The 60,955-nt window shown below is 39.6% G+C and overlaps 2 protein-coding genes across 3 annotated transcripts; one reads left to right on the top strand and one right to left on the bottom strand.

The window, feature by feature from the left end:
- Window positions 1-15,079: 15,079 nt before the first annotated feature.
- On the top strand, window positions 15,080-46,364 carry wscd2 (WSC domain containing 2). 2 transcript variants are annotated; one of them, XM_026322782.2, is made up of 9 exons: window positions 15,080-15,625; window positions 32,237-33,161; window positions 36,013-36,127; window positions 37,800-37,984; window positions 40,110-40,231; window positions 40,313-40,487; window positions 41,552-41,716; window positions 41,821-42,021; window positions 44,484-46,364. In XM_026322782.2, the coding sequence occupies exons 2-9, from the start codon at window positions 32,771-32,773 to the stop codon at window positions 44,834-44,836; spliced, it is 1,707 nt and encodes a 568-aa protein (XP_026178567.1). In that variant the 5' UTR covers window positions 15,080-15,625; window positions 32,237-32,770; the 3' UTR covers window positions 44,837-46,364. The 2 variants fall into 2 exon arrangements, with proteins under 2 accessions (XP_026178567.1, XP_026178568.1); XM_026322783.2 differs by lacking the exon at window positions 15,080-15,625 and adding an exon at window positions 16,337-16,496.
- Window positions 46,365-48,254: 1,890 nt separating this feature from the next.
- Window positions 48,255-50,229, bottom strand: cmklr1 (chemokine-like receptor 1). Its single transcript, XM_026322812.1, has 2 exons — window positions 50,156-50,229; window positions 48,255-50,001 (listed from the first exon to the last, which is right to left on the bottom strand). Exon 2 carries the CDS (start codon window positions 49,976-49,978, stop codon window positions 48,935-48,937), a length of 1,044 nt encoding a protein of 347 aa, XP_026178597.1. The 5' UTR covers window positions 49,979-50,001; window positions 50,156-50,229; the 3' UTR covers window positions 48,255-48,934.
- Between the last annotated feature and the right edge of the window lie 10,726 nt (window positions 50,230-60,955).

Genomic DNA, 60,955 nt, shown 5'->3' with positions numbered 1-60,955 from the left:
CTGTCATTATGTGACATGTAGACTGCAGCCATAATTATAATCCCTAACCAAAAAATTGACACATCGCTGCAAAATATGGAGCATGAGAGGGATTTCCTATCAGTTTTAATAGATGTAAAAAAACTTCCCCACGCACAGCCTGTCTCTTACTTTGTCTCTTCCTCTGCTGTGTGTGACTCTGCAGGTGTTGGTCTGGTCTCAGTTGTTATTTATTTTCTGTTTTCCACTAGCTGGGTACCATTATTATTATTTTTTAAAGGGAGAGTCTCTATTTCTCTCTGTCTGTTCTTATTATTGACCTGAACTTTTACTAAAATAATATCTATGTTTATGTTTGTTACAGTTTTCAACATAGCAATCTATGTTGAAAATTGTAACAAACATAATACCATTTTCAACACAGATTGGCATTCATTTGGTCATGGATATTTAACAAATAAATAACATATAGTTTCAAATTCAAAACAAACATGTTTAGCCAGCCAACCCATAATCATGGATAAAAGGAAACTGAGAAGAGTTTTGAAACTGCAAACCATTATCAACATGCATGTTTCTTCATACAGCTTGATGTGTCACACTGTCACAAACTGATCGGTTTGTCTCACACAGGTTGTGTATTTCGCAGCAGCATTTCCATAGTTACAGTGTCGTTGAATGTTTCAAATGTGTTGAAAAATAAATAAGGTGTTCTAGTAAAACTGGTGGCTAATTAAAAAAAAAGTGTTTTTTCTGCCTTATATTTTTTTGGTGTAGTACAGTATATAAGGGACTCCATTCACTGATGTTAAACTGAATAACTTAAAAATGTTGACAGTGCAGTCCTAGTGGACAGAAAGGAGATAATACAGAGTGTTGGCACCATCACAGACATCAGAAATACATCAGATTCACTTGACTGAAACTGCAATAGACCATTCACTAAAACTGGCAATGCCTGAGTTGAATAGCAGTGCACTGAGTTGTGTGCACTGTAACAGTAGCTTCCATATGGCTGTTCTGTTCAAAAATGCACAACAGCCCAGAGGACAGATTGTTTAGGGAATTTGTTGGCTCCGCTTGTTAAATGTGATATGTTTATTATATGATTCAATTGCTGTCTAACAAGGTTACTCCCACCCAGCAGAGGACTGAAATTAACTCTCTCTGCTAAACTCTCTGCACGTAACCAATTAGGGAGACATAGAACAAATCTGATCAAAAATCACAAATCACTAGTTTTGTTTAAAAAAAGAAGAGATTAGAATAGTTTTAATACAATACACAGTGTACACTAATGAAGGCATCAGCTTCTGTGCCTGGTGCAGAAAATATGAAACTCTTAACTGCCCTTCATTATTTATTGACTGTTTCATTTTCTATTTTTACAACTGTTTCTGACTTACTTAGACTTAAAAATTGAACTTGACTGAAATTGCTTATTTGTCCTCCTCGTTTCCCAAGGATGCTTTGCATCATTTATCAGCCCATTCACTATAGTATCCCGGCTGGCTTTGTGATATTCTTAGCAATCGGCTCACATAGTTGCAGATGGTAACCATCAAGCCTGGAAAGAGCAAGCAACACACACTTTCTTTGATTTTAAGAATCTAAACAAGAACACACACTCTGTCTGTGAAGTTTAATTTGAAGTTTTTGGAGCTTGACCTATTGTACCCATTCTGATCTCTTGTTGTTATGATGATTGGTTTAATTTTCCTCAAGAGTAATCTTTAATATGTGTGGACATGGTTGGCCAATCAACACGCTATATCCGAAAAGCCAAAGTGTAATTCTTGGCAGCTGCCAGGCAATCAGTGGAGAGGGCGCCTGGCCAACACATAGTCTGGCACATAACCCCCATAATTAATGAACTTCAGGGGTTCTGGTAGACGGATTTTGTTACCTCTGGACAGAACCAAGCTAGTTGTTCCTCTCTGCTTTTAGTCTTTAAGTTACACTAATCAAAGCCAACCTGCTGCTTCATATTTACTGTATGGACATGTGTGACATATCAAACCAAATTATTTTTTATTATGTATATATGTATATTACATGGTGGCTGAGTGGTTAGCACTGTTGCCTCACAGCAAGAAGGTCGTGGGTTCGCATCCCGGCCTTTCTGTGTGGAGTTTGCATGTTCTCCCTGTGCTTGCGTGGGTTTACTCCGGGTACTCCGGTTTCCTCCCACAGTCCAAAAAACATGCATGTTAGGTTGATTGGTGACTCTAAAATTGCCCGTAGGAGTGAGTGTGAGTGTGTGAGGTTGTCTGTCTTTGTGTGTCTATATGTGGCCCTGCGACAGACTGGTGACCTGTCCAGGGTGTACCCCTGCCTTCCACCCGAGAGAGAGCTGGGATAGGCTCCAGCAGATCCCCGTGACCCTGAACCAGGAAAAAGCGGGTATAGAAGATGGATGGATGGATGTATATTACAATACTAACAACACCTTTGCTGTATCATGTTTTCAGGTCCTGGTTTGGTGCTTGTTGTGTACCCTGAGGTCCTCTCCACTATGCCTGTCTTTCAGCTTTGGGCCCCTCTGTTCTTCTTTATGCTCACGTGTCTGAGCCTGGACAGTCCAGTATGATAATGTGCTCGCAATATGCAGTTTGAGGTGGGTATGACATTCGTAAAAGATTAGTTTGGTCCTAAATTTCTGTGTTTCCTAAAAAGTGGAGAGCTGCAGTAAAAATTGCAGTAAGTAACAGCAAAACTCTTAATTCTCAGAGAAACAGGTTTGATGTTTTCTCACCAGTGACAGCTGTTTTGCCATTTCAGTCTTGTTCCTGCACAGGTAGCTATCTATGTGTTTCAGCTAAGGGATCACTACACTGCTGTGGTTTCAGTCATGTTTCTGACTTTCTTTGTAGTCGTAGCAGTCTGCTGGATCATTGGTAACAGCCACATAAAGCTCAAATGTTCAAAACCAGATTTCCTGTTTACACTTCTTAGTCACCAGTTCCGTCTCGGTTTGCTGCTTTTTCCTGTACTGGTGTTAGTGAGGTTTACACTGCCTGTATGCAATCACCATAGCAATTATTGTCTAGGATTATCAGTACAAGTCCATAAATATTGTATAGGATCATTCTTGAATACTGAGCTCCAGCATTGCTGGGCTGGGGCATTTCACTGGTCTCTATAGTGTGGATCCCACTGTTTGACAGCAACAGAGGATCATTTCTTCATGCGAATATACAGAACTCATTATTCAGCCTTTATGTGAACATAAGCATGCTAAAAATCATGCTTTAACAATGCTAACATATCTATTTAACAGGTGTAATATTTACTTTCGCCATTTTAGTTTAGTTTGTTGATGTGCTTGCATGTATTTTTCTGAAAGGTTGCTACCTTCTCAAATGTTTTCGTCTCCAACCCTCATATACTAAAAACAGCTATGACTCCCACAGTAGACCTGGATGCTGAAGATCTCCTGCTGGAAAAACACAACCCAGACAATCTGGTGACTGAAACTGTGTTTACCTCTGTGGTGTGACCAGAGATAAAGCCTCTGCATCTGTGTGTACAAAACAGGTCATTCACAGGATATTATACCTGCTGTCTTTGATTCAGTGCCATAAAGCTGAAATGGACTAATAAGGTTAGATAACACTCAGAGGGCAACATATACTTGGTAATATGGTAACTTTCCCTTCAGTCATTATCTCCAGTTAGACGTCAGACCAGTCAATGATTTACCTCCAGTTAATCACTTATCTTCTTCTTAACACAGAAAAAAATAATCACAGAGACATCATCTATGTAAGTTTGCGTCCATTTCTGTCTCTATAGGACGAGCAACCACGAGCCATGATGTGCTGAAAATGTTGCTATTTCAACCAAACACCTGCTGATTTCACAGATTAGTTTCAGTTCCTCTCTGCCTGAGGCGTTACTGACAGTGAAGTCTGCTGCAGTTTGTGGCTGAATGGAAAACATGCAGACTCTTGCTCCATGAAACAAGACTGCTCAGCCCTCCTTTTAAATATCATCACACATAAGCATATTTCAAATTCATGTCTCTTTGCCTTGGTGTATTTTGTTCCATTCATGATATTGCACTTTAAGCTAGAGACCGCTGTTCAGACTTGCATATTTCTAAGGTGAGATTTTTCTAATGTAGTTTTCATTTTCTTTGTGTTTGCTAAACAAAATCCTACAAATCTACAATTTCTTTAGCAACTTTGGTGTTTGTGTGTGTGTGGGTGCGTTTGTTGGATCAAATCTCTTTGTTTTCACTCTGTTTTCAGTGAAAAACATATTAATGTCATCTGGAGATGTACCTCAGTGAGTCACTGAGTGGCAGCCCTGCAGCGGCGAATGAAAAAATCTTTATAAATCTGAACTACTTCACTATTTTCCATTACTGGTATCAGAACTGCTTTATGTGTTGTTCTCTTATAGGTTATTTGAAATAAATAGTTTACCTTGAGGTTTTTAGTGGTTTTGTTACAGAAATATATTGGAAAGAAAAAACACACACATTTGATATATTGACAGCAAAAAACACTTTCCAGTCCTGCTCTATTTCTTTCATCATGCTATTTTTTTTTTAGTGGTTTGTTCTTTGATTTATATATAAATTTTTTATTTATGCAACATTGAAAACAGCTTTTCAGAATGACTGTTAGAAGAATATCTATTCATAAGAAATATGGAACCTGGTTGATGTTTTCTTTGAAACTATATTCTCAGAATGACTGATCCCACTCTGGACAAAATGTACAGGTGTTACTGGTTCTGGCCTGAGGTGAACTCTGAGCTGCAGAAACCCTTCAAGCAAAAGAGAGCAGGTCTGAATACTGTGCTCTAAGCACTTGGGATGTTAATTAGACTCTCACCGCAGAGTGCTGCAGCAGCACCCTTAGTCCAACTGTACGTTAATCAATACTCCCTCTGTGCTTTCCTCATGACAGAACATATCATGGGCACTAAATTAACACCGGGAGGGCTGTTTGATCAATAGCTATAGACAGTGAAACCTAAGGGGCACTATATTAATGGGTTGACATTGCAGAGGGGAAGCGTTTGTGAGCCTGAATGGGCAATGAAAGGGGAGATGGGTCACCATCTGAGTCCTGTTGTGAGGTGTGAAGACATTTATCTGCTTCTTGAGTTAAAGCTGAGCCTCACATTGGAGATGTTTTAGTTCTTGCTTGAATTTTTTTGAGTAGAAGTAAATTGTGCGGCGGGCCGTAAAATTCAGCGATGCAGCTGATCACCACTGTAATAACAACTGTGCCTAAAAAAGAGGGCAAAAACTAGCACTTCTTACTGCTTCTAAGAAAACTTTGCACTTCACCCAGTTTTTTTTTTACTCCTTTTCTTTCTATTCTTCCACTCACTTGTTTTGGATTTTTCTTTGCAGTGTACTGTGTGAGCGAAGATTATTCCATCTGTTTTAACTCATGTGTGTAGATCTGAAGATGATTAACTAAAAGAAGCAGGTATTAAGTATTACTAGATGATGCAACTGGTATGGTATTGGGAATAATATGAAATGCTACATACAAAGTAGGAAGTTTTACTTCTTCAATTCCAGATGGACAACATCATCTATTTACCCTAAAGATACAGTAAAATCTCTGGTGTCTTCTGTAAAGATTAAGATTAAAGATCCAGTTCAAGGTCATAGTGAGGGTGGAGCCAATCCCAGCTGACATTAGGTCAGACGTGGGGTACACCCTGCACAGATCACCAGTCTGTCACAGGGCTGACACATTTAGTGACACCAGTTAACCTAACTCCAGACTGCATGTCTTTGTACTGTGGGACGAAACCACAGTACTCGAAGAAAACCTACCGAGGCACGGGAAGAACATGCAGCCTCCACACAGAAAGGGCCCAGTGTGAAAGGATTCAAACCCAGAACCTTAGATTCCACATGGTTATGAAAAAAAAAAACTCCCACAAAAGATCCAAAGGAAACTTTGAAAAGCTCACACCATATGTGTTTTTCCCCCTGTTTTCTGTATGTCTGTAATGGTACTGTCAGATAAAGATACCTTTGGATGTCAAAATTAGAGTATGAATAAACTGATTAAAAAAAAGCAAACATAACAGTAAAAGAGTGAGGCATGCGGAAGATCATGATATGGGGAAGTTGAGATATCACTGATACGTTCTTATTTAGTTTCCTGTTGGTGACTTGCATGAAGCATGTTTTTACTTTACACAACCAAACCTCTTCACTGCACCTGCAGGCCCCCTTGTAGGTTTGGTTTGTCATATTGTTTATGATGTTTAGCTTTCTCTATGCACAACCAATACATCTAGGTGGTGTGTGGTGGTAGTAACCTATAGAGAGGTAGTGCAGTTTGAAGAGAAAAACATGTAAAATAAAGGTTCAGTATTTGTATTTTCATTGCAGAAGATGAGGACGTGAACTGATGGTGGCTTGAATCCAAGCCTTTGTCATAGCCCAGCCTATTTAACATGGCAGACCTAATATTAAATGCATACAGGATTTGTCCTGTATGTCTGAATAAGCATTTTTGTTTATTTATGTTTTCTATTTCAACCCATTAAAATGCTAATGAGTATATCATGCCAACTATTCATATGCAGATAAGAGCTTTTGAGGCTCAGATGCTACAGTGTGCCCCCTCTGCACAGTTGTCATTGTTTAATGAGGATTTTTGGAGCTCTCTTTCAGGCTGTTTGAGATTGTGCATACAAAACAAGCCTGCCCCTAAATAGAGCTCACCTCCTGCTGATAATAAATCCGCAGCTCATGGCATTACTCTGACTCTCTGCCAAATATGAACCATTGTTGTATGCTTAGCCAGTTTTGTTGTCAAGGAACGGTGAAGACGTTGTGTTCATATCATTTCCAATTTATTTCGACTATTTCACTAAAGTTTACTTGTGAACTTACTGGTATATCAGCAAGCCCAATTTGTGGGCTAACTGTGTGCTGTCTTTACATCAACATCACAGTTAAACTACATATGATGTTGATCTCATGACATGATGTGATTAAAAGATTTGGCAGGACGTTTTTGAAACAGGAGTTTTCATTCAAAAGTTTTATCAATGGAATGACTTATTTGGAACCTTTTTGCTCTTTGCACACTAAATTAGTTCTCCTTACATTCTGTTTTTAGGTTGCACCTTTTATAAGAACACTGGACTCCTGTTTGGTCATAAGTTATCTGTAATATAGAGTATCTGTTCAAGAAGTCCCATTACTGAACTTGAGTGTGAGGTTTGCAGTAATGTGGTGTCTGTGTAGATCTCACTGAATATGTGCTTTCTAAATACTTCTATATATAAAGGATGTTTTCTTTTGTGCACTGTCGAGGATGGCATAAAAAAGCAGCAGTGCTTCATTCAACTTCCCATGAAGAATTTCAGTAGTTTGCATGAAGCTGCCATAGACGTCGTACATGTAAGCATCCGCGTGCAGAAAGTCTGTCTGTTCATGTCCCAAATTGTCTGATACTTTTTATGTGTCATCAGAATAACGATCTTTTTTCCTTTGCAGGAAAAAAAGTGTCTACCATGATAAACTAATGAGCTCACACAGAAATCTCAATATGTCTACTCTGCTCTTTTGAAATTGGCAGGGAATTGAATTGGATCAGATTTTGTACAACACGATCCTAGTTCAATCTGTCGTGTTCTTTTTTGCCTACAGTGACTCCATATAAGGTCTCCTTGTTTGCACAGTATTTGATTCCTTTTTCTTCAAATGGACAGTATTACTACACTAAAAAATGCCTGCCTTTCCAAACTCATTTGTATCTCTTGCATAATGATATTTCTGTTTTATTTATCTGTCCTAAACATGCTTGACTGAGATTAGTATCTGTGAGTACTGTATGTTTGTAGCTGAGCTTAGCTTTAGCTTTAGCAAGGACATCTAATCTCACATCTCTGTCCGTGCTCAGTTTGTGGTTCCTGAAAACTTGACTGTCATCTGATAATTTCCTTTTTTGGGGATCGATTGTTGATCCTCACTCTTACTTTGTATGGCTGCAGCAGCTCACACGACACTGAAGTGCTGGTGACCAAAAAGTAAAAGCAGTAAGAATCCTTTTGGGGGAGGTCAAACTGCTGAAGCCTCTAGGATGACTGAACGATGCATCCTGTTGCTTTTGACAGTAAAGGGGTTGGTATGATTTAACAGAAGTACTTGGAGTGTGATTATAATTAAAGAATACAGCCAATATCTAGCTTGATAGCAGGCATGAAAGCTAATATGTAAACAATGAGTATCTGTATTTTTAATGTATTGTACTGTAATGTATCATTTAATGTAATGATTGGTTAAGTCCTTTCTACAGGGGGACTCTGTCGAACAGTCCATAAACATCAGTCTCAGGTCCCTGCACACTATGGGGTGCTGTAGAAAGAAATCACCAAAACTCCTACAAATTAAAAGCATGAATGGTTCAGTCAGCCCATTCAGCATCTGTGCAGGTATCAGAAAGAATCAGCATAAAGCTCGGGATGTCCTACCTGTGAACTGTGGCAAACAAACAGTGGTGTCTATTCCTCTTGATCAACATTGTTGGCATGGGCAGAAAAAAAAACAGAAGTTAACTTTCTTTCCTTTTTGAGGTCATCTGAACTTATTCATGGTGACAGCTAGTTGTAGGAAGAGACAGAAGTGAAGGAGGATGTCACAGAGACAAATTGCACCGTGAAGTGGGTCAACTCTCATGGGCATGCTCAGAATGGAGGGTTGTGACACAACTGTGCTGCCGTTTGACAGATGTTTCAAAAACTATGTTCTTTTCTTACAGTGTAACAAATAAGACAAACTGGGTGCCCAGAACAAAAAACACTGACTTTTACCAGTCAGTAAAAAATCATATTAAAAATTAATGTGATAAGAATGTCTGTAATTGCCAACACCCTAGATCATTTTGGGTTGTGTGTGGTTTGGGCATGTTTGTACGTGGGTGTTTGTATGAATGAGTTTTAGTGATGTACTGTATAATTATCAGCAAAGGGCTGGTGTTCTGGGCCTGACTACACAATCTAACACCCTTAATTTCCTGGAGAGAGAAAAACCCCAATTACCACAATGAGTTTCTGTTACATGGTGTTCAAAGACAAACACTTCAATGAGCACAGAAACAAAATCATTTTTGAAGAGTAGGTTTATGAACTATAGACCTGGGATTGGGATTTGTCAACACCAATAAATTTGTTGTGGATTAGGAGGCATCATCGCAATTACTTTTCACAAAACATGGTGTAATCAGAATTTGGTATTTGAAGTACTTTATTATTATTATGTCCTATCCCCAAAGGAAATTTAGAAAGTAGTTTAACACAGGATTTTTTCCAGTGACATTAAACAGACTCAGATTAATCCCTAATTGTGTGGGAAGCTAAATATATTAATTTACAACCATTCATTTACTGAGTAGTCATAGTGGAATTTGCCTTAGTCGTTTCATTAAAACACCAGACCTGTAGATGAGGAGCAGCTGAACAGAACATTGTGGGTGTATTTGCTATCTCTGATTCAGTCGCAAATACACCCACACTCAAATGTGCTGTAGTGCTCTTCTTCGTCTTAGTTGTCAGTCATCATCCACAGTCATTAATAATACAAGACAAAAGTCAGTGCAGACATAAGAGAAGAGGTAGAGCTTTCAAACAGTTTGCCAGAAATGAGGGACTGCAACAAGGCTGCTTGTGACGCATCACATCATTTATGAATCTCTGCAGTTTGTCACCAATTATTTATGCTTTTAGTCTTCAAACAGAAAGAAGCATCATTGTCTTATATGGGTTGGTGTAAGTGCCTTAGATGCAAAGGCTGTTGTTCCTAACATCTGCAGCTCCTGCCTTAAAGGCACAGGAATGTGAAAACCTTTAATAAAACAAACACATCTGTATTTAATGTCAGGCAAGAGGTTTCACACCGGTTATAAATCAGTGGTAGTAAAAAACACAAGATAAGCCTGCTTTTTTTTTTTTTTTTTTTCATTGGGTGTAAACTGAAGTGTGTGTCTGTGAGACAGTGATAGTCACAGCAAAGCAAACTATTGACCAGAACATCCCTAACTGTGCCAGATGTGTCTAATGAGATATGACAGGCAGCAGAGTCAAACAGATCAAATGAAACTCAGGGAAAGAATCATTACTTTTTAATTCTGAGTGAAAGTAGTGGGTCTCCAGTAACACTACCCTGGGCTCCAGCAACGACATTGAGACGCTTCCTGAATAACAATTACAGTGTGTGGTTGATTTCACAGCCTCGGTCCTCCAAGCAGAACACCGCTTGTGTGCGAGCGTGTGTGTGCATGTGTAAAATTTGTTCTTTAATTTGTCCATTGATTGCTACAGCCAGGATTTAAGTTGAATGCTTAGGATAATCTAATCATTAATTCATATTTCTAATTAATTCACTGTGCTCTTTAAATAATGCAGGGTCTATTTTTTGGTAGTTTTCAGAGCGACTGCTGAATTATTAATGAAACCAGCCATCGCCAGGTTTAATAGATGAGGACTGATACCGTAGTAAATCCTGCTCCTTTTTCTTGGCCTTTATTAGAAACAGACCAGCCACAGCCTGCTTTATTTTACAACCTTGTCCACACCATTAACTGTGTCTGGGGATGTATGCTGCAACCCAATACATCATGGCTGCTGCCATGTGCTCACTGACAGAGCTCTGATCATGTTTCACATTGCTGCATATGATAATTGAAACCTATAGTGTTAAAAACAGGCTCCAGAACAAGATGCAAAAACAAAGGGTTAAAATTTTAAATGCAGCAAACACAAGCACTTTTGTTTGTGCTAACAAAGCCAAAGAAAGCTTATCAGCAGTCCTCACCCACACAGCTCCACTGATGAGCAGGTTGACAGAAAATAACTCAGTGCCACTGTCGCTGATACTTGATGTACGACTTCTACTCAGTCACAGCCTTTGAGTTTATCCAGACTGTCGCTATCGACACACACACACACACACACACACACACACACACACACACACACGTGCTTGTGCAGATGTATAAAATTATTATGCAATCAGCTGCTTGCTTCACTGCAAGACAAATATTACTGACTTAAAGTATATATGGGTGTTTTTGTGGGTACAGTCACCTATAGATAAGAAACTGGAGGTGTGAAGAATTGCTCAAACACAATAATAAAACTGTTTGCTTTAGTAGGCAACCGTCATGAGAACCACATGCAGCAGCAGCAGCAGCGTGTGGTTGATGAGTAGATATGCGTTTTGATGATAATGTCACTTTCAGGTCATCAACTGGTGCATCTTATTCTTCTTTGCTGTCTGAATCCTGAAGCGGGTAAGAAGACTAAAGAGACCGCAGGCACAAAGCTTCTTCAGTGTCAATAAGAAAAACAAATTTCTTTATTTTTTTAATTCACAAAGTTAAATTTCAAGATTCTCCAGCAATAGGAATGAGCTGTGCATGTGTGTTAAAGACAATTTCTCCAAAGTGTTTTTCTGTTTTGTTCATAGTTACAGCTTCAAAATTTAAGCCCACAGTTTTAATTCCAATTTTGGCTAAATTTTCCTCATGGTTCTCTTGATGTCCATCCAGTGTGTACTGTGCACTCAAACTACCTGGTGTGTTTGAGTCCTGTGCTCTGTAAATGGAGAAAAAAGGCTCAGGCTGGCTAATTCCAGCCAATCAGCACAAGGAGTGTGCTTGTTTGTGCACAGTGGAGGTGAAGTAAAAGGTCTGCTATAGCTGTAAGCTAGGGTTCAGAAATTCACAACATTATTGCACAGCCAAGAAGGCTGAGAGGGAAAGAAAATAGCAATTCCACCACTTCCAGTTTTTCAGCTAAACAACCAAAGAGGAGAGTGTCAGGGGAAAAAGAACTGAAAAGGCAGAGTTATGATGAAGCAAGGTTGAATTCTGTATAAACACAGATACTGCTTCTCTACAATGCAGAACACTCCAGTTTTTTAAAAATGCATAAGGATGGTGGGTAAAAACTTTGCTGTGTTCCACTGAAACTCATTAAGGTCAGTATAATGGTTCTCGGTTAGTGTGGCCTAGTCTTACAACTACCTGTGTCACATTAGCCTGTTTGCTAAGTTACTTTGCCACAGACCAACTCTCTAACTGGCCTTCAAATGTTTGTATGTTGTTGTGACATTATTCCAAATGAGATCCTTTCACTGCTATTCAAGAAAAAATGTTATTACAAATATGCAGTTGACTAAACAGGTTGAAAACACAAGAATTACTCCCAACATAGAGATTTCCTGCTCACTTATGTAATTGCAGCTGTTGCCAAAAAGCTGCCTGTGGAGTGGAAAGCAAGTGTTTATTGGTTTAAAGGTCGAACAGAGTGCACAGCAACTACTCTTATTGATTGTGTTATTCCTGTGTCAAATCAATGTGAACTATTCCAGAAATGAATTGTAGTTCTTTTTTTTTCATTACAGGTCTAACATATTGGAGCAATGTCTTTTCTTAAATGTGTCAGACTGGGGAGGTTTCACTGTCGATCCTTATGAGAATTACTGATTGGCCTCTTGGGTGGGTGGTTAGCGGGCAGAGAATAAATCATTATGCGGATCAATAAACATGACATATGATTATTGGGTGATTGATGTAAAAAACCAGCACAATCTGCAATAAAGTGGTGGAAAATGGAAATGGCTTTTAATGGAAACTCGCCATTTGCCACACATACCACAATTGTTCTTTGAAAGCTGTGGGTGTTTTGATTTTCATTATGTAAGAGTTTCCATTACAAAGTCTGAAACTAAATGATGGTCACTGATGACAGTCCCCTGAGATCTGCATGAGGGCTCTGTTTCTTGCACATGATGCTGACAACTAGTCCAAAGGGAATATTGATCATTCTTATGAGGTTGAGCACTTTTCTTGTCAACATGGCAAAACATGTAAGTAATGAGTAAGTGCCCTTATTTTTCATGAAAACACAATATTTAAGCTCTTCCCATATTGTAGCTTTTACATGAAGAAAAGCTAGAATGATCTTTTGTGTGATACTGCCCTTTGAATCCAGACAGATGATATGAGGAATTATGCATTGAAATTTTTCTTTGATAGACTTTTGGTCTGTTGCTTAAAATATGTGGTGTTGTACGGCATAAATAAATATTCCAGTGAAACACAGAACAGAACAATTTTACATGCGTGAGCTGATTGTCGGATTGTTTGCCACCTGTGCTCACAATTAGTTAAATCCTGACACAAACCAGAACCATGAGAGGAAAAACTGAGCTGGTCACAATCTGAAAATGGAGGGAAATTCTTTTCATCCTCCTTCTTATTGACGCTACCACGGGAGAGCACAGAGCTGTGAGAGAGCACGGATTGTACACAATGAGCCCATTATCATCTATTTACTTCTGTTTTGGTCAACGTAAACTAGTGGTGGTCACAGGACAATGCACACAATACAGCATATGATGCGCATTTATGAGTGCTTGATGCTGTGGTGCTGCCCTGGACCACATAGGCTTGATCAACCTCCTCTTCTGACCTCTACCTTGCATGCAAGTGTGTATATCCCTGACAAAGACAGAATATTTTTTTTTAGCTTTCTATTCGCTGTTTATCCAAACAAACCCACAAAATCCATTTACTTTCTTCAAACATCAGAATGAGAGTTTTAGGATTCTGTTGTTTGGCTGCTGTCCCATCCTGTCTGCCTGATTCAGCGTGAGTAATATCACTGCTGCACAGTGGTGTTTTCAAGAATGCTCCTCTGAGTTTGAGTCCATCGCTGAGTCACCATGTAGTGGAGATTAATTGGAGGTGACAGCACTACTCGCAGACAACGACCAACTCATGAACTGATGCTGCAGAAATAAGCAGAGTCATCTCTGTTGTCAGAACGCCATCGCTTTAGCACAGTCCAGTGTTATGCTTGTAATTGGTGAGCGGCTTACTGCGCTACTGCTGTAGGTGTTGGAGCAGGAGGAGACTGTAACCTCACAGGTGAGACAAACAATGGTTTTTCATTAACAGTTAATGTCTTACTTAGACGTCCTTCTGTGTTTCATAAACACACCATCCAGGTGGATTGGAGACGATGGTGTGGTCTTATAGGCACACTGTTTGCATGTAAACGTCTATTTCTGCACATGTCGTTTAAAGATCTGTGTAATGCAGTTGCTCTAAGCCATTGATTTAACAGCTGTGAGTGTCAGGGACAGAACCATAAAGCTGATTGAAGAGCACATTTACACACAAGGAGATCTGCGGTTGAACAGCCTGGATGAGAACCATGGTCAGACATTCGGAACAGCTGGAGGTTTGAGAGGAGTGAGGCAGAAACAGAAATCAGAATTAAAATGAAACAAAGATTAAAAAAATGTGTAATATTTGGCAGAAAAGGATCCGTTTATTAAAAAAAATTTATTTATCAGTTTATATGTTCACACACGCAAAACTCACATATTTTACACTTCAAGGAGTCAAGTATATTAGACACAGATTATAGTCACTGTCAAAAATTGGCCTAGTTTGGGTCATTTAATGTCACTGGGCAAGATGACCTGTTTTAACTTTATCCAGGACCATTGCATTATATTGACCCATTATCTGTTTTCCTTTTGCTGCTGGGCTGTTTACCCAAAACTAAACATAGTTACACTGATCCTGTGTAAGATGCTAATAGGCTCAAACTGTGACCCACAGCTGTTAGATGTAAACACAATGTGTGTATGATGTTAAAAACTGCAAAGAATTCACATATCGTTAATTATCAGTAATAAACAGTGGCATGTAAGTTAAAGGCGCTACAGTAGATTTTTAGTGTGTACTCGCTGATCATGTACATGGTTACTACAAATCTCCTTTGTACTAAACATACGTGGTGATATGAAAAACTTTACTTTGAAACCTGTGGGCCTGTGAAACAGATTCACTTCTTCCTTTTCAAATCAACAATGTCATAATCCTGCACATTGACTCTGTGATGATTAGTTTCATAGGATCTATACTAAATTCAACTGGCTCACATGCGACAAACCCACACGCCTGATCCGCATGTCGACTGAATGAAAACAAACTATCAGCAGGGAGTGTGTCACCGCGCCAAGCCTCCTCCGTGTGTCCCAGAAAGCAGCAGAGCGCGGCGGCCTCTGCGCCTCTGCTGTGTCTCTTTAAGTACAGCAGGCAGTGCTGTTGGTCCGTGTGGGAGCGCAGGGCGCACGGCGCGCCTCTCTCGCCTCCTCTGAGTCTCCGCATCGTCAAACAGCTTTCCTTCGGATCGGACAGGCGACAGAAAAGACAGCTCGACCCACCTGCCTGCACCACATCCACGTTTTGACCTAAACTAACGACTGGAGCGAGTGTTAACGAAGAGGGGGGCCGTCGCAGCGGGGCTGATGTAGACTCGTAAACCTACGGGGACATTGACATTGCTCCCTCCTCCTCCGACTGAGAGCTTGGAGCGTGTAGAGGCTCATCTGCGGCACAGTAGCGTACAGCATTATTGAACAGCACCGAGAGACTGTGCGACCTAACGGGATTGATAAACTGTCATTAGTTGAGTGCGGATGAAAGCAGAGTCCAAAGAAGCTTTTCAGTGGACATGTTGTTAATATTTGGCAAAATGATCGCGGAGATGAAACATGAGCCTGGGAGATGACCATCCTCAACTGAGTTGCAACATCAGATCATTTGCTGAAACCTTATCCTGACCCATGGTAGAGGTAAGGCGACTTCCCTCGTAATATTTCTCATCTGAGCCAACTGAGAAGCAAATCTTTACTGCAGCATCTTACAAAACCAGTTCTGTAAAATGTGTACAGAGGTTTGTCGTGTTGCAGAAGTCTGGATGGGTTCACAGTCTAACTGCGCCAACGCGAACACTGCTGGTTAAACATCACTGAGCAGAACTCAAACCAAAACCTGTTTCTCAGGATTTATTTTATTCAGCTGTTACTTTAAAACTGTATCTACAGTTGGTTGTCTTTATTTCAAGGCAATGTTTCAGCCAGACTGAGCCTCAGGTGATAAAAACACCAGCATATATGTGCAGTGTCTGTTTCTATATACTACACAGAGCATATATTATTCTGTGTATTTGACTCTTTAGTTAGCTATTCCCTAAGATCGTCCTGAAATTTGCCAACTTTGATATTTTCACCTGTAGTGTTTATACCATGCTGTGTGGCAGATGTTCAGATGTCCCTGGTCTCTGCTCAGTCCACTGTCATGTTCAGTGGGGCAGTAAAGATGCATTAGTGTGTGGCCAGATGTATGACTGGTGGTCCACAGACTAAACACTCTCACAAAGTGTGAAGTGGCTGGGCTTTCATTAGAGGCCTCCTGCTAATTTTTAACCAGAGCTGCAAATTAGACCCAGAAAACAGGTGGGACCTAATCTGGTCCTCTCATTTATTTCTTCAGTTTAGGTAGTAAAGTATTTTCTGTGGCTGTAGCATAGACAGGACCTGGCCTTGACTTTTCAGAATCGGAAACACAGTAGGATTTATTGCCATGTACTGTATGTTGGACCCATAAGGAATCTGCCTGGCTCAGCTCTCAATGTGCTTTGTTGTAAAATCACAATACATACAGGTAAGTGAAAAAATAAAAAATGAACAGAAGTAGATAGACAAGTTGATTTTTTTTTCCTTTTAATTTTTCGATGCTAGAACATTTGTTTTTGGCAGCTATTCTTATCATCTGTTAATCGTTTCATTCATTTTTAAGCAAAAACAACAAATATTCTATTTCCAACTTTTTCAATTTGAGGATTTGTTGTTCTTTGTTTTGCATCATGGCAAATTAAATATCTTTGGGCTGTGCACTGTTAATAAAATGTTAATAACTAATAATAATAACTGTTAATACCACTACCACTGGGATTTTATTGAAACACATTCATTAAGAGCATATATATTCAATGGTCATTATCCTAAACCGTGCGAGCACGTCACACAAAGTAACTTCCAATTAGTCCAATGATTATGCAAATGTAGCGGCCTCCATTCGCCCTCATTGTATCTGCTGACTCCAGTCCGCTACAGACCACAGTAGTGGACCGAGGGCTCAGTGTGAAGTGAAGAAGTAGAAGAAAAGGAACATGTTTGTTAAGATTGATCACAATGCTGCTAAAAATCCGTTGATGAATGGCACTAATTACTTGTGCTGCTGCTGTTTCAGCTCTTTGCCTGCCAGTAAACAAAAGGCATAAAGCATGACTGGCCTCTTGTTATGGCAGCGGGCACATAGCACTGAGAATCTAGATCAGCTGAATTGATCGATCATGAACACCACTGTGAAATAAAACCTAAAGACCACCACACTAATTCACAGAAGTTGGCATTACATTATGAAAGTAATACATTTTCAGTTGTGCAGGGCAGAAAGTTGCAGACACTCATTTAAAAAAAAAAAAAAAAAAAAACTTGTAGGTTTTATTGTTGCTAACAGTGACTTTCCTGTCCCATGAGTTCAATCCTCCCTGAGGCCAAACAACACCAAAGAAATATGCCAACTGAAAGTCCTACTGTATTTGTACACTCACGAATGAGAGGATACTGTTCCCTGCTGCTGCTGATTTTGATTTAGATAATCTTGGTCAATGTCACAGTATTTTGTACCACTGGGAAAACATCTGGTATTTAACTCCAGCCTTTCTGTAAAAAAAAAAACTGAATCCTGAAAGAAAAGAAAATGCTTTTATAAAATTGATGTTGAATTTTAGTGGCATTTTCACATGCAAAGTTAGCTGTGGCTGCAGAGAAGAATTTGAAAGTGGATTAGATATGAAGTCCTTTGTGTAGCGACAGGGTGGCCGGCAGCAGAGTGAGAAGGCTTTGAATTCCTCCAGGGCTTATCTCTTCATCCTCTTGGCGACCTCTCAGGGACGTGCTGTGGATCATATCCGATGGCTGCGGGCTTTGAAGATCTCCAGAGGAGCTGAGTGGAAATACACTTGGCAGGCTTGTGCTAACCATTACAGTAAAACAAAGGTGGTGCAGTGCGAGCTGTGTGTAGGCTGGATGGTGTACTTGCACCTGATATATCATCATCTTCAAGAAAGGATGTCAAGAGCTTCATTAGATCTCCTACAAAAATAGCTTGGCATTAAATGCTCTGCTGTCTTCGTCAAAGATGTGCTGACAGTAAAGAGTGTTTATAGAGAGATGAACAGTAGTTTCACACTCAGTGGTGTCACATTTTATTTATACTGCTCTAAAATCAAATCCAAAGGGTATGTCTTAATTTATCGGATCTTGAAATATCTAAATTTATTTTTCCTTGAAAGAAAAGATGAGTTCCGAAGAGGATAATCTTTGAAACTGTGTTACTATTACACAGAGCCAAGGCTTAGGCCAGCCTTGCTGCATGCACAGCCTGATTTTCAGCTCACAGGAGGATTATTCCCAACACCGGACCTCTTCTGTAAGATGTGTCCAGACAATCACTGTCTAGACAGGTGGTACGATAATACTTGGAGACAGACATCAGACAAAGCTGCGAAAACTCAAAAGTTAAACTTTAATGGTTTTCATCAGATAGATAATAACTGAGGGTATGTGTTTATTTCAGGTGTGTTAGAAGATTCAAACTCAGACTAAAGTGGACATGAATAGAATAAGTGACTGATGGCAGGAGAGGTAGCCAGCTGGCCAGACCTGCTGTTCATGCTGTTCTCTCAGACAGAGACAGGCACCCTGCTGAGGAGACTGATGTTGTTTAATCCAACCGAGTCTAATATGAGTCGCGTGTGTGTGTATCTGCATCTGTTTGAGTCAGAGTGCAAAGCTGTGTGCTCCCTTTTGTCCATCTCCTAAATACTGTGATGCAAATACACAGCCATGCCGGAGTATTCTTTGGAGACTCAAACTATTGCCATGGAATCATTAGATAAGATCATTTTTGTGTCAAATCCACACAGGCAGGCTGTATATAATTATTATGGTACAACAAAATATGTGTTACTATCTTGTGTCTCAAATCAGATATGAAGTGTCTGAAATCAGTTGAATGTAATCAAAATAACATGGTCTATTATCTAAAAATAACATTATTGTATCCAGATTATTCATCCTTTTGTCATGCTAATGATATATTCATTGAAACCTTTATGTTTATGTATATAGAGGACACAAGGCACCCCCATTACCCTGAAAGCAAACCTGAGAGGAAGATAAGCTCCAACCTTTTTCATATTTGAGCAGAGATTTTCATCAAAGAGCAACACTTTATATGTGAGTCTGCTTTACTTTCAGAGTACATCTATCCTGCATCCTGTTAGCTTTGGTCATTTATCACATTCATTCAATTCAGTAAAATTCTTAATTCATTCATTTATTTTTTATAGTTATTTTACTTACAGTATTTGTCTTATATAGAAAAAAAACACCTCTGTCCCTACACATGGATCATTACTACATTTACCATTCAGCTGGAGGTCAGTCAGGGTCCCGTCTGTGGTAGCGACTCTGGCTCCCGTCAGTCTGACCCAAACGCTCTGTTTGCCCTCCGCTCCATCAGGCTGATCAACTGTGTGAATGTTCAGCACCAACCGTTCAGGGGAGTCAGAAGGCTTAACATCGTATGTGCGTTAGAGAGAACGAAGCGTGTGTGAAAGCGACTGAGAAAATGAAAAACAACGAGGAGAAGAAGATAAGGGAGGAAACTAAATATAAACACCACATTCTCCCTGGTCTACATCTGACCTTGAGATGGTGCCAGTCGCCCAGATTAGCACATCAACACTGTAACTGCTCACCTCGAGGAGCCAACCCCCTTGTCCTTTCTTCAGCTTGAGCCCTGCTTCACAGAAAGGCCTTTGTTGGTGTCAAACTGCTGGCCTCTGTTTTCGGTACCTGCTGCACCAACAGATCCCCAACCTGGCAACAGCCTTTAAATAGAGTAATGCAGTTTACCGTCTCCACTTTTAGGAAACTGGAGGACTAAATGGTCTTGAATGCTGCGTGTGTGTGTGTGTTAGTGAAGTGAAGCATTTATGCTGTGGACCTGAAACTAAAGCTTCATGTATACTACCATTTTAGGTCCTACCTGGAAGTCATTTATCTAATGGGTTGAAGAAAACCAAATCATACTGGGTTAGATAACAAGTCATTATTAGTTTCCACTGATTTTAAGGAGGATTGCTGGGAAACATATAAAGGATCCTTTTCAAAGCTCTATTAGGTCGATAAAGTAGGTATTACATTCATATTAGCGAGCAGCCCCGTGGTGTTTTCTCAGCTCTGAGAACACCACTTCAAGCAGTGTTAGTCAATCTGTGAAAACACATCCATCTGCATTCAGACAGCAGCGTGAAGAATTAGACAGCCATTCTCTTTAAAGAGATTGTCAGGAGATTTTGACAAACCCTGTCCTAACAATTCTGCTATACAGCAGCAGGAGCCCCCAGTGTGATACAGCATCAGAAGGAGAGGAGTGGAGCCCCCTCTGGGTCTGTCAGCCTGTGCAGTCAGTGTCAGCAGCGATTTCAGATCTCCTTTCAGGTTGCAGCACCCTAATTGGGCTGTCACAGTTGCTAGCTAAATTTGTCAGGTTGCTGTAAAATAAACTACTTGGCCAAATCACAGTGTGCATCCCTCTGTTCCTCCCCAAACCACCCATCTGCCACTGTGATAATCACTGAATATCAGGAACCACAAACTTTTAAGCAGATAAACTACTTTTGCTCACTGTTGGGAATATGTCATTAAAGGGTAAATCGAGTCACATCCTCTTGATAGTATTCTGCTTAATAATTGCATCTACTGGGATTTTGTCTGAAAGATGTGCAACAGCAACAGTAACCAAGCTGCATTTATTGAGAAACGCTTAAAGTAAGGGCTTAATATTCTTACACTCAGCCTTACATGTTCTTCTATTAATTTCCTGCAGCAAGCAGGATGAGCATCTAGGTCTATCCCCTTATCGGCTACTTTTCTGAATCTGGCAGTAAGCAGGGCTCACACACACACACACACACAGACAGACACATGAGCTCCGTCGCAGCTCTAATATCCTCCATCTGTCAGTAAAAGCCATCCAGGTTGGCTGTGTTGTGTTGTGAACTATCACATGGAGTAAATGAAACATGCCTGGTCAGCCATGAGCCCATTCCCATGCCGTGTCAATCTTCATCACCTCTGCTCTCTCTGTGACGGTGCAGATGTCTTTCCCAAGTAGCTTAGGGGCAGAATGACTCAGCTCGAGCTTCCACTCACTGACTCCCAGTTCAGCCCTCTCCTCAGTCATCCACAGCAACTTAAACACGGTCTGGTTGCACCGTTAGACTAAGGCCGAAACACAGGCTGCATTGTTTGTAGTGTAGCGGCTCCCAAGTTTTCTTTTGCACTACTGCAGCAAGGTCAGGCAGTTGCAATTATTAAATAATATTTCACCACAGAGAAGTTGTGGGTAAATCTGTAGCTCCAGTGACTCTAAGTAAGTCATTCATTGTTAATATTCAAGCTCAATTTATTTTTTTTTCCTTTTTTCTTGGTAAGGTTGCTTTTGTTTCATGGTATTTTCCATAACTTGTAGCTGTTTGTTTAGACCGTCGGTTTGCCAACTGGTTTACTCTCAATTTGCGTGTGTGGCATTGAAATGGTTGCTGGATATTGTGCCTTGTGTAATATACTAAATATTAGCATGAAACCAATTTCTAACCATATTTATTGTTTAATTTCTACCTAAGCATTAACATGTGACTGCGTAGTTTTATCAAGTCATATTGTCTTCCTATAGGTCGACGCCTCCAGAGTCTTACACCCTCTGGTGATCTGATGTTTATTATCATTATCCTTGAATCAGGAGAATAAAGTTGTTAAACTTCTGGGGTTAATAAATCCTTAGCTGTCTTAAATTGCCATGTTATCTGTCCATGCACAGAGCTCCAGTGTTGGCTGGTTTTAAGGTGCAAGGCATTTTGTTTGTGTTGCTGAAAGCGTTGAAAAATTAAATTTTCAATGTTCCTGCTGAATTTAATTCAGCAGGAACATGCCTTTTCAAAAAATCCTTTTTAATTTTCAGAGACAGGAATTGGTACAAGTACATAAAACTAAATATGCGTAGCAAGGTGCCACTAGAGGGAAGTGAGAAAATGTATTATAGAGAATGAACTGACCGCTTAAACAAATGCAGCCACATCCATATTGGGATGAAGTATTCTTTTAACCACCCAGTTGAGCTCCTCACTTTCGTTTTGTTCAGTTATTTCAGAGAATTCTGTTTCTGTATTTCTGTTGCCAACATGCACATACACACGCACGCACGCACGCACGCACACACACACACACACACACACACACAACAGAGATGTTGTTTTATGTTGCATCAGAGCCACAGTGAAACACCACTGTATGTGCTCGTCATGTTTTATTCATCTTAGGAGAGGCTCCAGCACTGAGTCTCGCTCCTTCCTGCGAGCCCAAAGCAGGCTGCTGTCAGAAAGCCTGAATCCCCCAGATACTTTGCTCATTCCTGTTTCTACACAGACACACACACATTACACACCCAGACACAAGAACACACCCACACACACACACACACACACACACACACACACACACACACACACATATGTAGACACATTCAATTGCAGAGTGCTGCTCCGTGTACATATTGTACATGTAAACTTTCCATTATTGCAGAAGTGACTCTTTCTTAATTTCCTTTTGTTTCATGTGTTAGCTGAAGACAAGAGCTTTAACACTAAAGGGCCAGATATATAAAAACTATACAGTGGTGTCACAGTATCACAGCAGAAAGGATTAGAAAACAAAGCATCTGTTCAAATGTGAAGTATAGCTTCACAAGCTTTTTACAAACTTTTACAAACTGTACATTAACATTCTCCTGTCATATAAGATTTTACAAATGAAAGGTTAAAGAACAAAAATAACAGTAAGCTATAAGGAAAGGCATTAATAAATTAAATGTAGTGAAAATTGTTAAAATGTTATTAATTAAAATAAATACAGAAAATTACCCATTTATTGGCACAAACATGCCTATTTACACTATATACATAAATACTGCAAACTTTTATACACATACTATGTGTACACAAATTGAAACGAAACATGCAAAGGGCAGAGGAAGTTCATATTGACAGTCTCATTTGTAAAGTCAAATGTATAAATTTCAGTTCTCCAAATAGAAGCTGACAAATATTTTAATCTTATTACTTGATTACTGATTACTAGATTTGGTTAAGATGCAAGTAGTAATGCGAGCAGTGTAGATTTAGACATGTTTATTGTCAGTAAGGTAAATGCTCGGCTGTCACTGTCAAGTCATATAGCGCTGATGGGGCCAACATTGAGGACATAATGACATCAACAACATTTGAGAAACAGGATATATGAGTAACAAGGCCTGTAATGATGTTCATGTTTAATTGGAAAAGATATGTTGACAGATGGCCTCTGGTGCTGCCCGACCTTTACGTGCAGATGTGTGTGCTGATGAGGCCCATGGTTCACTACGCATTTTGCAAGGCATGCTTACAGAGCGGCCTGCTGCAGACACACACACACACACACACACACACACACACACACACACACACACACACACACACACAGATTTCATGTTCCTCAAACAAATGCATCCAGACCACTGCACCCAGCTCGCTGCCCTGTGTGACTGCACACAGTGAACAGCTCATCAAAATCAGTTTGTGTACAGCAACACTCAGTGACAGATGAGCTGACTGCTCTCATGCGAGCTCTTCATTCTGTTTTCATTAAAGGAAAATAAAGTCAGGATGCATTAGTCTGCGATGCCATCCTGTGTATCTCAGATGTTATGTTGTGATAAAGTCCTTCCTGTAGTACTTGTTGTACTCACTCCACCTTAATTTTCCAGACAGACCTTGAACAACTCCACAAACATGAGCATCAGATACTTAAGACTGTGCTGTGGGTCACAGTAATGTAGACCTCATACTAATAGCAAGGCAGGAGAAAATATGATAAATAAGATTATGTTTTGACTCAAGACATGTTTTAGCTGCATTATACTTGTTGACTCAGACTACACTAGATATAACTAGAACTGTCATTGTAAAGTTATTAAACAAAAAAAACACACTTCACATTTACAGAAAACAGTGAAAACAGTGAATATAATCCTCTATGGGAGTATTCTGCAGTCAAATCAACCAGTCCAGTTACCAGTACACCAGTATATAAGTTACCAGTAAACAGTGCATCAGTTTCTAAGGGAAGGTATTGTTTAGGCATTTGAAGAGGTACAGTGTAATCAAGCAGTTTACTCAAATAATGTACTTATATACATGTTTACTTGTGCTTAACTTGAATATTTCCACTACTTAGAGTACAAAATGCAGTACTATGATATGCTGTTTATGATAATATGATGTATTATTAGTCACTGTGATGTTTTAAGTACCTCTGTCTGTCAGTACTGTACTTGGAAAAGCCAAACTACTGTTATTGCAGTTGCTGTATACGCTTGGCATGTTCTGACCAGACCTTTACACCAGACAACAGCTAGAGTGGCCTCCCTAATCCTCTGCTTCTCCATCTGTGAATGTTGCAGACTTACTGTATCTGCTCTCAGGGATCTACACTGATCAAAACCTTAAATGGTTCAAAGTGAACTGAAAACCACAATGAATCAATGAGGCAAAGGGCATGTGGAATCAGTTTGCCTTCGAATGGATTCAGCGGTGTAGGATTTGTCTTTGAGATGACTTTAGCAAAAGGAAAGTGACATTCTGTCAGTGCTGATCACTTCAAATGTAACGATGTCTTCAGTGTTTCTGAAGCACACATTTGTTTTAAAATAAATACAAAATGCTCTCCCACCGTAGGAGGTTAGAGTGAGGGGTTATGCGCAGAGCAGCAAGGCTGGAGGATTCAGCCTCTTGCTTGAGGACACTTGAGCAGAGTGGGTGCTCGCTGACACAGGTGCTTGAACATGTGTCTTACAGTAGACACGAAATAGATCGCCAAATACTCGGCTGTTTTATCCACCATTGCTATGCCCAGCAGATCAGGAAAAGCCGTGTGGTACACAAGGACAGTCGAGTCAACATCCTCCTCTGAGAACAACACTGAGCAGACATGATTATGAGAGGATATTACCTGAACATGCTGTAAACAAATTATTGGTGTGTTATCACCACAGTGGTCCAGTGTTCATATGCTGAACTTACTAAAGGTTGCTTAGCGGCATTATCATCCATCCATCTATTAACTATACTGCATATTCTGTAGAGGGCTGTGTGCCGGGAGCCAATCTCAGCTGTTATTGGGTGAGAGGCAGTTTACACCCTGGACAGATCACACGTCCATCACGTACAGGGCAGACATGTAGAGACAAACATTCACACTCATACTCACACCTACGGGCTAACTTTCTCCTTTCCTGTTTTTGTTTTTGAATAAATGAAACTGGATGTTTCTTTTTCTTTAGGTTGGAAATTCAGCAGGCCACTGTATAATTTCACATTTTCAGACTCTGGTGTGAATTAACACTTTGCATCCGCAATTTTACTGACATTATCAGATCTCACACAGAATGAAATCAGGTTTTTCAGGCCTTTTATTTTTAAAGATCGTGGTTCGGGTTTCCAAACAGTATGTCTCATTAATACAAAATACCCACTCTTTAGTGTTGCTGAAAACATTGCTTCATAAAATGCACTTTTCTCAGTGTCCAACATGGAAAAAGAAAGTTCCTTGTTCTTAGTTGGCTGCATGCCATTAGGATGTGTTTGTGTGTTTAATTTAGTTTAAATGAATGATCTGCTGTTGAAAACTGCCTTAAGTTCCATGCAGAGGAAGTTCCTATTTCCCCTCACTCTTCTTCTGCCTCACCCACAAAACATTTGCTGAAACCCTCTGCAATCCCTGCTTAAGTCTATTCAGGCAGAGAGGACTGAGATAGATTCATGGCAGAGCTGAGCTGGGAGAATTCATTTTTAATTAAAGCAGAGAGATCCTCTGTGCTCAATAAAGGTGGGAGAAAAAAAAGGGGGGGGGGGTCCTTTTCTTCTTTGAAAAAACTGAACTGCAGATATTCTTCAAGGCTCTGAATGAGGAGCGTTGTTAAGGTTGGATAGTGGAAGGCATCATTTGATCTCCCATTGACAGCACCTCCCCACTGCAGAATAATTACTTCTTTTATGAAGCCATTAGAGAGGACTGATTCAAGTGATTGCTTCTCAAATGTCTACCTCTATGGCCAGCTGGGAACTGGGAGTGACACCTACTGAGGGTAGGTCTGAAACTCACAACAGGAATCTGGGATGCTTCTCTCTCTTTTTTTTTTTTTTTTGCTTCGAGGTGAATCATTAGTGCCACTACTGTCTTTCCTGTTTTTCCAGCATTCCAGTATCTTTCCCAGTCCTTCACTTTTACAAACCAACAGTGAATGGCAAAACAAGTCTAGATGAACTAGCGCTAATTTGGATTTTATGAAAATGATTTGTCTCGTCTTTGTCGTCTGCTCATGCCTAATTAAACTCTGCTGCTTTGTGTCCACAATCACAAAGGAGTTGTTATTCATCCACTCCTTTTTTGTCTTTTGACTGTGTCAGTTTCTTATCACTCTATACTGGTGGAAACGTTCATGATCTTCAGTCACTCAGTTACAATGCTATGGCTTAACGCTACTATGCCAAAGAGTCAAAGAAGAGGATTACATTATTTTTAGACCCTTTAATTTACCTCTTCTCTTTCAGAGTAAAAGGTCACCACTGAGCTAAATGGACCATTGAGTATTATCAGGATTACAATGAGCTTTTTCCCTGCCATTGTGGGCTTAATTTTTAAGCTTCATAGAGTGTGCTAAAAGAAAAAAAGAAAAGAAGCTTGCTGTGATGGGTCTATTCAACTTCTACAATGCCAAATGCACTGGTATTTGTAATTTCCCTCAGGCTTCTGGAGGGTATAGCCAACAGGGCTATAACACAGTTATCATTTCACGACTGCAACAGACAGTGTATATTAATCTCTTCAGTAAGTGACTTTCAAAATGAGAAAAAGAAAAAAAAACTTTATTACTGTCTGCCCCAAAACTTTGCACGTTATTAGGCATATAAGGTGCATGCTGGAGTGAGACATTTCATAGTTGCAAATAAAGTGGGTATAGTAGCTCCTGCACCTCTCAGTCTGTGAACGTAATGAAGTTGTTGTTTGAGATTTGACAGGTGTTGATGCTGGACAACAAGACAGTGATGTATCCTGACTTTGCTGTTCTTTGAGCTTTCGTAGAAAACAGTGTGTCGAATAATCTGATTGTAGTTTGCTCTGTTCTAAAATTAGGTACTCACTTATTAAGATAGTCCATGTGCAGTGATCAGTCCTTGTGTGTTTATAATTATGCAGTTAATAGAAGTGCACAGTATAAGTTCGCTTGCTAATGCACTTACAGAGCCAAGTTTTAGAATATAATAATTGGAAATCATGCAAAGATTGTCTCAACAGTTTGGTGGCCAATGAGGGAATAATAAAGCCACAAAGGTACTCCTTAATAAATCTAAGACGAAAATTTAGTTGTTAAACTCTTGTATCATTAACCTCTCAGCAGGCCATTAATAAGAGGTTAATGAAAAGAGATTGAAGACACTGAATATCTTTTCACACCAATGTGCAGCTTGTCTGCACTGATTTCAAAATTGATTTATTTACTTACTTCATCTTTTTTCTAACCCGATGTTTAAATAGTTCCTGACAGAAAACAGACAGAGGTCAACACATAACCTACTGATAATCAGCAGACAGTGAACGATGACACAGATAATGGAAAACTGTTTTTAGAAACTTTATCACAGGGTATGTGAAGTGGCACAGTTAAGTGTCAGTACTGAGGCAGAGGTGGATGACGTCTGTAATAAAAGGGTTTGTAGTCACATTTCTAGCTTCACGTAATGTGTGACTGTTCAGGGATTGCTGGTGATGAGTTTCATTTTGAGAGACCACCAGAAAATAAGTGTACTCGGCATTCACTAATGCAGACACACACTGAAATCAAACAGAGATTTAATTAAAATAACTGACATGAAAATGGGAAGCTGAAACTGGCGCATACTGTGGTAACGTTTGCCAAACACTAAGCAAAGAAAACTGATTTGGCAGTGTGATCCTGGTATTTGAAGCAGCCATATTCACACTCCAGTTTTCAGGGGTCAGGCACTCCTAAGAGTTGCCATCTGTGCTGAGCGAGCCACTTGAATCTAGTCTGTAGAGGAGCAAAGGTTTTGGCATCCAAAGGTTATTTTTTTTTTTTTTAGCTTTCTCAGTCTTTTATGTGAAATGCATTTTTTATAGGTTGTAAATTCTCAAAAGTTTTTTTTTTTTTTTGTTTGTGTGTTGTTACAACTACACCATTATTTACATTAATCTGGTATAACAATAGATTTGATTGTTTTATGCTTATGCTGCCTTCTGCTGATTGTGAGCTTTCTCTTAGACATACACTGATGGATGAGGCAAATGGGATAGTGTGGAATGGTCTGTGGGAGCAGTGTGCAAAGTTTAAAGCAGGCAGGGCCAGTTTTATCACCAGGGGAGAAATGTGAGATTTCATTTGATTTGATTTGACAAACATGGCTAATGCGCACTGGCAGGCCAAAACACACCAGGAGAGCAGAAAGAGGGGAGCCTCAGTACTTCTGCTGTTAATGCTGTTAACCCTTCTACTGCTGAAGGCCCAACGACAGTATTTTTGACTGTTGCACACAGCAGAAGCTGGGAGTTAAGTAATGCTAAGAGAGAAGACTCGTGTGGTTTCCTTTCCTGCTAATAGCACCTGATAACCTATTCTTCCAGCCACTGCTACAGACTTGTGTTTCTTGCCTCTGTTAATGATAAACAATGCTGTTTTCTCTGTGGGCCAAACACAACCTCGCTGCTATTTCACCATTCAGTTGTTTTCCTGTATTTCACAAACTTTTACCGCTATGAAAATACAGCAAGCAAAAACCGTTTTAAACTATGGGAGGATATCACCACTAATTTAACTCAGCTGGTGAGATATGCACTCGGGGCTGGAGGTCTAGAAGTTTAAAAGCCTCGCCCACGTTCGAGGAAAAGGATGTTTATTGGCAACGGAGGGATGGGGAAATGTAAAACTGATCTGTAGAAACAAGTAACAAAAATAAATACTTTATTTGCTTCTATCATTACAAAATAACCAACTATCAAATATCCAGACTCTTCAGATTTCAGTTGACAATTAGTTTCCTTTTGTTATATCCTGTCACATCATGAGCTCATCTGTCTCTTCAGAAGAAATAATACATAATCTCATGGTTAGATGGACTCTGCTAAACGTTTTCTCACTCTCTGCGTGCTGGAAGAGGCGTCACTGAGTTGACACCCGTGTCTGTGGTCAATGAGTCCCAAACAAATATGCAGAATATTTATGTTTTGGCTTGTGCAGGACAAGCAGAGCTGGCTGCTCACCACAGATTAGCTCTGACGTTTCCTCCCAGAAATCCTCTTTGATTAAATATTTTCTGGCTCATTTAATATGAATGTGAATTAATGGTCAGTCACAGAGTTCATGTCCTCTCCACTTGAGTAATTGCAGTGATTGGGCAAACAGACCTCTACAGCACTTCCTGTCTCTGTCTGTTGGATTGCCTCTTCCTCTGTCTGTCTGTGTAGTGTCAGGCTTGATTTTTAGCCATTAGTCTATAACACTAAAAGAGAACAAAGTTCACCCGTATTGTACTGAGAGTACAGACCTACAGTACGTAAAGCTGGAATTAACATGATGCCCTCGCTCTGATTTTGTGTTACGTGTTACGACTACAGGGATGGCATTGTGCTAACATGTTCGGTACTTGTGGTTATGACACAGACCTGCAAAACTAATGACATTCCCATCAGCTTTGGATGTACTTAATATTTTAAAGCTAATTAGCATACTAACACACTAAACACAAGAGCCCACCCACTCTCCTGTCGCTGTCACTTGAACCTGCAAATTAAGCATGAGTTCAATTTCTTTCCTGTAGCTGGATAGACATGAATTATTAACAGCAGTAATTAACGTGTGTGTGCCTGTTGAATTCATGAGAGGCACAGTGGTTAGGTGTCACATGCATCCGCTCGTCGTTTTCTCCAACTGTTCACTCTCATTAACCCCTTTACTGTTTTTAGAACAGGAGCACCTCACTGTTTTTTTAGCTACATTCACTATAACATGAACTGTCCACACACAGGCCTACACTATGTTCTTTTGTGCCATGTTGCTTGCGACCGTAAAGCACCTGAATCCACTACACATTTTCAGGATACTGTTAGGAGTATGAGTCATGTCAAAATATGAAGTTTTATTGTTCTATTTAGACCTTGTAACCCTGCAGGGGGCCTAACCTAGATATGATTCAGTTTCTCTAAGGCAAACAAATTCAGGTTAAAACAAAGATCCACTTGTTTGAGTCTCTGTATTGTATTTGTTCTGAAATATGAATAATTTCTCCATCATCAGGGAGTCCAACACTTACATAAGTCTGAAAAAAAGGTCCTGGTTAAAGATACTGCGTAGGAGTCACTTTTCAATATTGTTTAAACAGCAGTTAAGCTGTAAAAATGAACTGAAGGAATTACTATACGGTGTGAGTGCATATATGTGAATCCCAGTGGAGTAGAGGCTTTCTGTGAAAATAAAAAGATATTTTATTTAATTTAAATGTATTGACAGTTCAGACAGAAAGGTTTGTGTATTCGTTAAAAAGGATGCTGCAACATTTAAACATATGAGGTATTTAAAGGTATTTTTTAACTTTAGACAGAGCTGTGCTAATTGTTTCCTTGTCTCCAGCGTTTGTTTACATTAAATTTACCACAATAAGAGTGTTGTTAATTTTCTCATCTTTGTGTCTGCAAGAGAGCAGATAAGTGTATTTGACAAAATATCAAATCTTGAAATAAATAGTTTCTTCAAAAAGCAATTACAGATTTATTTGTGCATGATCTGAAATGCAATGGGTAATTAAAAGCTTGAAACATAATCCAGCAATTAGACCATAACAGATTTATTTCAAGGGCTTTTATCCTTATTTTGAAACTGTGAAGCCTAAAGTGAATTAGACTGTTTTAACCTTACTAATCTGATTTGCTTTGTTTTCTGTTGACTTTTAGTCATCAGCTGTATCATCCATCATTTAGACCACAGGACATTTAGTGGTTGACTTTTTGAAAATTAAGTAGACCTAGGAAAAGACATTTGGTCTCAAAATAAATAAAACACTGAAGACATTGGTAATGAAAACCATATTTGTGGGTATGTATAAGCTACTCAACAGGATCTACAGGAAAAGTTAGAAGTCAGACAGGATGAGGATTGACTTTGCACCCGGATGCTGCGGGTACATGAGACTGTGATCCATTTCTCCTTGAGGGCCCCACAATCTTCCCAGACTACCAGAGGGAAAAGTACAGAGGTGGAAAGCCAAGGGGGGTCTGTCGTGCCATTGAGGTTTCGGATGACAAGTATTCTGCGGATCTGTCTCGAGGCAAACAGAGAACCACAAGGGCGAGTGTCCCCATGAATGTTCTGGAAACTTCCCTGACCCTGAGGAGTTTTGCGTTACACTTTCCAATTGTAGTCTCTCAGGCTCATCCCCAAACAGAGACCTCTTTGAAGGAGGCTTACAGAGAATTGAGGAAGTCGGGATTCAGCTGACCTAGAAAATGTAGTCATCCGTGTAAAAGTGTAAAGTAAAAAACACTCTAGATTTAATTGATGGTTAGATTTAACAGACTCGCTTGAGCCTGTTTTTTGTTTTTCCATCAGGCATTCACACTTATTATCATCACCTCAGATCATCTTGAATTTTGTTTTCTTCGTTTCACACACACATAAGTTCCCAAAGACATCAGTGAAAATGCCAGAGGGTAAAGAACTTTTGTTTTTCCTCTTTTGGCTTAACCTAATTTATTAAAGATGATGTACATCTCTGAGCTTGCTGTAGTGAAACTTTACACCACTGTTGCTACCACAAACAGATATGTTTCCCAGATACTTAATTGTGTTTAATCCTATTGTTTTTATTTGCTTACTTCCCTGAATTCCTGTTAATGTGAAAAAAATGAGAACAGTTTTGTTTCTTAAGTTTCCATGTAACAACAATATTGTAATAGAAACCAACCAGTGAGTAAATGTACAGTTTTTGTGTCTCTGACATATCAGGAATTACTTTAAAGCTTATTATGATGTCTAAAATGTATTTCCTAGTATTATATTTAATTGTTTTGTAACCAGCTCACGCTGTTTTGCCTTTTCCACTATGCTAAAGGTATGCACTTACCTTTTTTTCTTTGTGTGTATGTGTGTGTGTGCCTTTACTGCAGATGGTGAGTTACACCCTCTCACTCCTGGATCGCCTCAGTGAATAGCTGGCCGCATAAAGGCGAAAGGATCTCAGCCCACCTGGTAAATAAACCCTCTTTCCTTCTGCACAGCGTGGGAGAAAGTGCCACTGCAGCATTAGTGAGGCATCTCTGTAGGCTGATAATTGGAGGGAAAGCAGTGTTGAGTGATCATCTTGCGCTCGGAGCCACTCATCTTTCATGCCGCGGCCCCAGAGCCAGCACTCTGGGCTGGGCTGTCAGTGGGAACGCAGAGAGACTCTCATGTGGGCACTGCAGACAGAGCTGCAGGTGTAAAGCACCTTCCTCATAAGACTGAAGAGGCATGCATGATGGAAATGTCATGCTATAGTTTGGAGGATCTCATACAGGATTAAGATATTTTGACTGGCTTGTACTTCATTTTAGTTGGTGCCCAATAGTGAATGGTGGGAGCAGGGAGAGCTGGTGTTGATCCTTTTGCTGTATGAGTTTTCATCCCTGGGATAGTGTGTCTGCGTGGCAGGGGGAGCCAGCATGGCCAAGCCTCTGCTGAAGATACAGCGCTATTTCCGCAGGAAACCTGTTCGATTCTTTTCCCTCATCCTCCTCTACCTGACTGCTGGGAGCCTTGTTTTCCTGCATTCTGGCTTTGTCGGGGACAGTGGCCCCGGGGCCCGAGGGGGCCGGGTATCTGTGGTGGCTGCAGAGATGGGCAGACGGACTTCATCGTCAGACATTCGGAGTCTTGGCATCATGAATAGACGTTTTAAGGACACACGCAGGTCTGGCCGGAGGTATGGTCCTCCATGGATGAAAAAGATGGGACAGGATGGCCAGGGGATGGACGGCAGAGGGCGAGACTACACCAGCAGCTGGAATCGTGCGCTTAAGGGACGCAGTGCTAAAGACATGGATGATGGAAGAGGTGGGTTAAACTCAGACTGCATGCTTTACTATACTGTTGTATTGTTTTCAGTTACACACCTTCACAAATCCAACATCAGAGCAACATCAGATCTTCTCACATATCCAAAATCCAAAATGACTCAATAAAATATAAAAGTTAAGGCTTTGTTTCTCATAATGATTGAATAATTCTCTTGGCTTCTCCTACATGCAAAATCTGCCTGTGAACAAACAATAACACAGATCAGTAAAAGGCATAAATACAGTTCACTGGCAAAATAGATAGTTTAGGGAATAATCACAATAGTTGAAAATAAATCACAGTGTTGAAACATTAATGACTAATCAGTGTGTAAAAGGAAATCTTATGTAAATTATTATTAGAACAATTGTAAAAATATTTGACAATTTCTGTGAGTTTAAAATGTTTTATTTCAGGTTGTTTGATCAACATTTATTCCTCCAAAACATCATACATCTTTGAAAATGATTCAAAGTAACCTTTGATTGCAGACAACACCTTTCGAATGACTGTGAATTCAGCTGTAGTTCAGCTGTAGCTCTGTTTGGTGCTGTTCTACTCATGAAGCTGCAGCGCAATCATTATAGTTTCATCCCTATTCTTATATAGTGTTAAGCAAAACAGTCCTGTCAGAACAGGTTTACATATCAAGTCCTCACTAGTGTGTAACGTCCTATCAGATCATAGAGTGTTTCACAAACATCAGTGGGAGGACGGGAAGTGTCCATCCAGAGGTGACATTCAGACCTTGCGTGGCACAGACAGCCAGCAAGAATGAAACATGATCATATTAGCTGATTGGAAGTGGAAAGTGGAAATGATTTACTCCTGGCTTACATAGCTTGTCAAACACTTTCTACACTGTGGGATGAAGCATGAATTATTATTGACCACACTGGATATTTCCATTCAGTGTTTAAGAAAAACAGCCCATTGTTAACCCAAATCTATGGGATGTTAGGCTCATTTACATTGATCTGATGTATCATATAGTTTGATCATATGATTAGATATATTTATATATTTATATTTCCATCTGAAAAAAGTAGATAGTAACTTAATGCCAGGCAAATGTAATGGAATAAAAAGAGTAGCATATGATCACCCCAATAGAGGACCAAGCACCCCAAAAGTTCAGTTAGTACTTTATAATAGGTATTATTCCAGCATCGAGAAACGTTCAGTATAACAGTGAAAAACGTCTGGTCCAGATGCTACTCAGTTGATTTGGGATTTATTCATCTGCAACATGTTAAAAAACACTGAATAGCCATAAATAAAACCAGGATTTTACTATAGCTTGTGGCTGTGTAGGTTTGTGGTATCCCTCCAGAGTGTCATACGGGCAGATAGAAAATCTCAGATGCTCATAAATAAGCAACACATGAGTTACTGCTGCTCTCTCTCTCTCTCTCTCTCTCTCTCTGTGCTATGACTAAAAGTGAAGGTTGCTTTCCTGGTTTTAAACTGCTCTAACCAGACTCTAACCACTGGTTACAAGGTTACAAGGACATAACCAGGAGAGAAAATAAGCAAGTGATTATATAACGAGAATTCAGATTCACAGTACAGTATTGAATATTAAAGAACAGTGTTTTTCTAGTACAGGTTTGGGATTATATTTTCAAATCCAAGGCCAGGAAGGCAAACATGTTTACAATGTACATTTGAGCTTTGGGTTATTTGATCAAATGAAGGTTTATCAGTCTGGCTCAGTGCCTGCCCACCCCCTACCCCCCATCTCCCCCACTCCCCTTCCTCTTATCCCTTTTCTGAGATGCTAACCTCACAGGACTGCAGAGCAGCAGAACATGATGATAGAGTAATTAGTAGCTTCAAAGCATTTGTTTGCTCTCATTCATCCAGCACCACTCCTTTCTCTGCAGTTTTAACCGTAACAGACTTTTTCCCTCTTCTCACTGCAAATGCACTCATTCGCTCAAACCCGCTTTCATCTGCAGGGACTATTGCAGCTCATAGTGCTGGTTGAAGCACATAAACACATTTGCGCTGTGCGGTGCAATTGCACAGAAGTATAGCACGCTCAATAGACTGGAGAAAGAATGTACCAGTCACCACAATTCATCAGGTACAATCTTTGTTGTCGAGGGAGTCTGTTGAGCAGCTGAAAATAATATGGACACATATATGTTTACGTCCTCATGCAGAAATATGTTATTTAAATGGAGCTGCAAAAACAGATTATTTTCCAGCTCAACAACATTTAGTAGGAACATTACAGCTCAGTCCACATGCTGCTCAAATGCAGGCCCAGCCGTAACAATTAAAGTAATGCAGGGGAATAGGACACTTTGCTTTCCCCATTTAGGTATTAACACAGGCTCTGAGGGGTAATGGCACAGCACAGATGGCGAGAGGTTTGTTTGTTAAAGGTACAGTAGAGCCGGTGCAGCTTGGTTTAGCAGGAGAGCAGTGTTAATGAGAGGCAAGAGGCAGTTGAAGGGTTGCTGTATTTTTCTGCAGGAGTTCACTGGAGCCCAACCCCCACCACACACACACACACACACACACACACACACACACACACACACTTCTGAAAAATGCAAGAGATGACTGCCACTACAGTTACAGACCACTAGAAGGGGATGTGTGTCCTTATAAATAATTAAAGCTTCTACAGCGGTTTGTGAACAGTCTTGTGAAGAAGATACTGTTTTGGACAGTTCACTTTTTCCACTTTTATAATCCAAAAATGTTTTTGTTGCAGAGTAGCTAAAGTGTATTGTCAGTCTAGAAATGTTTGAAAATACAGCTAAATATCTATTCATGTTGTCTTTGAAATGGTTTGTCTGTCAGTATATATGACAATTTATTTTCTCTTTTTCAGCAAAATACATTGGCTGCTATGTGGATGACACAAAGAAGAGAGCGCTGAGAGGAGTTTCCTTTTTTGACTACAAAAAAATGACTGTGTTTCGTTGCCAGGACAACTGTGCAGAAAGGTATGACAGAAGCAAACAACCAAAACTTTCATCCATTATAAATCCCCCCTTTTAAGAACCTTTTTATTATCACTGCCAGGCTAAGACGCAAAGTAGAATTGAAAGCGCAGAAGAGCTGATGTGGAAATGACAAAACCTGATGAAATGGTGCATTTACTTTTGCTCATTTGTGGCCTCTTATAGAGACAATAATATTCTACATACTGTGCAGTATGGTGGCCAGGTATTGACCAATATAGTTTTGTCCAATGAAGGGAAATCTTGATGAAGCAATATACAAATATGTTTTAGACAATAGTGTGTGTTTCTAACTTTATGTCAATGGTTTGGGTAAGTCCCTTTTTCCATTTAACTATAACAATGCCCTTGTGGTACATAAGGAAATGGTTGTCCAGTTTTCTGACAAAGAACTTGCCAGGTCTGCCTGAACCCCAGCCAACCGGGGCTGTGTTCGGGGCTCCAGGGGAAAAATAAACACCTGCTGGTCCAGCACTATGAGCAGGAATACAACCTGTAACCACATTAAGTTGATTAAGCACATATCTTTAGGGATATGCAACATTAAAAACTGAAATAATTAATGTTTTAAAGTTACATTTTGATGTGGTCTAAAAATCTACAAGACTCAAGTCTCAAGCTTACAAAAATAATCAGGAACATTTTAAGGCCCACGTCATGTTAGATAACATATAGTGCTGCAGATTAATTCCCATTATTTTAGGATGATGGATGTAATGTTGGTGTTGGTCATATAGTAAATCCTCATATTATTTATTTAAATAAACTACCCGGGCAGTAAATCCAGTCCATTTCTTTTACGGGCAGTAAATCCAGTCCATTTCTTTTACTAATATCTGTATACGGACAATGTTTGTTAGTTTCTGGTGTTTTTTTCAAAACATGAAAACAACTGGGAATATTCAAGTAATCAGAGATAGGCATCGACTCTCTGCTCCTCTGCTTCATTTCGCTTCCTGTTAACTCCCTCTCGCTGCTACTTCACTACCTTCCTCTTGCCTCATATCCCACCCTGAGGAATACCGAGGCTGGGTCTAAAGAAGGCACCAATAGCTCATCACTGATTCACAAAGCAGGAGAACAGGGTCAGAGAAAGAGGCTTGTTTTCAGTTCCTTCCTTCCTCTTGCTTCTTCCTTCTTGCCTCTTGCTGCCTGCACGCCTCCTCTCCCAGAGCAGCAGGTTAATAAAAACAGACAAACAAATGAGGGGCAGCAGCACACAGAAGTTTGGGTGTGATTGACAGCCCAGGGGATTTGTTCTGTGTGAGGGGTGTGTTAGATGTCTAATTGCATCCGAAAGGCCTCTTGGGAGTCAAATCCTCCTTGAAGAAACAGAAAGGAGAGAAGAGACCTTGTGTGATAGATTCAGTTTCCATATATACTGCACACATTTATATTTGGCTTTGCCTTAGAGCTGTGCAGCATGTGTAACTTTTCTCATCTTCAGTCAGCAAAGAGAGGTGCGTGATGTTTGCATGTGTTTTCATAATTGCCTCAACATCCTCTGTGCATCCGTTTATTTTATTACAGTTCATGCATTGTGTTTGCCTGTGAAGGATTAAGACTCAAAAAAGAAGACTCAGAACAATCACTTAAACCTCACCGTTTTCCTGTACTAATGATTTTAATCCTGTTTTCTTTCTCTTCCGTACAGAGGCTACATGTTTGCAGGCCTGGAGTTTGGAGCTGAGTGCTACTGTGGTCATAAGATCCAGGCGGCCAACGTTTCAGAGAGCGATTGCAACATGGAGTGTAAAGGAGAGAAGAGCAACGTGTGTGGAGGAGCCAATAGGTTGTCCATTTACAGGCTGGAGCTGAGCCAGGAGTCAGCCCGTCGCTGTGAGTCTGACACTTAGCAATGACAACAACAACGACAAACACGACAAACAGGAACAGCTTCACGTGAGCCACGGGCTGCTCTGCAAATGTAAACACAAGAGAGCTCTGTCATATGAAGTCAAAATATACACTTTACAATCTCAATGAAAATTTGTTGTAAAAATGTGAATATCTGAATTTATGCCCATTTACTAAGGAAAATTTGACCTGACCTGAGTATACTGTATAGTAATATCTGCTGAGGCACAAAGATGCCGTTTTGATCCAGAAAAGTAAGGCGCCTTGCTGTTTTGAGGGAAAATATTTGTTTTATTTTGGGTTACTGCCACAGTTGGGAACAGGCTGCTCTGTTGTGTTTACCTCTTTCCCTGGGGAGCTCTCCTACCTATGTAGCCGAGCCAGCCACGGTCTGCATCCTAAACACTGTCTGCCTGCCAACGGAAAACTGAAGTGAAGGAAGGCCTGATCATTAGAAATACAAAAGATTTGTATTTAGGTCATTTATATAAAAAAAAGTAGTTTGTCTTTGGGTTATTTCCCTGTCAGATCTGAGAAAGTCCCAACTGCAAGGTGAAGTAATTTTAACCCTTTTCCCCTTCCTTTCCTTTTTACTCATCCACCCACTACTTCTTAGATATAATCAGCTAATTTGAATGGGCTGAGTGTTGGTACAGACATGTATGGCAAGTATATGAGCGACTCCTGCATGTAAATGATCTTACCTTCCCAGTCACGTTGAGGGCTTTTTATTTATTGTTCTCATTTCTGCCTTCTTTCCTGTTTGCCACGTATCAGACTGCTGAGTGTGCTCTTCATGTTTGGGTTTTCACCCGTGACCCTGTTCTCCGTCATGTGAGCCCTGTGCAAAGTATCAAAAAGGAAATACAGGAAATAACGTGACTTTTGGTCTAGTTAGAGACCATTAGCCTCACATGACTGAGGGTTTTAAGTTAATTGGTACATTAGTCCTTCATAAACATTCATCTGAATGTATTTCCATTGGATCTCTTAGCACAGTGTAAGGATTATATCTTCAGGATTTAACTCAGCTCTGTGTTTGCATGAGTGATATATTCTCTGCTTTTCAAGACCTTGGTTGTGATATATGTGTTTGGTTGCTGCAAATGTTTGAATCAACAGAGCACAAAAGCATTTCAGTTTCATTTGAAAAGCTCTGTCACAAGCGAAGGCAAAAAGGTCAATAGAAAGAGGCTGCACTGAAGATATACTGCAGAGGGATAAAGAGAACATGGACATGACATTAAAAATACAACTTCAAGTTGGAGAAAAAGGTCAACAGTAAATAAAACATTAGCCACCCACACAGCTTGGACTCATTTGCAAAGTGTGTTATTGTGTTTTAAAGCCCCACAAAGCTGATAGTTAATATTTCCAGTAAAGAAAAGCAGAGAGGAACTCAATGGTCTGAGTGAGATGGTGGTGGTGCAGCATGAACCTAAATAGGTTCAATATCACAGACGCACAGCTCTATTATTGTATTTTATTCAGCTACAGCTGGCCAAGCCAAGTCTGTATCATAGAATCTGTCACAGTAAAAAGCTTTTAGTGTTTTACTTCTTTCCTGTATTAATGTTGCCAGTGGACACACTTTCATATGGAACTGAAGTTGACGTGTTGACACCATGAACTAAATATGAAACTGCTGTTTAGATTCTCAGTGATTTAAATGTGTGATGCACAATGAGAAACCCACCAACCATGAGTGAAAACCACTTAATCTTTACAATTAGTTTTGTGTGATTAATTATTCTATGATGGCTGCAGGGAAAAAAGACATTTTTATTGTAGTTATAGTGTGCAGCAATAAGAAAACAAAAAGAGCTGAAGTAGAAAAATCAAAGTACGAAACATTATGATGAAGATAAACTGCTGTTGTGATTAATGGTCTATGGCCTGTCCATCGGGATGGATCTTATCATCACGCTGCAGACGTGAATTTTGTTATTGGTTCAGTCCAGTGGCAGGTCAGGGTCTCACCACACTAGTGGAGAGACTCAGTGGGATCTCTTCATCAGGGGTCAGTAAATAGAGACCAAGCTGATGGAAGCTGTGTGTGCATTTTTTTCCCCTGTTGGTGAATAAAATTTTGTTCTGTCTGTTTCAGACGGCAGCGCCATTTTCAAAGGGTGTTTTCACCGGCCGGACAATGTCACATTGGCACTTCCTTTCAGCGCAGTCATCCAAAACATGTCTGTGGACAAGTGTGTAGACATGTGCACCGAGAGGGTGAGGGGGTTTTGGATGTGTGTTCATGCAGTGCACATTCGTGTGTGCGTTTGCAGTGTGTAACAGCAGCTCTGTTTTCAGGAGAAATCACTGGCTGTCCTGGCTGGAGACCGATGTTACTGTGGATTCCCAACTCCTCTCTTTTCCCTGCACGAACTGGAGGACGAAGACATGTGTCTCCACCGCTGCCACGGGGAGGAGTTTGAGAGCTGCGGGAACAGCGAGTACTTTGTGGTCTACCAGACACAGGTTCAAGGTAAAGTTCATGCCTGACAGCACAGGAGTCACAGGAGTCACAGGAATAAAACAGAGCTGTGTGGTGAGACAGTTCGTTAAAAATGTATGAAGATATTGTAGTTTCATTTGGTGCTTTTTGCTGTCCTGGCCACAAAGTTACAAAAGCAGACTCTTCCTTTTACTCACCTCCCTGGTACTTCTTAGAAATATGCTAATATGAAAAAAATCAAAAAACAAAAACATTTCCATGCAGGAAATACATATATGGAACTTTGCAGCACAGTGTTGCATTAGTGCATCAAGAAGTCCAATTGCATACATTCTTTTTTCACACCTTTGTGACTGTTATAAATCATTAAGACCAGATTCAGCTTAAACTGCTTCAGCACATCACAGTGCTGCTATCAGCTTAAAGCAGTACGTCCATAGGATTTGTTAAAAACAAGTCTCAGCGCAGGAAAATCTATGGGAAAAGTTTTATTTACATTTGTCCTTGATTTTTCTTAATTTATTAATTTAATGGATTCTATATATATCCTATTTTTTAATCATGAATTATGAATAAAATCCTCTATCACCATTTTATTTTGTTATATATTGCTGTACCTCATTATATAGTTATTTCTCTGGTTATTTTACCACATTGATGCAAAAATCCAAAACAACCATGGCACATATTTCTTTCATCATCTTAACCAGCATTAAAGTCAATACAATGTCAATTGTTTCACAATTCGTGAGGAAGAGAAATCCTCAAGTTAAATACCACCTTACGGCATCTATATATATCCCTGTGTTTAGACCTTTTTATGAAGTTTTGTTTTCTTTTATTAATGTTAAATGCCTTGCACCAACAGTGTTTCAACATAGGAATTTTAATTTTTTAGCTTGTGTTATTACAACATTATGGAAATATGTAGGAAGTGACACACTTTTGGTATCTATTTGAAGCTTAAATGTGTCATAGTTCACAGTCTTTCACATTTAGTCCCACATTTAGAATCACTGTCACATTTAACAGCAGAATTTTCTATACATGCAACAAATCGATAAAACACCCCGTCGATCTTTGTGCTTCCTCAGATAACCGCTGCATGGACCGACACTTCCTTCCCACTCGTACTAAGCAACTTGTGGCTCTCGCCAGTTTCCCTGGAGCCGGCAACACCTGGGCTCGCCACCTCATAGAGCTTGCTACTGGCTTCTACACTGGCAGCTTTTACTTTGATGGCTCCCTTTACAATAAAGGTAGGTGTTATTACCCTCCCCCCCCCCATGATTTATGTGTATTCACTCGTGAATATACCCCTGCGGAGTTAATACAGTGTATGTGGCGTGTCATTCTTTCACAGGATTTAAAGGGGAGAGGGACCACTGGCGGAGTGGGAGGACGATTTGCATTAAGACGCATGAGAGCGGCAGGAAGGAGATTGAAGCCTTTGACTTGAGCATCCTTGTGATCCGAAACCCCTTCAAAGCCCTCATGGCAGAATTTAACAGAAAATATGGCGGTCACATTGGATTTGCCTCCCAGGCCCACTGGAAAGGGAAAGGTGAGCTGGTGCAATTTAAGGTTCAGATAGTAACTATGATATTTTACACCATATGCAACAATTCATCCTTCATAGTTCTGTACATAAAGAAGGAAACATTTTGTCAAAGTGAACTTGAAAGCAATGCAATCGAGGAAATTGTATTATTCTTCTTCTTGTGATTATTAGTATTATTAAGTTCTCGGTCATGAAACACAAAACTAATTTTGCCAACAGTATGTGGACTTTTTAAATCTTTTCTCTGAAAACCACAAGGTTAAAATATCAAAAACATGGCAATAATCCACAGTGACACATTATATAAGAAAGAACATGGAGGAAATGAGCAACAATCCAGGGCTGTCTTAGTGACATTATAAACCACACTGTGTGTGGCTGAACACAAGTCTTTAATGTGATGATGATCCAAAACCATTTCCGTTATTTCAAGCACAATCTGTCCGAGAAATGAGAAGTGAAACAAAGACGGTGTGGTGAGCTGGATCATGAGTTGTGTCCACAGCTAAAACCAGCTTGTTACATTGGCATCGAAAAATGACCCAAGTAATTTTCCTTTAAGGATTATTGTCAAGTAGTAAAAAAAAAAAAAAATCATCCTAAGGTTTCTGAAATAATTAGCTGCTAGATTTATACTGTATTTGCTATTGTATGTGTATGTGGTGATAATACACTTTTTCAGATTTAATTAATGTTGTTATGCTATAGATTGGGACATTTTGTCTTAGACAGTGTTTCATTCTTCATTGTGCAACCATTTAGTGAGTCATCAGCACTGTTTAGTCAGGTTAAACTCCTCTTGCATCTAATTGATTAAAAGTGGTTATTAAAAAGCATATTATTTGTGACTTAATCAAATAGATGAAACCTTTGGGTCTAGTAACCCTGTCTGTTGAATTAAGGATACATTTCATACCTTGTGCTAAGCTCTCCTTATATTTCATGCATATTCCACTTTTCTCACTACATCCACCCATTTAACTGTGTCTCTGTAACCATGGCAACAGGTTTTGTCTTGTCCGTGTATCGTCTGTCTGACTTTCTGTGTGGTTTAATTGATTTTCCAGAGGCTGGATAGTTGCCGACCCAGCAGTTGTGTCTCTTTGTGAAAACATCAGCACATTTGGCCTGCCATTTCCAATGAGTGTTTATTTCTCCTGCCATGACTCCAGTAAAGAAGAAGGCTTTCTGACAGCTGCCACTTCAAATACAGAGCGAGGCTCCAGTCTGAAAGTCAGCATGACATTTTGTTCAGTGGCCCCACATGTGCAGTACAGTACGATTTAAAGCACTCCCCTCTGCGGGGGGAGACCATGGGGGTGATGGTACAGATACTGATGCCACCCAGAGTGACCCCATAAAGTCATCTCAAGGGCAAGGTCATTTATTCTGGCAGGCATGTCACTTTGCAAAGCACAGTTATTTCATTGTGTGATTTGGTGGATTTTGTTGCATAAATCCCTCTATTTGGGTTTCTAAAGTCAGACTGCTAATAGAATATAAATATTTTACTGAATTACATATTCTGTCACACATTAGCAGAACAGTGTGTTCAGGGTTAGTGTAACAATTATTCTGCTTTCTTTTCATTTTAAGCTCTTTTGACACCCTGAGTCAGAAATGCAGTCACTTCCATACTCCGGCTGTGTTATTGTACAGTCTATAATATTTTCTCCACTCTGATACTAAAGTTGCCTCATTCATTGGTTTTTGAGAGAGCACTGCGAGCTCAGCAGGCTAAACTTTAATGGAAACCTCACCCAACAGTAAAAATGCGTGCTAATGCGCCACAGCTCCTGCCAGCTGCCGCTTTAATGGACCATTAGATTATCAATGAATAATAGTTGCAAGCAAAAGATTTTCCTGCAGCACCTCTAAACTTTAGGGACAGCAATGTCCATTTTTTGCTACTTTCAGAAAAGACTTAATTTTGCCTCCCAAGAACTGACTCTTCTAGCTAAGTGACATCAGTGTTTATCTATCATGACTTTCACTTCCCTTTGGTTCAGTTCCCATGTGAATTTTTTTACTTTTTTATTTCTCTTTTTCATATTTAGCATTTTGTTTACATAGTCTTTAGACATTGGGTGGAGCATTTATCAGAAAATCATTCTGGACCTAAGTAAGAGCAAAACTAAAACTTTTACCACACTTTTCACCACATATTACCTATAACTTAATCTTAAAAAGCCCTATGTTTATGGCTTTTGCTTTGTCTTACCAACTGACTTATGTAAGGAGCAGGCAGGAATGAAACTGGTCTTGATTTAGTTTCCAGTCACTTTTGTTGTTTTGTCTTTATAGTTTTCTCAGTGACCTACATTCATTGTGTTATATGATTTTCCTGGTGTACAGTATAAGCTGAGTGGCAGCTCTGTCTCCTTTATATTCATTTAAACAGTATGAGTGCCTTTATTTAGTGGATTGGCACCTGATAAATTATTTTGTGTACTCTCATTTTACAGAGTGGCCTGAGTTTGTGAAGAACTATGCCCCTTGGTGGGCGTCCCACACTTTGGACTGGCTGAATTATGGGAGGAATGTCCATGTGGTCCACTTTGAGCACCTGAAGAGGGACCTATTCTCCAAGCTCAAGGGGATGGTCCAGTTTCTGGGTTTGAAGGTTTCTGAGGAGCGCCTGCTCTGCGTTGAGGGCCAGAAGGATGGAAACTTCAAGCGATCGGGGCTACGAAAGCTTGAATATGACCCGTATACTCCTGAAATGAAAGCAAACATCAATGAACTGATCAGAACAGTAGATGCTGCCTTGAAGAAAAGGAACATGTCTGGAGTTCCAGAGGAATATATGCCAAGATGATATATGTGATTCCCTTGTTTCCCTTTTTATCCACTTTAACTATTCTGTCAACAGATTCTGTGTATTTTGTAGGATAACATGACTTTTTCAATACATTTTTTGTGATTTCATGTAAGTTGAAGTAGTAGTTAGAAGAAATCAGTGTCTTTAATCTGTCTTTCTTTTTTTTTCATTTTTTTACTCATCTTTTTTTCATTTTTTGTTGAACTTCAGCAGCTTCATGCATTAATAGAAGCGACAACTCTACCAGGGAAAGTTTGTTATTCTCCTTCTGAAAAACACTTATTTTGCTCTATGCACATGTGCTCTGTAGACGTGTGCACACGCCTTAACATGAAGAAGGTACGACAGCTGTGACTACAAAAAGGCACATCTGACTGTGCCAGGAAATCTCTTGCCAGTGGAAAAAAAGCACTGGACCCAAAAGATATAATACAACATTGCAAATGGTTTTATATGAGCTTATTTTGCAGAAAGCAGAAATAACTATAATGAAAATCCAAACATGAAATTTTGAGCTGCTATCACCGTCACAGAACAATGCTATTTTACTGTACACACACAACACGTGAACTGAAAACTTTAAAAACTTTTAGCATTTTTGTTAGAGGGAACAATGCAATATGCAGTCTTTAACTACCTGATGATGATGATGATGATGATGATGATGATGATGATACTGTGTCTCCACGTTTCTGCAAATCACTGAACTTACTGTATGTAAGAAAAATCATGTTTTTGAAGATAAAGAACTCAATTCTCAGCTCCTCCTATTCAAGACGATAAATAATCCCTCTTGAAGGCACTGACTCAAGGAGAGAAGAGGATTTATCTCTACAGCATTTATCTCTGGTGTGCAGTGCACATTGTTGAATACTTTGGTTGCGAGTATGTTTTCATGACACTGGACTTGATGCAGAAATCCAAAAAGCACTCGACTGTGCAACACTTGCCCCAAAGATCACTGATGAATTAGGTTTTACGCTCGTAGATCGGAGGTTACCTTTAGCAGTAGTGATCATTATAGAATCATTTTATGACAGCTAATCATTCTGAATGTGAATTTCTTTTTATTGCTTGATTGTAAGAGGACATAGCTAAAGAGTTAAAACTGATGATCACTTTGTTCATTGTTTAAAAAAACGGCTCAGATTTTCAAAGCAGCACGTCTTATAATGGTACTCAGTGTGCTACGCCATATGCAGAAAAATAAACTGACATATAAAAAGAAAATACATGAATATATACCTGGAAACACTGGTGACTGAGAGCCAATAAACATTAACTTCCATTTTCAGTATAATAAAATATATATTTTTATAGTGTGTGCTGATACTTCAAAAATGTTTGTATTGCAATGAGCAAATGGGAGAAGGCGTTTCTATTTTTAACACACGCTTTAAACGTTATTGGCTCTTGCTTTCATTGACAAGCAGGCACTTTCTGAACATAGGTGTCACATTTGAATGTATTTTCTATTGAATGAATGTAAAGTGATGAAGCCCAATAAATCAGTTCATTAAATAAATCACCGGTCTGCTGTTTGTTGGTTGCAGAAGATGTGTTCCCATTAAAATGATTAAAAAAAGAGTTGAAGTTTTTTTGAAGATTATAGAAAATCTGGCCCAATCTGAATAATAGTGGCCATATTTAAAAGATATAAGTGATCATGTAGAAAACTTATCTTTATAAAGACTGTGGTCAGATAGTACCTTTATTAACTGCAGTTGCATGATTTTAAAAAGGCAGATATATGTTCTGCATGTTCAGTCATATTGTCCATAAAATGGCTAATATTTCTCAAATTGAGGGGGGGGTAAATTCATGACCGCGTTGTCTCTCAGGATCCTCTGTTAACCACATTATGTCAGGCTGAATAAAGGTTGTATTCAGATTCTTTAACATATATAAATACACTAAAATAAAAAATAATTACCAAGTTAAGGACAGTTGTTCTATTATCTAACCCATGTCTGGACAAGAGCAAAACATGTACTAGCAGCTCTATGATTAAAGTTCAATGCAAACATCAGCATGTTGACATGGTCACAGAGGCCAGCAGCAGGAATGTCATTAGTGGCTGTAAACCCAGCTGACATCTCTTCAGCTGCTAAACTCTGCACTATGTTCAGCAGCTAGTCTTAAACTGTGTGTCTACCATTTAATGCTGCTCTTTGACCAAAGGGGCCAGATTTGGATCAAAACAAGGCTAAAAGAGACAAGTCAGTACAGTTTTCTGGTCTAAGACCAAAAAAAAGAGGCAAACTAGAGCTAAGAACAGAGAAGTACTGAGGTGAACTACAGAGTTGTGAGTGCACTCACATTAGCACATACAGTGGTGTGAAAAAGTGTTGGCCCCCTTCCTGATTTCTTATTTTTTTGCATGTTTGTCACACTTTAATGTTTCAGATCATCAAACTAATTTAAATATTAGTCAAAGGTAACACAAGTAAACACATCATGTAGTTTTTAAATGAAGGTTTTTATTATTAAGGGAAAACAAAATCCAAAACTAAGTTCAGCAGATTTCTAACTAATCAAGAAATCACTTAAATAGGACCTGCCTGACAAAGTGAAGTAGACCAAAAGATCCTCAAAAGGTAGACATCATGCCGAGATCCAAAGAAATTCAAAAACAAATGAGAAAGAAAGTAATTGAGATCTATCAGTCTGGAAAAGGTTATAAAGCCATTTCTAAAGCTTTGGGACTGCAGCGAACCACAGTGAGAGCCATTATCTACAAATGGCAAAAACATGGAACAGTGGAGAACCTTCCCAGGAGTGACCGGCCGACCAAAATTACCCCAAGAGCGCAGCGATGACTCATCCAAGAGGTCACAAAAGACCCCACAACAACATCCAAAGAACTGCAGGCCTCACTTGACTCAGTTAAGGTCACTGTTCATGACTCCACCAAAAGAAAGAGTTTTAGTTCAGTTGTTACAATAAAAAATGGATTCATGGATCTTTAAAGATGAACTGTCCACATTTTCACTGTGACTCAATGCTATTGTTACATGTAACCTTTGCAGTCTTGGCCTTTTGTCGCTTCTCCTTAGTTTCAACATCAGAAAAATCACCAGATCTCGCTCTTGTTATGAGTACTCGAGTGCTGTTACTGTGCATGAAGTGCATTCAGTACTCTAATTCAAAGGTTCATGTTTCTCAGGAAATACATATTAATCCTGTCTCTCTGTGCAGTTTACACCTTCAGTGAAAGATTAATTTAGACATGTGCATGTGGTACTATTTATTGTTTTTGAAATTACAAAAGAATGCATTTGCAAAAAGTGATTACTTTTTTTATACTCCTAGTTTTATAATGCAAATATTACTTCAATATTAAGTGATTAGAGAGGAGCAGATAATAACTGGTAATGGGTACAGCTTCATAACCTTCAAAAACCAGGAAGAAAAATACATTCAAACCTTTATTGCACATTTATTATACAGCTCTCATCCATAAAATATCAAAAATGTACAAATACATTCAGCAAACCTTTTGAATATTTTATGCTAATATACAGAGTTGCTAGGAAGATAGAGTAATCTAACGCACAGTATAGCTACAGAGCCAGGGACCTAAGAACTAACTACACAGTCCATTGCTCAACAGAAAATCTCCACCCTGTTTGCACTTCTTTTCACATTCCAGTCAGTATACTGCAACATGCATAAAAGCTACAACACAAAAAATATTCAGATATTGTGGTGTCAATAATAAAAAAAAAACAATTCAACATCCCTTTACCTGTAAAAGGTCATTTAGTTTGCTGTAATTAAAATTGCCTGTTCAGAAATGCTCTGAAAACATCCGATGAGATTGATGTCACTCATGAGTTAATTACATGTTTATGTATTGGCTGATGTTTTTCAACTATATCATGTTTATGAGCCTAAATTAGCAGCACATTTTTCTATCCTGTCAAGAGTAGAGAGCTACAACAAAACAGCAACAAGACAGTAAATCTGTGCAAATGTGATTGATGAATATGTTCTCACAGACAATGGCATACTTTGTGGCTTTTGGTCTAAAAGTATTTTTGATGTCGAATGACTCCATTAGGAGGAACAGTTTTGGAGTAACATCTGATCCTTCTAAATGTGTGTAGAGGCTCTGCCATCCATGGAGCTGGACCTGGACAGATATCGACTGGTGGTCCGGCCTTCCTCTCCCATCGCGTTCTCCATCTTTGAGAGCACAGAGCTCTTAAACTTCCGTCTGAAATCATTGCCCATGAAAACATACAAAACAGGATTGAGGAAGCTGTTTGCTGCCGCTAAAGAAGTCCCTACTTTGAGTCCGATGGCTAAAATGTGGTGGTCGTGGTTGTTGTGGTTTAGCTCAAGTAGGATAAAAACATGGTAGGGCAGCCAGCAGATGAAGAAAGCAGCAACAAGGGCAGTCATTATTTTGAAAGGTTTGGAGGATTTGGTCATCCTGTTGGTGCGAAGTTTGAGGATGATGATTGAGTAGCAGATGATGATGATGACGAAAGGGACAACAAACCCTGCAAGGAAGCGGCTCACTGCAACTATCTTGTGACTGTGGTGGTCTGTATCATATCTGTTGAAGCAAATGGCCCTGCCCAGGTGATGCTTAACATCCCGAAAGATCATAGTGGGAATAGTCAGAGCGATGGCAAAAATCCAGGCAAGAACAACAGCAATAGATGCCTTTTTAACTGTGCGCTGATTCTGGGCCCAAACTGGAAACATGACTGAGATGCAGCGGTCGACACTGATGATAACCAGGAGGAAGATGCTGCTGAACATGTTGAGGAACATAACAGAGGGGACAAACTTACACATGAAGTGTCCAAAGATCCACTGTTCCATTGCCATGTTGGCGATGCTGAATGGGAGGCAGGCGCAGAAGACAAAGTCAGAAATAGCAAGGCTCAGGTACCAGGTGGTGTTGACCGTCTTCGTCATCTTGAATCCAGAAATCCAGATGACCAATCCATTTCCGCAAAAGCCCAGCAGGAAAATTACCCCACTGACCACCATCAGTGACACACACAAAACTTCCTTTAAACACGTCGATTGGGGCTGAAAAACCTGCTCCTCAGATGGAGTGTGAGGAAGAAATTCACTGTAGTTATATTCTGCATAATATGGATAATACTCATCATATTCCATTTTGCATAAAAGAGCAGAGATTTCTGTGGGAACAAAAGGAAAACAATTAAAATGACCACCATTTAATCAAATTTAACACAACCTCCCAACAAATATCATTAAAAAAATATTGTTTAAAATGTTTTTGAAACTAAATTAATTTCCATGTAATATTCACATTATTAAACAACACCATACCTGAAGGACAGAGCTTCCACTGCTGTTGATTTGATGGGGTTCAGAACTGAGTGTGCACAGTGCTGAGTCGTTCCTTATAAATGTAGTCGAAACACCAAACAACAGCTGACCAAGAGGTTTCTCAACACTTCCATCCCCTTTCAGTATTGCATTGTGTCTTTTGACAGTCTTGCACCTCTTAGGACTTTAACACATTGTATTTACTTACATTTATAACAGGCTGATCATTTCTGTTACAATGACAGCACACCAAAATATTAAGAGAAAACCTTTAAACATTGAGCTTCTTAGTTCTTAGAAATACACTCATAAACTCGGTAAACAATAATGTATTAATATGTGCATTAGGTCATGTTCAGTACTACATGTAAGGCTTAAATTAGATTTGTTATGTGATGTTGGTCTGTTATGATTTTCCTCTGGCTTGGTAGCATGTTAATTACTTGTGTTTTCTGATCTAATGCTTCCCTTCTCTCTGGCAGATATATGTTATTGAGCAGATGTATTTGTTCAAAGCTGCCGGAGGAGGAAGTTCTGCACAGTGAAACAATGATCATCTCAGGCATTAAACACACTGATTTTAATTATTTCAGCCTCAACGCTGGATGCAGATGTTTCTAGTAAGATACAAAAACAAATATATAAATACACACACAGGCCTGAGAACTGCGCAGCGACTAAATCGGCTCTTTATGGTTGTCCTGCTTCATAGAGTCATAATGTGCAGACGCATCGGTCCACAATGTTCTGCTTCTCCTGACCATGAGGAAGCAGTAACAAGAGCAGCTGCAGGAAAATGAAAACACAGATGTTTCTTAGCAAGAAAAAGTTATCATGAGCAAGGAGGACAGCGTCGATTGGAAGCAGAACATAGGATCCTGGATTCAAGCCCACATTTGTAGAAGATAATGACCTGATTAGGTACAAGTGAGACAAAGAGTCCAGTGTCCAGTAATCTCACAGTTTTTTCAACCACATGCTGCCCCGTTTCAGCCTGAGCAAAGGATCAGACCAGAATCAGTGAAAAAAAAACAAAAAACCTGTGTGGGTGAACAAGGTCTTTAAAGTGACAATGAATAAATTTGAAATGTGACATACATGTAGTGTTTACTTTATAGACATTCTAACACTCTACATTGTGTCTGTTAATAAACAAAAACCTCTAGATGTATTGTGCACTTTATCTTATACTCCTATGACGTTACCAATAATGATGCTACGATTTTTTTTTTAGCCCATCAAAGGCATTTGACAGCCCTCACACAAACACACACACGTTGAATATATTTGCCTTTTATAGATTTCTTTTGTATGCTGCAAATGTGTGAAGAGATAAATAGCAACACCATGAGTCTCTGTGTGATCAGCTGTAATATAGAGTATCTATATCTGTTCACTACTGCAGGGTAATTTCATTTTCACTCTTGATTGAAGTATATAACCTTCCCTAAAAGATGATTATTAATCAATTAGATCCTACAATAAATGGATTTGTACAAACACATTAACAGAGAAACTCACACTGAGAAGGCAATGAAGTACACTTTTCTTTCAAGGCTACCAAACATACAAAGGAAAGATTTTGTGTTTTCTTGTAATTATTCCCAAACATGTTTGAGAAACAAGGTTATGCATGTAAATGCTAAACCACATGCAGTTCTCTGGCAAATTAAATATATATATATATATATATATATACATACATTATGTGTACAGTATGCATGCCTGACCTTTTTTAAATGCATTTGAGCAAAATCCCTTTCACCATGCAGGACAGGACCCACAGACCTGCCGGTGCCCTGCAGATTAAATTTCCTAACAAGCGCTGAGGTTATAAATAATCAAACGCACACTCCAATAACCAGATATTGTCTTTCTCTGGGAAATGTGCTGCAAGCCCTGGGAAGAAATAGGTTCACCCCTTATATTTCAGAAAATCCTTCACACTTTAATATATGGCAGATGTTACTTCCTAATTCCTGATATGGGCATTGAATTCACACGTGTCCTCAATCCATTCTGCATGCAGACATGCACACAGAGGCAGCCTTTTGTCCAGTCTATATAAACTGAATACATCACAGGGACTCCCTCAGTTCAGCAGGCTGGCACAGTAACGATGTGGGTGCTGTCTTTCAGCTTCAGTTCAAGCACCTTCTGTATCCTGATGGAGCATCACTTCGAAAAGCAAAGTGTTGCACTTTAGCTTCTGGAGGGCAGCTGAAAAGAAAACTGAGGATAAATAAATCTCTGCAGTATCTTTCATTATATTATTTGCACAATTCTTGCAGAGTTTTAGTGTGAAATGGGGGAACCAGGGTGTTGGATTAAATATGCCTGTGTCGATATTTCAGTGTTGCTATAGTCATTTTTTTCATTTGAAAGGAGCTATCTGTTGTGTATACTGCATCCATCCACTCATTATATACACTGATTAACTGATTATCCTAAGAGGGTCATATTAAAATGCAGTAACAATTAGATTTTTCAGCAGTCATTGTTATTAGTGCCTCTTCCCTGTATGAAAGGTATTTCATAAACATCTTGATCTTAAAATCATCTTCAGATACGCAGTATGCTTTTGGCCTGAGGTTTTCCAGAGATGCATTTACTGAGCACTCACTGCCCTCTGACATTTTGACAGGAAATGCACAGGGCTCACGTGGGCTCAAACTGGCAGTGTTTGCTGCCGGCACTTAGATACTCTAGCATTTCTCTCATGAAATAAAATATATAAGTTGATCAATAATCAAATACAACTCACAGATTATACTCACAGTTTAGTGTTTCCCAGAACAATTCCCAAAAGTTATGGAAGTGACTAGTGCTATTTTTATAACCTCTGGCATCACGGCTTTAAACCCACATTTCCATGGCATCCATGTGGTCATAGTTTACAAAACACTGATAGTAATCCATTTACTCGGCTTCACCAATGAAAGTACACAATCCACCAACTCTATTTCTGATTTTCCTTCCACCATGACAGCCACAGCATGTACAGTAATAACACCATAGATGTGTCCTCATGTATAAAGCTTTCCACTGTGAAATACCTCTGATTGCCAACTGGTGACTCTGTTTTTCAAACCTGATACCATGCAACAAACCACCTAACATTTATATTTATTCCTCTAATCACAAAAGATCTCCATCTTCTTTCCTGCAGTTTGATGGAGGATCCTCTGCCACCGAATTTATCAGGTTGCTGTTTGAATTGCATTTTAAAGAAACTTGAGCATTATTGCAACATTAGTGTCTTCTTCTTGAAAGCCATTACGCAGATTAGAGTGTAGCAGAGATGCAGCAGTCAACAACATAAATCTACTTACCTAAAATCCAGGACCACAATGCAGATTAAAATGGCCCAAGCCTCTGAATCATGGTATCAGAAATAGATAGTAATCGTGTGTGTTGAAACGATCTGTGAAGCAAAGCAGTGGCATTAACTTCAAGTGATGTTACTTCATGATGATAATTTTAATTCTGCCTGTTGTTATTAGAACTACAATGATATTTGCAGTGCTGTAGTGGTGTCTAGGTGAGAGATAACTGGTATGACGTTAAATACAAAAGGATCCAAAAACAAACTGACCATAGGTCAAATGAAATTAGTACAGAAAGGACTAAATTTCAAAGCTAAACATTAGACATTTCTCTCAGTTACTAAACTCAAGACATATAACATGAAAATAATACAGTTCTAAGTACAATATCTGACTTTCCCTGATGTAAAAGATGTGTCAAGATTAATTTGCATGCATTTAATACTGTATTCATGTCTGACTGACTGCACCAGTGGCTAATTAGAGCCTGTCATCAAGTTGGCTGCAAGTTAGGTAGGCAAGTCAATGATCCCTGTCCACCACCAACCGCAGAATAAGTGAATTCCTCACGACGTGAATCACTGACTGTGGTTGAGCCTCTTTGAAACAGGCCAGTAGTTGGATCTGTTGTGAAAACATTTCTGCCTTTAAACCTTATTAGCCCTAATTAGCTTTTCCTTGCTATCAGAAGAAAAGTCATTTGTGAAAAGACCATTTTTAGTGAAGTAGCTCTCGGGCTAGTGTTGGTCTATTTGTTTCCTATTGGATTGCATGAATACTTTTAACTATTTGGCTAATTTTGCTAATAATTCTTTTGAAGCACATTTTTTACTATGAATATTATTTTTAAAGAAGGCTTTAGTCAAGAATGTTTGATGATGATTTGATTTTGTCTATCAGGCTGAGAGACAGAAAGCACACAAATGCATTCTCATATGTGAACCAGCATGCATTACCGACAGACACACACACTACACTCAGGAGGATTAAAGGTGGCTGTTTGCCAACAGTAATATGCACATATGGACCAACATGGCTCTATGTTAAATCTTTGCTAAACAGACTTTTACCCACGCAGACCACAGAGGGAGGAGAGGACATCAGAAATACAGCTACCTCCCATTCACACATAGACTCTACTCCAGCACTACAGAAAAATACCACAGTATCCCAGCTCCAATCTCCTCCATTGACCCTGGCTGTGATTAGAGAGTCTGAGGACAGGGCTAGGACAAAGCTGGAGCAATAGCAAGGCTATTAGAGAATCTTATCAATCAGAAGGAGAATTTTAAAATTAACTCTTAAATGGATTGGAAGCCTGGAGTAAGAAAACCAAAACTGGAGGTGATCCAAGTGTAAAGGTTTTTTATTTTGCATGTGTTTACCAATCCAGCTTTGTATTTATTGCTGATGAAACAGCTCTGTTATAATTCACTGCACATGACAATGTTTGTTCTCTAGTTCTATCATCCTTTGTGTCTCCTATTCTTTCACCCTCTTTTCATTGTTAGAAAAGAGAAAAGAGTGAATGAGTAACATTTGTCTCATCTGACTTTTGCCTTTTTGGATACAAGAGTCTAAAATGACCATTTTGGCTTCACCCTCCCTTAAATGTGTCTGTATCATAATGTAAGTTTATTTAATTTTATTTCAAGTGGAAGATTTTCTGCAACTGTTGTTGTATATAAAGGAAATCCAAATGATCCACATTCATCGTTCTCAGTATGTTATGGGGATGGATTTTCGGTTCCAGTTCGGACTTTTGTTTTGGTTAGTTTCCTGTTTCCTCCTGTGTTAATCTTGGGTGGCTTTATGTTCATCAGTTAAGATTAGTTTCACCTGTGTTAATTAGTTCACCGTCCTGAAGGTATTTATACCTCTTGGTTTTTTCTGGACACACTGTATGTTCCAGGAGTCTGTAGTTTAGTTTTTGTTTTGTGCCCGGCCTGCCGAGTGGCGGAGATATATGTTGCCTGTGCCTGGTAGATCCAGGCGAAATAAAGTCTGTGTCCTGCACTAGGGTCAATTAAAAAAATAAAAAATCTCCAACAGAGGAAATTGATAGAAAGCTAGCTTTTAGAGGAACATCAAGCTAATGGGATAGAGTGGAAATATCCAAGATGGCCTTAGAACTGTGATCATCTGTGCTGTTTTTAGCTAAATCTATCTATCTAAAGCCTGACAGATCTGATGGTAGCTACTGGAAAAGTCCATTGACAACTCTAATCCTCAGGGGGTGGGGGGGGTGCAGGCACAGCTCCTGATCATTTGGTTTCTGCTTGCAACTACAGTGACACAACAGTAGGTTGTGGTTCTCAACTTGTATATCAGTTAGATGATTAAAACAGCGAATCTGTTACTCTTGATGAAACAACTCCTAAGTGCTAGTATGTTTAAAATAATTATCTGGAAAAAGCCCTAATAAGCATCAGAAAAATCTTCAATTCGCAGCTGAGATGAGGCTTCTCTGTTCCCTGAAGAACTGTGTGAGCAGATAATTAAGATCTGGCATCCACATACTGACAAGCAGGAGAGAAAAGACAGAAATGAAGGTGCCACTGGCAATTTTTTATTATTTTGTGTGTGTATGTGTGTGTGTGTGTGTGTGTGATATGTTGAATTCCGCCTCCAGACAGAATCCTGGCATTATTACCATACGGGCCCACAACAATCAATCAGGCGTTGCTGACATTAAATGCCTCCGGATCACAAACACGTGATAGAAGATGGTTTATTGCCTGCATCACAGTTGTTAAACTACACTGATCATTCTGTCACGTTGGTTTTCATATGAGATATTTACCATGTTACTGTAACTGGACAAATTAAAGTTTTAAAGTTAATTATTACCATAAGGAGAACATAAATAGAAAGTTTCACTGATTAAGCTTAAATATGGCCAATAAACACAGGTGGTGTCATCTTACTGCTGCATATAATCAGAGGTCAGTATGCCCAGATTACATTAACTCCAAAAAGAACTATGATAAAACTAATTATATAATAATTGTGATTTAAGACAAGATGCATCTTATACAGAAATCACTACTGATATAGTTACAATAAATGTGAATGTGACAGGTCTATTTGCAAAGCATGCAAACTGAGGCTGTGGGAGCAGTTTCGATGAGATGGTGTGAACAGTTTTTCTTGCCACACAATCCTCAGCCTGCATTTGCAAACTCTCATAAACATGTTACAAAACAGCCAAAAGCAAGCAATTTCAGGGGAGGACACAGGAGCAAAGATTGTGTTGTGTTCTATTTAATCGTGGTCTAAGTTGGTATAATGCTTATTTTATACTCCCCCCTGAGTGTTACCAAAGAAACCAAATAAGTCAACAGCCAGTCATCTCTTGGTGGGAGAAGAAAATAATGAGCCGCCCACGGCTGCTGAGTCATCACTGTGTGGTGTAAGATGTGCCTGTTGGAGCAGGAATTGGTACATTTGACAGAGCTGACTGTTTGCACACCCACTCCTTTGAATCGCACTGGCCAGTGTGGAAGAGAAATAATGAAACAGCAAGTAGCAAGGAGGTCTCTGGTAATGGCTGCCCCTCAGTCGAGAGCTAATTATTTCTGCCTCCTGTCTTTCCACAACATCATTTACTCACCTGTTGGCCCTGCTGAGCCCTTGAAGCAGGTGACTAGCCTGCAGCACATGACAAAGCACAGGAGACAGGGCCCCCGACAGAGAGCATCTACAATCTGAGGTTATATCCTGCAGCTGACAATAAGCCAATACAACAGCACAAAACACATCAAGCCTATCAAAAAGACCAAAGATCAGATGCAAAACCCTGAATGTCTGTTGACTGCCCCAGAACAAATAAAATTTCCCTCACACACACACATTATCTGTTGTTCAGTCATTCATAAAGGGTGTTTCAAAGTGAGATGGCTCCCTTTTGGGGACTGTGACATGAGGAAGAGGGCAGACAGACAGGAGCATCTACTCTGCAGGCTGTTTTTTCAGCCTTGATACCCACAGTTTATGTATTTTTTTCTCTGTAAGATTTAAGTTCAGTGAGCCAACTCTGGTATACTCCTGCACAGAGTATCAATATGTGTTTCCAAGGTCATGACCGAAAGGGTATGAAAGAAAACAATGAAAGTTAACTGCAAAGTTTTAAAAAGTGCCACCATTTGTTTCATGCTTACCTTAACAGAAGAAACTTTAATGTTAGACAGCAGTGTGCACAGTGGTCTCTCTGCCTCAGGCAGTAAAAAACTCCAGTAATTACCTGTTTGACACCTAGGGGCCACCGCAGGTGTGCTGCGTATCTTCACTTTTCTTCAAGGGGGTCTCAGCACACATGGTAAGGCTCACTAAGCTGCTGGATCACAGGGGGAAAATATCAGAGTACTGTTGTGAAACAGTGACATTCGGAACTTGTGAACTGGTTATTTTCTTGCGGGTGTATTAATCTCACTGATTTCACGGAGGAGCTCTTGGACAGGCTGAAGGCAACCCTCCACCTGCTGGTCCCAAATGATCTTGTAACAGCACTTGTCAGTCTGTCAGTGTTGCATTTTGGAGCAAACCCTCCATTTAGAAAGGTGTTGCGGATGCAGACAACTGAGAACAGTTGTTGCTCCCAGTGCAGCTCCCCTTCTTTCTATCATTCATTGTACAACCCCCTCATCCGTGCTTTCTGAGGCATCCATACTGCAAGAGTGCAAAGAGAGCCACCATCCCTCTCTCTCTCTCTGACTCTCTAACGAGATCCTCTATCTCTGACACCTAGCTCTGTCACCCAGAACAAAGCTTGTGCTCAGACAGAAAGGCAGGCAGACTGACGGCTCCACAGAGGCTGGAGAGAGGAGAGTGAGTTGGCAGAGAGAGAAAGTGAGGGGCTTGTGCCTGAGGGATTTATTTCCTGCCCTGAGACAGGTCACTCTTTTTTTTTTTTTTTTTTCCAGGTGGGCAGATGGATTTTCTACCTCTTGAAGCACAGTTCCAGCAAGTAATGAAAAGACAGGGTGTTATTTTAATAGTCTGTGACTGGTCCTCGCCAGAGTGTGCTTCAAGTTAACATGTCAGCTTGTGTGAAGATCATGCTGATGCAGGTAGCCACCGATTTCTGTACCAAGTCTGCAAAATACTCAGCAGATTCTTTTTTTTTTTTTTTTTTTTTAACACAGATTAATGAGAAGGTTTGTAGCTCATGTTCCATGCATCATGGTCATTTAACAACACTGATACTGGAGATAGAAGGACACTGTAGTAATGCATTAAAGATGCAAAACATAACACCTAAATTGACTGTTCCATTCTGGTAATAATCCCAAAGTGACATGAGGCATTTAATTGCATCTGCACAGGGAAAACAGTGCAGTTATCATCAGTGATTTTAACTGCAGAGTTGTGGTTTTATCTGTTACCACAGATAAGAGGGCTTTAGCTCATGTGAGCATATGCCAGATGGGCATCAAATTAGTCTGCAATATGACCCGGGGCCATTCATTTCATTTCATAATTTCTCCTTCCTCAGTTGCTCAGTCGCTCTGCCACATTTGTCTTGCATCAAAGCAGAGTCTAAACTCGATTGTTGTGGAGCCCTGTATAGCCAAGATGTTACTGCTTTGATGCTTGTTTGTGGCGTCCGTTCAAGAACGGAGGATCCACTTAACGGAACAACGGAGGATCGATTTAGGGAAAAATCATCCACAGTTCTATTGTGGATACCAGTAAAATGATAAGGTCTTTCACTTTGAAGAAATTAAATTACAATCACAAAATCAGTTTGTAAATCATGGTTTGCATTATAAATATACAGTCTTTAAGCTTAGATGGCCCTGATAGCTTCACTATTAAGCTTCCTCACGAGCCACGAAAACATTACACAGCTGAGCACACAGGCTGTCAAACTGACGTTGACATGTCAAATTGATGGAGTGGACCTTTAAGTGTCAGGACCAACAACTCCAGCCAAATATTTGCATCAGCAAAGAAAAACTATTGCACCAAACCTGAAGTGATTGATAGCTGTCACTGACCATATGACTGCTTCCTCAGAGGCGACCGCTGAATCAGCATTTCTGTGACGCAACAAACCTTCACCTCGTGCGTCATGGAGCGGGTATTTATGGCAGTGCTGCCATTCAGAGACTGTTTATATCCAAAGCTGACACACAACAATGTGAAGAAGCATAAAGCCTTGAGCTGTAGAGAGACTGACACAGCCTGTAGAGTCGTATTTCACCTGCTCTCTTGTATCTGAACAGGATCCGTTTTAGATAAATTCATCCAAAGTCTGATGCCAACATTTAGATTGGTTGTGAAATTAAAATAGTTTTGGCAGATTGCTTATTTGCAGTCAGCAGATCGGATTGTTTGGTATAGTCTGGGTACTGTATTCTATGTCAAAGGAATATAAGGGAAATATTTAAAGAAAGTGCAGAATCTTTAAATATTTGTATAGTGCACATAAAATATATGTCTTTTTAATGGACATATAATCAGCAATTTGGTATTTTGGGCAGCTATTGAGCCATTGAAGGACATCTTACAGGATGTAGCAGAGCCTAAGACTTTATCAACATTTCTGTTGCGAAGGGAAAAATAAAACCAAGACCTTTCATGTCAAAATACAAACCAGTGAAGTACTTGTGTTTTTTTATTCTTCCTGCCACCTCTCTAGGCCTGATTTCATGCATTATGGAGTGAAAGCTTCTTTCAAGCCAGAGTAATAATAAAAGTGTTATGCTGCAAAAAGAAAATTATACAGCACAGAGTCTGATTTGCACCACAAAATGGAGAACCTGCAACCCACAGGCAGCAGTTGTCTTCCACCCATCCCAGTTAATCATTGGCAACATATTGATTAAATCTTGACCCAAGATTCTTTTGTTATTTTTTCTTTCTTCCAGAGAATGAATGTAACCTGCTGCATCCTGTTCTCTTCATTTTCAGACATTTGTAACGGAGCACATAAATAACAGGAGAAAAAGAAATAATGTGGCTTAAACACACTCAAACAAGCTGCTCCATTACCCTGCAAAACCACTGTGGGTCAGAGCAGCACAGAGGAGCTCTGGTGGTAAATGATGTGTGCAGCTCCACAGCTCACTATGGCTACAGCATGCAACATACAGACGCATTCAAAATCCCAAATTTCAAGCAGAATCTCTAATTCCATAAACAATCAGCTAGACGGTTGTTCATTCATAACTTTCCCTGCACAGTCTGTGGGGACTGCGTTGCTGCACAGTCTCGGGCCATGTGTGGATTATCAGCTATTTAGAGCTGATAGCCTGCCATGCCCATCTGGTGAAGATATGTCTAATAGTGTTGGCTTTGGCGCACAGCCAGGAATCAATCCTCATTACCGCAGGCTGTTCACAGCTGGTGGTTATTTCTGTAAAGACAATTTCACTATGAATTGATGACACATATTAAAGAATAAAAGCTTAAGGAAAAACACATGAAGCCTACTAAAACTGAATACCAAGGACAATGTAGGACAAGTATA

This window comes from Mastacembelus armatus, chromosome 9 (genome assembly GCF_900324485.2).
Source record: "Mastacembelus armatus chromosome 9, fMasArm1.2, whole genome shotgun sequence".
Taxonomy (NCBI): domain Eukaryota; kingdom Metazoa; phylum Chordata; class Actinopteri; order Synbranchiformes; family Mastacembelidae; genus Mastacembelus; species Mastacembelus armatus.
This window is presented reverse-complemented; position numbering and strand designations above follow the sequence as displayed.

Excerpts from the sequence above, each read along its gene's own strand:
- wscd2 (XM_026322782.2), top strand. The coding sequence starts at position 32,771 with ATGGCCAAGCCTCTGCTGAAGATACAGCGCTATTTCCGCAGGAAACCT. Across the intron at positions 37,985-40,109 it reads CCAGGAGTCAGCCCGTCGCT|ACGGCAGCGCCATTTTCAAA; the intron begins GTGAGTCTGACA and ends TGTCTGTTTCAG. Across the intron at positions 40,232-40,312 it reads TAGACATGTGCACCGAGAGG|GAGAAATCACTGGCTGTCCT; the intron begins GTGAGGGGGTTT and ends CTCTGTTTTCAG.
- cmklr1 (XM_026322812.1), bottom strand. The coding sequence starts at position 49,978 with ATGGAATATGATGAGTATTATCCATATTATGCAGAATATAACTACAGT.